The 59588-nt window shown below is 35.7% G+C and overlaps 2 protein-coding genes and 1 pseudogene across 2 annotated transcripts; 2 read left to right on the top strand and 1 right to left on the bottom strand.

Moving 5' to 3' along the window:
- The first annotated feature begins 1532 nt into the window (after positions 1–1532).
- Positions 1533–1655, top strand: LOC115302972 (annotated as a pseudogene).
- A 5214-nt stretch (positions 1656–6869) lies between these two features.
- Positions 6870–28035, top strand: GUF1 (GUF1 homolog, GTPase). Its single transcript, XM_029946446.1, has 17 exons — positions 6870–7198; positions 8990–9101; positions 9425–9573; positions 9845–9925; positions 10811–10888; positions 11923–12006; positions 14023–14087; positions 14870–15073; positions 16650–16789; positions 18247–18370; positions 18735–18867; positions 19679–19822; positions 20716–20849; positions 23676–23777; positions 25220–25339; positions 26872–26908; positions 27751–28035. Exons 1-17 carry the CDS (start codon positions 7013–7015, stop codon positions 27886–27888), a joined length of 2031 nt encoding a protein of 676 aa, XP_029802306.1. The 5' UTR covers positions 6870–7012; the 3' UTR covers positions 27889–28035.
- A 2946-nt stretch (positions 28036–30981) lies between these two features.
- On the bottom strand, positions 30982–56643 carry GNPDA2 (glucosamine-6-phosphate deaminase 2). Its single transcript, XM_029946436.1, has 6 exons — positions 56482–56643; positions 50143–50244; positions 48712–48894; positions 42804–42988; positions 37041–37215; positions 30982–31991 (listed from the first exon to the last, which is right to left on the bottom strand). Exons 1-6 carry the CDS (start codon positions 56603–56605, stop codon positions 31930–31932), a joined length of 831 nt encoding a protein of 276 aa, XP_029802296.1. The 5' UTR covers positions 56606–56643; the 3' UTR covers positions 30982–31929.
- Between the last annotated feature and the right edge of the window lie 2945 nt (positions 56644–59588).

Genomic DNA, 59588 nt, shown 5'->3' with positions numbered 1-59588 from the left:
GACTCAGGGCTCGAACCCACAAACCATGAGATCATGACCTGAGCCAAAGTCAGACCCTTAACCAACTGAGTCATTCGGGCACCCCTTACTGCAAACTTAAATCCTCTGCAATCTGTAGAGATTCTTTTGACTAAAGCCTCTAGGTGCTTTTTTTGACGGTTGTTTACTTTTTTCATATTCCTAGTTCAACTTTAAAAGTATTTATTCCTCATATTCTTTACTCTAGAAGTGACCATTTCTTTCCTTCAGAGTAAAAAAGAAATAAAAAAAGTTCCACAAGAATGGCGCCTTGGTGGCTCAGTCACTTAAGTGTCTGACTCTTGATTTTGGCTCTGGTTATGATCTTATGGTTTGTGGGATTGAGCCTTGAAGTTGGGTTATGGCTGACAGTGTGGAGCCTGCTTGGGATTCTCTCTCTCCTCTCTCTCTGCCCTTCCCTCTCTCTCCCACTCTCTCTCTCTCTCTCTTTCTCTCAAATAAACAAATAAAGAAAAAATAAAATTCCACAACTGCCAAAGAGAAATAAGCACAAAACTGACTGATACTCCTTATGGTAATTCACTTTCAGATAAATGAATATTTATGAGGTGTTTCATGAATCTAAAACCAATGATAAAAATCAGGTATATTAGAATGGGAAAAATAATCAGCACTGTACAAATAATAATTTACAAAAAAAATCAGAGAAGCAAAAATTAAAGTAAGAATCAGGTGGTAAAGTAAAGTGATTTTCTAAAAGACAAATGAAGTCACAAAAAAATTAACTCCCTTAAGGAATAAAGATCTGTTTTCCTTTACATTCTTGCTCTTAGAAGTGCACTCTCTGGGATTGTTTACAAATCCTTTAATGCCTATATAGACATTTATTTCCACCAATGTCCACCATTGTTTCATTTCCTGTCAGCACCTAGTTTTCCTTTTGGAGAACGCCCTGCTAAAGTTTGAGAGCCATGTTGTTCTGACCAGAATGACAGCACATCTTCTGGGAGAAACACTGCAATAACTAAGGTATCCTATTGTTGCCCTTTACTTAGCTACTGTTGTACATTTTGGGTTCTGACACTTTCTTAAACACAGAGCACATGAGTCTTAATCTCAGGGTCATGAGTTCAAGCCACACGTTGGGCATGGAACCTACACATCCAACCTCATGCCTCCCCATATTTTAAGAAGATAAATATTGGGGCACCTGGATGGCTCAGTCGGTTAAGCGTCCGACTTTGGCTCAGGTCATGATTTCATGGTTCGTGCGTTCAAGCCCCACATCAGGCTCTGTGCTGACCGCTAGTTCAGAGCCTGGAGCCTGTCTTCAGATCCTGTGATTCCTTCTCTCTCTGACTCTCCCCTGCTCACGCTGCCTCTCTCTCGCTCGCTCTCTCTCTCTCTCTCTCTCAAAAATAAATAAAAACATTTAAAAAACTTTTTAAAAAGAAGATAAACATTGTACATTAAAATCCATAATAAATTACTTATTTAGGAACTTAATAATTGATTCAAATTTTTAATCAAGTACGCTCTTTAAGTGAAATACAGGCTTTGTACAATGGCAGTATTGCAGTCAATGAGGTTTATCCAAGGCGCGATTATTGCTAATTGACAACTTTAGGTGAAATACAAATGCTCACTGATTTAGCCTTTGGAAAAAGACATAGCTTTCATAGTTTTACTAGTGAAGATTTGTGCTTCCAAAAATATTATATTCCAAAGAGTGCAGCCATTTTTGGGCACTCCCTGTGGTTTTGAAAGTTACACGCCTGAAAGACATAGCAGCCAGGCTCTTCATGTGTGACATAATTTGGCGCATGAGTAGCACATCATTTCAGCAGGTCCAAAACTTCAGGCTAGGTCATCAAACAGGTTTTTGAATATCCAAGCAATAAATAAAGGAATGCCAAAGGCAAGTCACTTCAGTTATTTCTAAATCCCTGAATCAATAAGTTTTATGGAGGAATTTGTGAACCAGAAGCTTTGCTTTTAAGGTTTTTTTTCTTTTAAGTTTATTTTGAGAGAGAGAGGAGAGAGAGAGAGAGAGAGAGAGAGAGAGAGAGGAGAGAGAGAGAGAGAGAGAGAGAGAGAGAGAGAGCGTGCATGAGCGAGCGAGAGAGCAGTATAGGGAGGGCAGAGAGAGAGAGCAAGAAAAAGAGAAGCCCAAGCAGGCTCTGCACTGTCAACATGGAGCTGTATGTGGGGCTCATACCCATGAACTGTGAGCTCATGACTTGAGCGGAAACCAAGAGTTGGATGCTGAATGGCCTGAGCCACCCAGGTGCCCTACTCCCACCTTTTTTTTTTTTTTAATCATAAAGACTAATATCCCATGAAGCTAGAAAGTAGTTGCATTGGTCTTCAGATGTAAAGGCAGTCAGAAGAGTCTCACTGGGGGCAAAACAAAACACTGCCTCTTCCCTTGTATTCTTAATCTTATAAACCAATATATGAAATCTGTGATGAATGAAGACCACAGACCAGTTCATCCATTTCAAGTGTGAAATAGGAAAATCTTTTTTGTTTTTTTTTTACTTTGGTTTTGTAAAAGTTGCCTTTTTCACATTCAATTCTCTTTTCAAGGCAGGCTAATTTTATCTTTTAGATAAATATATTTCTTTTCCATCCACCTGACCACTGCCCTAAAAGGCCGTCATAATTTATGTCTCAAACCTAACTTCAGACTTAACTGCTAACCTGCCTTCAAGCAGCTGTTAGAATGGCCTACATGAAACACTAACTAGCCATGTTATTCCCCTTGCTTGAGACCTTTCCAACCGAGCAGTCGCTGTAACTAGCTTCAACATGAAGGTCAAGCTCCTCCTTCCATGGGCTGGCTTCTGATTTCTTTTCAAGCTTCATCTGTTTCTCAATTCCTGCAACCTACAAGTTCTAGATGTTTTGTACATGTATCATGCCTTTGCTCACATAGGACATAGAATGCCACCCTCCACTTCCTTCTCAGCCTGGCTAAGAAAACACCAACTTAGGTGGCGTAATTTTGTGGCCAATGGAATGATATTGAAATCTATCAGAGTCGTGTTTGAATGTCCCTTTGCTACATACTGTGTGTGTGAATTCAAACAAACTGTTACCCTGCTGAAGCCTGAGTTTCCCCATCTCTAATGAAGGAAATATAATACTGATTGTAGCGTTGTTTTGAAGGTTGAGAGAATATTAATAAAATGCTTAGACAAATATGTGGCACATAATAAGTCCTTATAAATGTGTATAAATTCACTTGCCACATGAAGAATTTTCTGAAACCTCCACCCCCTAACTGTGGAAGGTGCCTCTTTATCTTCTAATATAACAACCTGTCCACATTTCTATCATAGCAATTACAACGTTGTAATACAATTATCTTTTATGTAATGGCTTTCTTCCCTTCATTGTGAATCCTTTCAGTACCATAACCACATCTATTTCATTTTTGCACCCCTGAATTAATACTGTGCTCTGGATACTTACCAGAATTTCTAAAAAATATAAACACACACCTCACATACTGTGACTGTGAACTGTTCCTCTCATTTCCTTAAAGAGTATCCTACTTAGTGTGTCAAATTCTTTTCTCAGCTATTTTATTTCCTACCCTTTGACTTCAAAAACTCCCACAGGTTTTATCATCATCTTTTTATATATGGTTTATAAAAGTCTAGCCCTGAACCTTTTTCCCCAGGCTCCTGTTGGGTACTGAATATCTAAGTGTCACATTGTAGTAAACATCAATTACACTCTCCAATATACCAAAGCTAGAAAATGGGAAGTCATCCTGGACTCCTACCTCTTTCTACCTCAAATTAACCCTGTTAATTCTATCTCCAAAATATCTACCAATTACTCTTTCATCTGTATTGTTTGCCAGTGACTCATTCAGGTCCTTAGCGTGTCTCACACAGATTATAAAAATTGGAGTCTCTCCTCTCTGTTTCCATTTCTGTTTCATCACTATTTTCTTTCCTCTTCAGTCTATTTACACACCACTGTTAGAGTAGGTCTCTGAAAACAAATACAAATAAAACACATGTTTCTTCCTTGCATATAGTACAATAGCTTCTGCAAGATAATGATGAAATGCTAACTAGCAAGACCTTTTGCAAAGTTCTTCACCAACTTGACCGAAATTGTTTTTTCCATACATATCTCCTGCCACTTTTCTCCCTCTTTCCTCAAATACCTTCAATGTTGTAATACAAAAACATTTATAAAACCCTAATTTGAAAATACACGAAACTCTACATATTATCACAGATTTTTAAAACTGACTTAAAAAATGAATGCTAAAGCTGTTATTTTTACTGGAGACACACGGTGGCACCAACTTAGCTGCCTGACAGCAGTTTGGAGGTCCTTTGTTTACGTCCCCTAGATATGCTTCTAAATGTGTGCAAGCACTTGTAAGGACTGCTGTGATGTCCTTTTAAACATTATTAACAGGATGCTGGTGTCAAAATGCTTTGCAGTAACTTGAGGCAAATTTAGAGGTGCTAAAATTATTTGTGTATTATGATTTTCTTTACTATTCCCTTTGTCATGGGCTAGTGTCCCCCCAACCTCCAAATTCGTATGTTGATGTCCTGACCCCAGTACACCTCAGAATGTGACTGTATTTGAAGATAAGGTCTTTAAAGAGGTTATGTAGAATGAGGTATTTAGGGTTGGCCCAAATCTAAAATGACTGTGTGCTTATAGGAGGAGATAAGGACACAAAGAGGTACAGAGGGAAGGCTGTGGAGACACAGGGAGAAGACAATCATCTCTTAGCCAATGAGAGAAACCAGCCCTGCTGACACTTTGATCTCAGACTTCTAGACTCCAGAACTGTGAGAAAATACATTTCTATTGTTTAAGCCAACCAGTTTGTGGCACTTTGTTTTATAGCCCTAGCACACTAATAAGCTCTTCACACATGGTTTAAAATACATGCATGCAATATGCATAAATACAATAGTTGTGGATGGATGTAATATGTAAGGATGTCATCTCCCTATTATATATTCATGGGGAAGATGATTCTTGATTTACGCCAGATTTTAATATTGTGAGCTCTTCAGTAAAGTAAAATGCTACTGTCCCAAATCTTGCCCAATTCCCTCTACCGACCATGAACTCAACAGTTCGTATGTTTTTACTCTAATGGAATGGCTAAGGGTGCAGTCTCTGGAACTAGACACTTTATCACTAACTGGCTAATTGTGGGCAGTTTCTTAAAAAGCCACATTTTTCTCAGATGTCTATAAGAAATAGTCACAAGAATATCTGCATTAAGGGGCCCTGTAAGGCTTAAACAAGCTGATAGAAACAAAGTGTGTATAGTAGTACTGAGAACACAGTGCGTGCAATTATGCTGTCCGTAATCCCTTTGCTTGGTTAAACTCGAGTATTACTTTTTATCTTCAGAGGAAAATACACCTCCCCTTGGAAACTTTATTGACTCAACCTCCCCTTTCTTCCCAGATTGAAAACTAAATAAATTTGTACTGTCAAAAATATTGCAGAGGGATGAGCTTTGGTTTCAAATACAGATTTTTACATTTACCTATTATGTGATTTCAGACAATTTGCTTAATTTCTTTGAGTTCTCATACCAAGCACAGTACCTAACACAACAAATGCTCAGTGAGTATTTTTCCAGTGAGTCCGTACCTGTGGGTTTGGGAATGTAGCCTCAACCCAGTAAGACAGTGCAGTGTTCCCAGAGTGTGGGACTAGTGGAGGCACGAAGATGATTTTAGGGGACACAGACATGGCGTCAAGAACACTGAAATCACACAGAGAAAATTCTTTCAATTTTATTTCAATAATGCTAATTAGGTCAAGGAGAAAAATCTTTGTTTAGTGCTATGTTTCTGAATTCTTCTCTAATGCCTGCCAATCTATGTTTTCAACCAAGAGAGATTCAGAGTCTTTCACAGGTAACATCTTAGAATTGAATCACATTTAAAAAAAATTAATTACTTATTTTACCGTTTTATTTTAATTTACGACAGGTCTTAGTTCTTTTTCAATTTCCGTTAATGATACAAATTTATCGTTTAAAATAAATTATCAAAGGTAATTTGATTTAAATAAAAATATTAAGTATGTAATAGAAGTATGATGATGTAGTGAAATCAATGAGAATAATGTTCAAATTACTGCAGTTTGGGCAACACTGATTTCATTAAAGCACCATGACTAATCGTATTCATTGTACTTCAAGGTAGCTGTCGTTTATTCTCTTAACAATGGTGACAGCAGTAATTAGTGTTGTAACAAGTACTGTTTTGATTAATAGTACTCCAAGAACAGACCAGAACCAAATACAACGGTGAACTCAACACATGCTGTTATCATTCTTCTACACAAACACTAGACAGTCCAAAAAAAAAAGGGGGGTGATAGTGGGGGTCACACAGTGGTCTCATTATCTCTGATCATTATCACCCACCTTAACTTAGCCAGAGCTCTGCCCTCTGCAAGGTCAGTATTTGTTGAAATCGTAACTTGAAGATAATGGAGACTTCTGGGAGTTCAGGGTGCAACTTTTTTTTTTTCCCACCTTCCCTTTTGGCCCAAACTTTCCCAGGATGTTATTGCAATCAATTTTATCACGTGTTTCCTTACCGGTGCACTAAAATGTTTGCAATATCACTAACAGCATGCGGTCTCTATTCCGACTTTCAGACTTCCATAAACGGTTGCAGTGTTATTTGCCATGTGGTAGGAAGCTGCAGGTCAACTGGGTTTGGAGCTCGGGAAGTACACTGATCGCGACAGCGCTTTCCCTCACGTGACCTCCTTACAGCCTCCCGTGCAGGCACGCCGGCGTCACGACGTCGTGCGACGTGCAGGCGCCGAACGCCGGCGCTGCGTCCCCGGCGTCGCTCCGGAGCCACTGGTTGGGCGGAGCTGGCCGCTGCCCTGTTTCTTCTCCGCCAGTGTAAGACGGGTCGCGTCTTTTTCGCCAGATCTTAGGCGGGGGCGTCTGCCAGGAAGTCGCGCCGCTAGCAATGGCGCCGACCTGTCTCGAGATCCAGACCTGATGCTCCTGTCGCGCGGAGGGATGTGGACTCTTGGGGGTCGGGGCCGGTGGCACGGCCGCGCGCTGGCAGTGTGGGCCACCGAGGCCGCACAGCGGGGGCGCCCGGAGCCTCGCCCCACGCCGACCTGTGGGACTCCTACGGAGTTCAGGGCTCGGGACCGGCTCTACAGCTCTGCTGAGCGCAAGGTGACCGCCGTTAGGCTCTAACTCGGTTTTAAAATATGGGAGGGCGTTCCTTGCGGGTTTGGAAGCGTGAAGGGCTTCCTGGATTACCTGTGGACGCAGGTGGGGTTCCTGTAAAGGCGGCCAGGCTGAGAGCGCAACTGCGCTCTGGGTTCTGAATCCTCCGCCGGTCACCAATGTGACCTTGGACAAGTCAGGTTCCTACTTTACTAGTTTGTAATGTCGGTCCCTAATTTATTGTTAACTTTATGTGACCCTAAACAAACGTGTTTTCTGATCCTTTGTTCTTGTGATGGAGAAGGTGCACTGTTTGATAACTATGAAGAATATGATACAGTGTAGGCAGAAAAGTAGAGTACTTGGATGCAGGTTATGAGTAATCGGGAAGAAGTAAGACTTAAATATGATTAATTGCCCTCTTAAAATACCTGTGGAATGTAAAATGGATTTATGTTGCAATTTCAAGTTCTTAAAAGTGGTGAGGTCCTGTATATCTTTCTAACTGAATGGCAATTGAAAGGTGGGGGTGGAGAGGGGGAATCCACTGGGCAAACACATCAGGGTTAGTTTTTTCTTAGAATTTCTTTCACATATAAATTGCACCTTCACTGTCTGCTTTGTATTAGAGCTAATTATAAAGGTCACGGGTATTGTGGGTTTCATTGTAATTTTCTTTTTTTTATGCTAATTATGAAATACAGATTTGATTGGAAAGATAAAATATTGAGAGTCCAAAAAGTGACATACTCAACTTGAATAGCAGTTTGCCATGAGGAGATGTATGCAACTAAAACTCGGGAGTGACATTCTAAAGTATTTTAAAATGTTAAGTGACAGTAGGTTTTATTGTTTGTTTTTTGAGTTTTTTTGTGCATATTAACCTTTTTTTCTCTCTCCAAAGAAGTTGCCAAACAAAATGTTGTATTTAAATAACACGTTTGAAGATAATGAGAGTACAGATTTTTAACTAGATATGACTGCATTTAAATGTGTGATGAGGGCAAAGAATTTCCTTAAAACTTCTCTGTAGCTTTTTTTTTTTTTTTTTTTTTTTGCCTCAAGAGGTTTTGTTAGACAAGGTGCTCGCTCTAAGCCTGTTCAGGAGTTCTAAGTGCCTTGTGTTCTTCATTCATGAAAATCGTTTTCTCATTGGCCCTGTCAGTGATGGAAATATTTATAAGGGACTCTTATTTAGCTAAGTTGTCACCTTACCAGTGAAACTGATATATTTGATGAGTGTTACTTTTTTAAATTTTTATTAAAAAAAATTTTATGTCTTTATTTTGAGAGAGAGAGAGAGAGAGAGAGAGACAAAGAGTGAGCAGGGGAGGCACAGACAGAGAGAGGGAGACACAGAATCTGAAGCAGGCTCCAGGCTCTGAGCTGGCTGTCAGCACAGAGCCCGGCGCGGGGCTCAAACCCAAGAACAGTGAGATCATTACCTGAGCTGAAGTCTGGACACTTAACCGACTGAGCCACGCAGGTGCCCCCATTTTTTTTTTTAAATTTTTTAAATGTTTTATTTATTCTTGATACAGAGAGAGACAGAGCACAAGAGGGGGAGGGACAGAGAGAGAAGGAGACACAGAACCAGAAGGAGGCTCCAGGCTCTGAGCTAGTTGTCAGCACAGAGCCTGACGCAGGGCTCGAACCCACGAACGTGAGATCTGACCTGAGCCGAAGTCAGAGACTTAACCGACTGAGCCACCCAGGGGCCCCCATTTTTTGAATTAGTATATTTCATATCATGAAAAATGTATATTCGTAAATGTTTCATTTTTCTCTCCTTTCTAGGAAAAAATTGACATGTCTGGATTCTCTGTTGAAAACATTAGAAATTTCAGTATCATTGCACATGTGGATCATGGCAAAAGTACTTTAGCTGACAGGCTCTTGGAACTAACCGGTATTTTCATTTTATATTTACTCAATGACCATGAGTAGTTATTATTTCTACCATGCTTTTTGAAGTTTTGTTTTAATTTTTATTTAAAACTTTTTTAAATGTTTATTTATTTTGAAAGAGAAAGAGCTTGAGCAGGGGCGGGGCAGAGAGAGGGAGAGAGAATCCCAAATAGGGATTCACAAACCATGAGATCATGAGCTGAAATCAAGAGTTGGATATTTAACTGACGAAGCCACCCAAGTGCCCTTGTTGTTTTAATTGTGTATGCAGTATTGTGTCTTTTTAAAAGCTGATAGAAATATCAGTGCTATTTCTATTTATAGGCACAATTGATAAAACAAAAAATAATAAGCAGGTCCTTGATAAATTGCAAGTGGAACGAGAAAGAGGAATCACTGTTAAAGCACAGACAGCATCTCTTTTCTATGATTGTGAAGGAAAGCAGTACCTTCTAAATCTCATTGATACACCGGTAAGTGTAGTATTAATTTTGTCTTTAATATTAAAGTCAGCCTTATATTAAGAGTGCAGACTAATCCTTGTTCAGTTTTTCAAATGAACAATAAATGAACACTTAATTTTGCTTTTTGTTTTCTCAGTGTTCTTATGTTTGAGTAAATTGTTTCATAAGCATAGGCTAAAAAAAGAAACTCATTACCTTTTTAACAAGTGGCGTCACTAGGTTTGCCATAAAAAAATAATTACAGCTACCTTCAGAAGTGTCAATACCTTTTGTTTCTCAGGGCCATGTGGATTTTAGTTATGAAGTATCCAGGTCCCTCTCTGCATGCCAGGGTGTTTTACTTGTGGTTGATGCAAATGAGGTAGGTACTTGTAATTTTATGTGGCGTGACATGCTATTTGGTTGTTCAAGAGGTTTCCCTTAAAATGTATTTTAGAAGTAGAATTTTTATGTTTGAAAGTAAGTTTTATTGTATTGGTTAACCAAAATTGTATGCTTTGGTCCTGTTAATTTGAAATTTTATTGCACTAAAACAGTCTGTGAAATTGACTAGTCCATATTTTAAACATTTTATGCTGAGCATAATTACTGTTTAAGAGATTGTTGAAGTATATCATACTATACATTTATTCTACCAAGAACTTAGTTTATAGTAGTTCTTAATTTGGGGTTTTAATAATTTTTAGCAGAATTTGAAAATGAATCTATTTTGGAGGTCATTTTGGATAATTTTAAGGTAATGATTTGGGAAATGTTAGATTTAAAGAAACATGTCAGTACCATTACTAAGTTCTTTTGTGGTATTAAGATAAACATAAAAACATATTCAGTGATGATATAAGAGCTGTGATATACTATTTAAAGTAAACTTTTAATGTATTTCATTTTCTCATAAACTTTTTATTCAAAATCCAAAGATCTTTGTTGTGTTAAACCTTCCTTGATCTTGTGTCAGGAAAGTCAAGGTCCACCTTGTATACATAGGTAGAGCGCACTGCATGACTGTGTCCTTTAGTAAGCTTTTAGGGTTCATGTTTTACGTTTTTGTCCCCAGTGCTAACAGTGTCCTCCAATAAGTGTTTACTAAAGTGAATTTCCACAAGGAATCATCCAGATGGATGGAAGTATAGATACCATAGTTTATACCTCTGCTTTTGGTAAAGATGTGTAGAATGGTATTATATTATAAGTTTTATGATAGATGGTAGAATGGTCATATCAGTGTCTTATGTCTTGATATTTCTAGGGTATTCAAGCCCAAACTGTAGCAAACTTCTTTCTTGCCTTTGAAGCACAGCTATCAGTAATTCCGGTTATAAACAAGGTAATTCCACTGAGACAACAATGCTGTTTACTGTTTTACTTTCTAAAAGTAAATTTAGTGTTTGATTATTAAGTCTATTTTTTATGAGGGATATTCAACTGTGTATTAAATCTGTCGGTAGGATTTACTTCTTTGAATTGCTCACAATTGAATTGCAACTCAAATTCCTATATCCTTACATGTAGTTTAGAAAACAGTCTCCCTGAAATGCATGGAGTGATTGAAGGCTATCTGCAGGAAAGGAATACAGGCAAGGCAGCCAAAATATGTCTGTTAGACTAAAGCAGAGAGAGGAGGGGTGCCTGGGTGTCTCAGTCAGTTAAGTGTCCAACTTCGGCTCAGGCCACAGTCTCATGGTTCATGAGTTCGAACCCTGTGTCGTGTTCTGTGCTGACAGCTTAAAGCCTGGAGCCTACTTTGGCTTCTGTGTCTCTCTCTCTCTCTTTGACTCTCCCTGAGTCATGCCCTCTCTTTCTTAAAACTAAATATTAAAAAAAAATTAAAAATAAAGCATAGAGAGGAAAAGAAAAGGCACTTATAACTTATAATCTTGGGGGAAACAATGTAATGCATGAAACGTAACAAGTGCTAAACTGAGCACTGTTGAAAAACTTTAACTTTCGTATTTTAAAAATAATAGCGTATCTTAATTTAAAAATCTGCATTGCATTCATTTGAATTTTTTAATATTGGAGTTAAATTTAAAAGAGGCAAAGTCACTTTATAGGTAAGACAATTTGTTGTCATAAGTCATAGGTAACTTACAAAGTCAGATTACAGTTTGGTTGACAAATTGTTATTGAGCCCTCTGCCTTGAGTTGCCAGCTGCATGCTCTCCTGTCTGCCCTTCGTTTTTCAGTGGCCATACTTGTTAAAATTGTATTGCCTATATTGAGGTTACTTTAACACTTTTGAGTAGAAAAATAGAGGGATCAGTTAGCGTATAGGTATGCTTTTAGCTATTTCCAAATACTATTAATATGTAATACATTTTATTTTTACTGCACTAAGACATAATGATTTTTTTTTTAAAGATCGATCTGAAGAATGCTGATCCTGAAAGGGTTGAGAAACAAATTGAAAAAGTGTTTGATATTCCAAGTGATGAATGTATTAAGGTAAGATACTCTTTTTTTTTGAAGACATAGTTACACTTTTAAAAATCTCAGGTATTGGGCGAAGTGAAATTTCATAGTATTTGATAGTCCATCATTATATAAAGTTTTTCATGGTTTTGCAAAGTTCTTTAGATTTCATTTGATCCTCCCAGAAATCTTGTTACATAGTTGTGATAGGAATTAATCTTGTGATACAGTTGTAAGAATTTTTGTTAATGTTTATTTTTGTGGGGAAAGGGGTAAGGGGGGAGGGGCAGAGAGAGAGAGAGAGAGAGAGAGAGAGAGAGAGGAAGACAGAATCTGAAGCAGCTCCAGGCTCTGAGCTGCTAGCGCAGTAGTGCCCATTGTGGGGCTCAGACTTATAGGCTGTGAGATCATGACGTGAGCCAAAGTCACACTCAGGCGCCTTACTTGTGATACAGTTGAAAGAACTAAGGCTCAAAGATTTTATCTCATTTGTAAGATTACGGATTAAAGAGCTAATGTGCCAGGACTAAAATGTAGCAGTAATATTTCCTGTTAGCCATTTTGCTTCTATGGAAATACTTTTTTTGAAGAGCAGGTTCAAACTAATTTTAAGACATTTGTATGTGTTACAGGTGGAGGAGAGGCAGAGAGAGACAGAGAATTTCAAGCAGGCTTCATGCTCTACGGAGCCCAACAGTGAGACTATGACCTGAACAGAAATCAGGAGTTGTATGCTTAACCAACTAAGCCACCCACGTGCCCCAAGTTGATACTAGTTTAAATTTGAATTTTCATTTTTAAATGATTGAAGTGTTGAAGAGCCACAGTCAAACTGTGCTGTGCTAGTGCTTGTGCAGTAAGTATGTCAGTGCAACAATGTGATGTTTAGCTTCCACTTTCAGTCTTATTTGATTTATGAAAAAGCGTATTTCAGGTGATGACATGTTTTTTGTTTATTTACCCTTAACGTAGTGGATAATTAAATACAACATAGTAATAACTGAAAAGCAATATTTTTTTTCTTGGAGAAAGATACACATATACAGACTTTAACCTTTTCTATTATAAAGAAGGACCTCATTATAAAGCAGTCCTGGAATTATGGTTTCATTATTCTGATTTTAATACATCTTTACAAAGTTTATTCAGGTACTTATTTGGTATGTGTCAGCCAGGAGCACGGTGAGCAGGATAGACAGGACCCCTGTCTCAGTTCTCTGAGAGGCCTCCCGAATTACTCTTCATCGCAGCATCTCTGAGAAAAATGTGTCACTGTATTTACATTCTCCTTGGGGATGCAGTCATTTAATAAGTAAAGAAAGAGGAAAGCATGGTAATTACTGAATAAGACAGCTGATGAGGCCCCTGGGTGGCTCAGTTGCTTAAGTGTCTGACTTTGGCTCAGGTCATGATCTCCATAGCTTGTGAGTTCCAGCCCTGCATTGGGCTCTGTGCTAACAGCTCAGAAGCTGGAGCCTGTTTTGGATTCTGTGTCTTCTCTCTTCCTCTGCCCCTCCCTGGCTCTCACAATCTCTCTCCCTCAAAAATAAATAAACATGAAATAGAGAAATGAATAAGACAGGTGTTGTCTGTCAAGGATATTCAGCAAATTGTGTTGTTTTAGGTGGAATATCATACTTAACATCCACATATATTGTTTATTCTCTTCACACAATAATCTTGAGTTTTAGGAGAAATATAAGTAATTATTTATTAGATAAAAAAACTTAAAGCTCAAAGAAATAAGTATTGGTCAAAGTCATGCATTCCATACAGAGTCATAATTGTTACTCAGATTTTTTTAAACTCTTAGACCTCTGTTCTTTCAATACTATAACCGGAATGCTTTTGTAATTTAATTCAAGAACTGTAGAGTCTCCTAGCTGCAATGGAAGGACACTTGACAGTATAAGTTTCGTGGTTCCTTTTAACTACTTTCTTTAAATTGATACCTATTATATCTATTAGAACTCTTTCTTTTTTCTGATCAGAAAACTCAGTCACCAGGATGGAAAAATAGTCTTTAAATGCTTATTTTTTTAAATTTAGATTTCTGCTAAGCTTGGAACAAATGTTGAAAGAGTTCTTCAGGCAGTCATTGAAAGAATACCCCCGTAAGTATTTTGCTATTTTTTTTTTTTTTTACTGTTTATCTTTAATAGTATAAAGGCTGTCAGTCTGAGCTGTTGTTTGAGATTAGCCCATTCTTGTGGGTGAGAATAGATTACTTATTTTATTATTTATTTAATTTCATAAGTATTTATTTATTTATTTTGAGAGACTGAGACAGAGCACAAGCGGGGGAGGTACAGAGAGAAAGACACAGGATCTGAAGTAGGCTCCAGGCTCTGAGCTGTCAGCACAGAGCCTGATATGAGGCTCGAACTCCTGAGCAGTGAGATCTTGACCTGAACTGAAGTTGGATGCCTAACTGACTAAGCCACCCAGGCGCCCCTATTTCTTACTTTGTTTAAAAAATATATTTATTTATTTTGAGAGAGAGGGCGCTGCCAGCTTGGGAGGGGCAGAAAAAGAAGGAGAGAAAATCCCAGACAGACTCCGTGCTGTGAGCCTGACTCAGGGCTCAATCCCACAAGCCCCACCAACTGATATCATGACCTGAGGTGAAGTCAAGAGTCAGGCACTTAACCAACTGAACCCACCAGGCGCCCCCTCATAAATCATTTTAAAACAGTTATTCATTTAAAATGCAAGGCTGAATTAAAACTAATATAAAAATAGACATTGTACTTTTTAGGAAGATATTTTTATCTTGGTTGTTAGTTATCAGGCTGTCTCAGGTACTAGAGTAAATTAAGCATAATATTTGAATTGAAAATAGACATTTTATTAAGATTTTAATTTATTGTGTGTTTTTTTAAATTATTTTTAATAGTCCCAAAGTGCATCGCAAAAATCCCCTGAGGGCTTTGGTATTTGACTCCACCTTTGACCAGTACAGGGGTGTGGTAGCCAATGTAGCGTTATTCGATGGAGTGGTTGCCAAAGGAGATAAAATTGTATCTGCACATACTAAAAAGATATATGAAGTTAATGAAGTAGGAGTTCTGAATCCTAATGAGCAGCCAGCACATAAACTGTAAGTAATCTACAATGGTAATTACAATACATTTGTATGTGTTTCTATCTCTGCGTTTCTCAGATTGGTATTCTCAGAATGGTTCAAATTTGGTGTCTCAGAAAAAAAAAACACCTGATTATTTAATGCAATTAAATATTAAATACTTTTACAAAAGGAATTTCATGTGTGAAGGACAGTATAATAAATTTGATGTATTTTTTTCTTTCAACTAATTGTGACAAATTGTATGATCCTGGTGCACATTGGGTCCTTTGTTGACATATTTGATGAGACAGCGAAAGAGAAGGTTCTCTCACCCGTATATATCCATATCATACTGGGCACCTGTTGGATACTTCAATTTTTTATAAGTAGATTTTTCAACATAAAAGTGAGGAAAATTTGGTAATTCTATTCTTTAGTATGGAATTCATGGTAAAACTTTGATTAACTGGGATCTGTGGCATATGGGTTTAGTGAAAAACTGAGTTCACTTACAAATATTTGCATGCCTGCACCGTCAGTTCTCCAGGTACTGATGAGATAAATCACCTGTCACGTACTTGGAGCATTCTAAGGTCCTTGTTTCCTCATCTGTAGAAATTAAGGTATTAAATCAAGTGACTATGTAGGTCACACTTGATTGTTTAATTTGTATGTCTAAAACTAGCACTATTTTGCTCATTGCATTTTTGAAGTGAGTCATGAAATCTATTTTATTTTTATATTTTTCAGTTTTTCTTAATGTTTGTTTATTTTTGAGAGAGAGAGAGAGAGAGAGGGAGAACGGAGGAGGGGCAGAGAGAGAGGGAGACACAGAGCTGGAAGCGGGCTTGAGGCTCTGAGTTGTCAGCACAGAGCCCAGTGAAAGAGCTGAACCAAGCCATGAGATCATGACCTGAGCCGAAGTCGGATACTCACCTGAGCCACCCACACCCCACTAGTCATAAAATCTATTTTAATTTTACTCAAATTGAAGTCTCAGTTCCTTCATGTAGATCATAGATTGACCATTACTGTATCTTCACTAAAGATTTTGGTACCTTATCATAAATAAGTTAGTTTGTTATCATGTAGGAAATTTGCTTAAAAAAAAAAGAACTTAAAGGTAAAAAAAAAACTAATTTTGGGATCTGCTCTTCCTATAAGAGAAACATCAAATTGGTGTCAGATTTGTTTAAGAGATCACATTTTTCTGCTTGGTTAAAAATTTATCTTTTTTTTTTAAGTACATTTGTGACACAATTCATTGATAAAATAGTGTTTTACACGATAAGAAGTGTTTGCTGTTTCTGCATTTAGTTTCACTGTGTTTACATTATATTTTAGAAGCTGTTGTTTAATTTGCAAAGGTGGGCAGAGTCATGAAGAAGACCACAGACTTGTTGGGTGGCAGAGGTCCTTGGTAATGGATTGTAAAGCATGGTATGTTCTTTTGCTGACAATCCTTAGCGTTGAGAATTGGTATGTAACACTTTGAATTAGATGAGGTTTTGTTTTGAGAGCAATAATTTCCTGGAAAGGTAGAGCTAATTATGAGTATGCATTTGAAACATTAAAGCAGCCGATATTCCCATATAATAATTTTATTTAGATATGCAGGACAGGTGGGCTATCTGATTGCTGGGATGAAAGATGTCACTGAAGCACAAATAGGAGACACATTGTATTTACATAAACAACCAGTGGAGCCCTTGCCTGGGTTTAAATCAGCGAAACCAATGGTATTTGCAGGTGAGGAGCTCACAAATTCAAAGGATGAGGGCCAATTTATTATGTAAAGTGAAATAAAAATTACTAGAAATATTCATTTTAAATAACAGCTAATCTAGAATTCTGTTTCTCTTAGATTTTTTTGTGTTCTATTTATGGTATTAGTTAATTTCATATGTATGGTGAAAATTTATGTAGGAGATCATTTCCTGAACTTTTTTAGAACTTAAAAAATATAAGCTCTTAAGAAATAAGCTATTTGATATATTAAAACACATAGTAATATGAATATCCTTGTTTTCCTACAGAGTAAGTCATTGCATTTGGAGTATTTTTTTCTCTCTCTTTTTTTTTTAAGTGTATTTATTTATTTTTTGCTTGGGGGGGCGGGGGAGAGAGAGAGAGAGAGAAAGAGAGAGAGAGAAAACATGAGTAGGGGAAGGTCAGAGTTAGGGAGAGGGAGGCTCTGTCTGCCAGTGCTGAGTCTGACACTGGGCTTGGATTCACTAACTGGGAGATCATGACCTGAGCTGAAATCAACTTAGGACACTAATTATCAGTGGACATTTACTGAGTGCCTTCCTGTTAGTTGGACTTACTTTAATATTGTAGAGTGGTTAGGGTGTCTGGGTAGCTCAGTTGGTTGAGCATCTGACTCTCGATGTCTGCTCAGGTCCTGATCTCATGGTGGTTTATGAGATCAAGCCCCTTGTCAGGCTTCATGCTGAGCGTGGAGCCTGTTTGGGAATCTCTCTCCCTCTTGCTGCCCCTCCCACACCTTAAAGTAAATAAATAAACTTAAAAAATATATTGTACAGTGCTAGTATAGACAGGAAAGGGGATAGTGTTACCTTTCCTAGGTATAACATCACAGCCTTTTACTACTGTGTGGTATTACAGACATTTGAAAAATTAACACCTGATTGAAGGTCATTAAGTTGCTCTATGCTGGGTCTCCAGCAGTGGTTTTCTCCATTTAGGATCTTGCACTGGGAAGTGTCAAGTTTGTTTATCTCCATGTTTAAACGAAGTCAGTCATATTTGGTTTTAATGATTATCTGCCATAAAGATTAAGAATTCGGTGTAGTTTTTATTTCTACTTCTGTGTTTTTATCTACTAATAGAGTTTCATTTGTGGCTGTGGAATGTCTTCAACTTTTGTTTCTTGAAATATATTTTTCTTATAATAGGTTTAATTTTCATGGTTCTTTAATTATATTTTTGCAAACGCTTAAAAGCATTACTTGGAGAGTGAATCCAGTTGTAAATTCATTGACGCTTTGAAACTTAAAAGATACTTTAAAGCCTATGCAACTTAATATCCAGGTTTTTTTTTTTAGTAAACCGGTTATTGTGCTCAGTGAAATATAGGGAAGTAATTGAAAAGATAAACAGTTAATTTTGATCTTAGAAGCACTGTGTATTTACATCTTAGGCAGACTTTCACATGTGATAATTAGGAATCATTGTGTCCTCAGGAATGTACCCTGTAGACCAGTCTGAATACAGTAACCTGAAGAGTGCTGTAGAAAAACTGACTGTAAATGATTCCAGTGTGACGGTTCATCGGGATAGTAGCCTTGCCTTAGGTGCCGGCTGGAGGTAAGATTCTATTACACTGTTGTGTCAGAATTTTATTAAAAAATGAAGCTTAAGTGGTTTATTGCTCCTGTACATTTGATGTCTGAGGATAAGTTCTTGTTAGTGTGAAGTGAACTAAAACAACAATCTGCCTATTTCACACTGTATTCATGTCCTATGGGTAAGTTTTATAGCAATTTTAAATAGAACCCCAATGGAAAATTTGAATCCTATATAATAAAGTTTTACTAGCATTTAATTACGATGTGAATTGGTTGAATGACTCTTGAGTCTACCCCTCCCCCAGAAAGTAAGACTGTGTTCGTCAAAGAAACTAGAGCCCATGAGACATAAACGTTTAGGAGTTTGGCTTTTTCTCCTCCAGGTTGGGATTTCTCGGACTTTTGCATATGGAAGTTTTCAACCAGCGACTAGAGCAAGAATATAATGCTTCTGTAATTTTGACAACCCCTACTGTTCCATACAAAGCTGTTCTTTCATCGGCAAAATTGATAAAGGTACTGTTGTGAACCACCGTACACGTGAAAACTAAATGCGTGGGTGTGTGTGCAGAACACGAGAGAAACTTTTGAGTACACCATTAGCTGAGTAGCTATTATGTGAGCTATTTCTTGATTAGTAGACATTAAAAATTGAAGTACTTTATGACTCATGATAAAGAACCCCCCTAAAAACTAATCTATGCAGAATTTTTCTTAACCTGATAAAAATCTGTATATTGTCAATACTAACCTGTTACTGAGAGTAGAAAGTAGAATTATAATTTAAATACTCTTCAAAATCCAGCACAAAAATGAAGAATATAATTTTGGTCATAAGTAATTTGTCTTATGAAAGGTGAGGCATTTATTGCTACCTGGCTTAGGAGACTTTAGATTTCAGGTTAATGATAGAGACAATGTTGTATTTTGTCTATAAGTGGCAATGTATTCATTCTAAATAAATTTTAACATTGGAATCTGTAAATATTTTCCAACAAAATTAAATTAGGAAGCTAATGCCTTATAATGGGCAGATTAAAATTTACTTTTACCTCATACTATTTCTAAGTGGTACATGATATGTGTTTAGTAAATATCAACTAACAATATATTGCTTATAAAAATTGTTATTAAATGGTTGTAATTGGATAGTTTTAAAATATAAAGCATATTAAAATAATAGTCTAACGTTGAGGAATTATTTTGTTTTTATTTAACAAATGCAGTAACAAAATAAATTTTAGCATATACTGTAACAATTGCAAATTTTAAACCATGGTAGTAATTAAGATCTTTTTTCGTTATTGGTGATTTTTCTTGTTTTTAGGAATACAGAGAAAAGGAAATTACAATCATCAATCCTGCACAATTCCCTGATAAATCAAAAGTCACAGAGTATTTGGAGCCAGTTGTTTTGGGTACCATTATCACACCAGATGAATATACTGGGAAAGTAATGATGCTTTGCCAGGTATAAATGTAATACAATTTAATTTAAAAGTAAATTTTAGTCCTCCCTAACTGGTTCCTGCTTGGGTTTTGAAAGATTTCCTTCAGCAGAGCACATCAAATTTATAAGAAATTTTCACAAAGGTCTGACCTACCTGTGTATATATAAAGAAAGAAGTATATAGATATCTATACTTTTAAAATCTGCTTGATTCTAAGTAAGAGGAAGTAGAGTTGCAATTTTGAGCATCTGTACATTTACCGAGTTGATAGTTTAGCAGAGGAAAGAAACTTGTTGCTTGTTACTGACTGTTTCAAAGAATAATTTCTTTTAGCCATTTTAGTACTAGAAATTGGGGGAAGTTTGAAAGATACTATAATACTTGAGACTTTTGACTGAAAAGTTTTTGCCACACTATAATAAATGACTTAAACCACAAATCACAGTCCTTAAAAAAAAAACCCAATTTGAAATACTCTGACATAGAGTGGAAAGAACTCTCAAATGATTACTAGTGGATTTGCACTTTAATTCTGGAATCACAAACTAGAAACCTTTGGTCAGTCACTTAATTTCTGTGGACCTAAGTTTCTTTATTTGTAAAACAAGAAATTAGAACTTTATCTGTAGTTACATTGGTTTATTTTTATATACTGTATAATTAAGAAAACAAATTGTTAGATAAAGACAGAGGATTAAAGCTTTGGTAATAAATGTTATATATAAGAGTCCTCTCTATTACAAGTATTGTTTGCAGGTTTTTAGTGGACCACTAAAGAAATATTCCTTCATTATGCCCACTCTTTATTAGGGTTTCTGAGGAAATTTTTAAATTGCTAATTGACCTCTTTCCATATTCATTTTAAATCATTTAAATAGGTTATAATTAAACACATATTATTTTTTGTTTTTAGGCTCGGAGAGCAGTTCAGAAGAATATGACATTTATCGATCAAAATAGAGTTATGCTTAAATATCTCTTCCCTTTGAATGAAATTGTGGTGGATTTTTATGATTCTTTGAAATCTCTGTCTTCTGGATATGCTAGGTAAAAGTTTAACAGGAAATTCATATACCTGGACAATTTTTTGAAATACTGACTGGCATGAGTATTCTAATACTCTACTTATTTAATAATCTCTGCTCTCTTGAAGATAGTTGAGAAACTACTCTAAGGATAGAAAGGCTTGGAGCAACCTTATAATTGTTAGAGAATACTCATAAGTTAGATATGGAAGAATGAGTTTCTTTCATTTATCAAGCCTTCTTTTAGAAAAAATAAATTGTAGTCTCCCCTTCATCAAAAGACTGTACTCCCCCAGTCTCTTAGAATTATATGTAATTTCAAGAAGCTACTGGGATGGGACACCTGGGTGGCTCAGTCAGTTAGGTGCCCCGGCTTCAGGTCAGGGCATGAGGTCTGTGAGTTCAAGCCCAGTATTGGACTCTTTGCCGACAGCTCAGAGCCTGGAGCCTGCTTCAGATTCTGTGTTTCCTTCTCTCTCTGCCCCTGCCCAACTCGTACTCAGTTTCTCTCTCTCTAGAATAAGTAAAACATAAAAAAAAAAAAAAAAGATACTGTGACCTCAGTGGCACATTTAATATGTATTTGTAGCTCTCTAATCCTAAGAGCACTTCTATATATTTGGAAAACAGAAATACATTTTTAGTCTGTAAAAAATGGTAGGCGTGCCCTTGTATCTGTGAACATTTTAATGACTTGTTCTTCCCTGGAATAAGTGATGCACATTACGAAAACTATGGCCTCAACCCTAGGAGTACATGAGGAACAGCCCAATAGAAGTGAAGGAAGATGTAATGCTAAGTAACAACTCAGTGCATAGCATTTTGGGAATAGTTTATGTTGGGGTAAATAACTCTAGATGCCCGTAGTATCCTGAAATCTTAAATTACTGGATAGCATATTGGAATATAAAGAAAATACAAAATATGATGGGGAAGTAGAAGGGAAAATGAATGTTCACATCTGTAAAGTATACAGTCAAAGAAAAATTACAGCATTCAAAGAATATGCTACAGTGATCTGGAAGTTTAGCTTTATGAAATGAGCTTTTTAATGAAAAAGTCATTATAACTTTTGATACAAAGGAATATTCTTTGTGTGTGTTTGTTTTCAGAAGTTAATTTTTCTACTTTGTCACCCAATATTTTTCTTCGTCTTCCAGACAAAGAACTTAAATTTAAGTGGCAATGGGCTTTAAATGAAATGAATTGAGGCAGCATGTTGTTAAACATTTACTTAGTTAAAAGATTACTAAGTGGTTATAAATAACATTTTTAATAGAAGCCTGTCTATTATAGTTTGCATTTGGATACCACTGTGTGAATTAAGTGCTCTTAAAATCTTTTAGAAACTTTAAACCTGTTTCAGATTAAATGAGAGAACATGTTTAATTTTGAACTATATAAAAATAAAATAATACCAGCTTCCAGAATTAAGGTAATTCTTATGTTCTGGATGGAACTTTTTTATATGCAGTCAGTTCCTAACTTTAAAAAAACCCATTGCAGTCTGTGACCTAGCCTAGGCTATTGGCATCTCATGGACTGAGATTAGGAACAACATCTCTTTCATCAAGTGGCAAGAGTCTTCTGTAGTTGGGTTAGACCAGGGAATTCCTTCGTTCTGTGAAGACTGTATTGAAGCTGCTTCTGATCTTTAATTTGATGGGCCTGTTTGCCCTCAAACCCCAAGTAGCCTTTTGGAGTTCAAAATGTGTTTCCTTCATTCCAGTGATACACTTGAATGAATATTTTGAATAAAGGTTAGGTTTCCATTGGGGTGGCTTGGAAATAAAGACGTTTGTATAATGGTTTCTTTTGAAAAGATGAGTGAAGAAATTCTAAAGTTTTGGAGCAGAGAACATTTTAAAGTTGTAAACAGGTAAAGTCTAGGGACTATGTCTAGGTCTTAATCTCTCTTTGTGTTCTGCATAGAACTTAATGATGGTATATAGCAAGTTCTTAGTAATATTTGTTGAAGAAAGGAAGGCTTTTAGCAAACTTGAGGTAATTATCTGGTTTTAGAGGGTATGAGTACCAACTTGTGACCTTCTGCTAAAAGCTTTAGAAAAGAAACATTTGCAACTCTAGTCATCAGTTTGTTTTCAAAGTAAGACAAATTAAGATTGTCATGTACTTATCCATAACTGAAAAGACATGTAAGCATAATTAAAGTTTTCTTTCTCATTAGACTTCCATTTTGTAAGATAACTGTTTTAATTTAGCATAAGCTTTGACCATATTGTTTAATAGTAATAGCTGACATTAACCAAGTGCTTCTATGTGCTAAGCTAGGCTCTGTTCTAAATATTTTTTTTGTATTAAGTACTGTTTAAATGCTGTACATGAATTAATTTATTTCATCCTTAAAAAAGCAGATTCAAACGGAATAGCTGTATATGAAATCCAAAAGTCTTATTTATGATGACTCTTTATCAATGCCGTAACATTTGTTTTACTGGTAATAGAAAACTAAACAGAAACTCAATGAAACTCTGAGACTAATAAATACTATCGTCCATCATCAGCAGCTATTGGGAGGAAACACTGGGAAGAATGTGACATTTGCCTTCATCATCCCATTTTCCTAGACTGGCTTCCCAGTTTATTTTCCTTTCCCTGATAAAGCATGTTCCTCTTACTGTTGCTCTCATTTCATAAATGTAAAAAGATGAGGGAGTTTATTCCTCACTCTGGTTATGTCGATTTGCTTGTATGGAACGTATGTTTAATATTTTGATAGAAAGTTGGGTGGAGGATATGGGAAGGGGTAGGAAAAAGATGTTATACAAAGAGAAACAGTCTCTTGGGAAGCATAACATTTATCTGTCACTTGGCTTTTTTCCCTTAGTTTCGATTATGAAGATGCGGGCTACCAGACTGCAGAGCTTGTGAAAATGGACATTCTGCTGAATGGAAATACTGTAGAGGAGCTAGTCACCATTGTTCACAAGTAAGTCGAACGGACCTTAGCATTCACAGAATGTGAAAGTAACCACTTTTGACATGTTTTTAAATTATTGATCATCTTTATTTGACAGCAACATTTTGAAACTTAAAAGTAATTAATTAAATTTCCTTGTACTAGTTTCTCCTTCCATTTGTTTTCCATGCTTTTTCCAAACTTTTAAATATGAAAGAAGAGAATTATGATAGTCAAGAAGGATAGTGTCATGGAAAGAAATGTTTTTCTCCTCAGGGTAGAACAAAATGAAGTGGTTTTAAAACTTAACGATAGGTTTAAAATCGAGGTCAAGTTTTTTATCTTCATAAAAAATTTTTAATCATGGAAACTGAAATACTCTAAACATTGATCAAATAGCAGATTGATACAACAGATGGAGCACTTGTTTAGTAATCATGTTAAGCCATTTTAAAACTGTATTGTGGAGTACTGTCACTTGACAAAAATGCCTATTAAATGAAAAGGCAAACATACATACCTTATGATCCAAACTATAAAATAACAAATATGTATGCAGAAAAATAGCTGGATGGATATATGTTTAACATAGACATTCTAAAATGTTTAACATTGATTTTCTATGGGTGAAGGGAAGGACACCAAGAATGGTTTTTATGTATGTTTTTCTAGATATTCTGTAATAGATTATTTTTGCAATCAGAAAAGTCACCTGATTCAAAAAGTAAGCATTGTTTATGATAAGTGAGTTTCATTTGCACTTCTTTAAGAGATCACTTTTATTGGGCACCTGGGTGGTTTAGTCTCTGGTTTTTTTTTTTCTAATTAATTAATTAATTTTGAGAGAGAGAGGACAAGCAAGGGAGGGGCAGGGAGAGAGGGAGACACAGAATCTGAAGCAGGCTCCAGGCTGTCAGCACAGAGTTCGATGCAGGGCTTGAACCCATGGACCGTGAGATCATGACCTGAGCCACAGTTGGAAGCTCAAACCACTGAGCCACCCAGGCACCCCAGCTCACTCTCTTAACTCACGGTTTCCTCAGCTCAGATTGTGAGTTCAAGCCTTGAATAGGGCTCTACACTGGGCATGGAGCCTACTTTAAAAAACAAATAGATTAATCAAAATAAAAGAAAAAAATCACCTCTAGGTTGATAATACATAAAGACTAGAAAGTTACCTTATTATTAATTATTTTTATTTTTGAGAGAGCAAGCATGAGTGGGGGGGCGGGGAAGGGCAGAGGGAGCACAAGCAGGGGAGGGACAGAGAGAGGGGGAGACAGAATCTGAAGCAGGCTTCGTGCTATCACACAAAGCCTGAGGCAGGGGTCAGGGCTTGAACCCATGAACCATGAGATCATGACCTGAGCTGACCCTGGACCTTTTACCTACTGAGCCACCCAGCCATCCCCAGGAAGCTACTTTACACGTTTGTATTGAGGATGTGTAAATAGTTGCATCTTCTCTCCCAGAGACAAAGCACACTCTGTTGGCAAAGCCATATGTGAACGTCTGAAGGATTCTCTTCCTAGACAACTATTTGAGATCGCAATTCAGGCTGCTGTTGGAAGTAAAATCATTGCAAGAGAAACGTGAGTTGAAGTTCATTTTTGTTCCCTCTTTTAGAAATGATAAATGGTTAGAAATGATATGACTTAAAAATTAAGTAATACTGAAAAGTATAACCTCTCATTGGCCTAAGGTTTATTCCTACTTGGGGAAATACTAATCTGATTTTTAATTCCATTTAATTAAGTGATGACTGTTACAATGATTTACTTAGATTTAACATTTTAAGCTATATTATTTATAATTATTAATATAATGGACATCAGTTTGAGGAATTGCTTTAATTTCCACTCATATTACTGAATGATTACTGAATTTCCTGTTAGGAATAGTTTTAAGCTTCTAGCAACTGAAACTTTTTAGCAAGTTTTGAAAAAAAAATAATTGTTGGGGATATTCTTCCAAAAGACAACATTAAATTATGACTTTTACTCAAAGCACTTAATATTGCTTCCTCAGAGTTAGCAGAATTATAAATCAGAAAGATCAGAGTGCTAATATGTTAAGCTTTGCATTGTAGATTATGTGATTCAGTAGACATGGAAAATAGGCTAATCTATGTAGGAAACTGGCCTTTTTTATGAGATGTGATCTCCAGGTTGGGACACAGAATGAGCTGCTCTACAAGTAACAGTAAAGGCAAGAACTGTCTGGCAGCCCGACTCCTTTCCTTGAGCGCTGGATGATCAGCAGCATTTCCCTAGCTGGAAGTTGCTGTTCAGTCGTAGTTCAGACCCACACTTGTATGTATCAGTAGTGGTGAAGTGACAACCACCGTTATTATTTAGTCTCTGGATAAATTTTATGCCTTTACTTGTAATGAATTTTTCTTTCCTAACACAATTTTGCTTTTGTTAATTGTTTTGAGTTTCATGAATACCAGAAATTGGTCAGGAATTAATAACAAGGGAACATCCTGGAAAGTGCAATTTAAAATAGCAAAGAATTCTAATAGAAGTGTGTTGAAGTAAAATACCTTAAAGGAAAAAAGTAGATTTATATATCTTATGAAATACATATAAATGGAGCTTTTTTCAAGTTTCCTGTCCTCTGAACAAGATTAGTTTATGACTGCTTGGGTGAATATATTAAAATTATTTAATTTGCCTGGAAAAGAGTTTTATAAAAATAATATACTCTTTATATTCTTTGCCACTCTTAACTCCCATTCAGTTGAGTTAGTGATGCGATGGTAACCATTTTTAAATTTTTTGGAAGTAGGAGTGGTTAGTAGTTTTCGGTTGAGTCAGAAATGACCTGGTATAATTCTTATAATTGAGGTCATACTAGGTTTGAATTTAGCCTAATCAAGACTACACACAAGCCTTGACCTTTTTTATTTTTAATAAAATTTATGTTGACGTTCATACTGAATTCATTTTCTATGTTATGTCAAATACATCAAAATAGATACAAAAGCATTTGAGCTAATTTTAGTTAAGTATGACATAATCATTTAAATCTTTTGTAAAGGAGAGGTTATTTTTGAAATAAAGTACTTTTAAAGAGTGTAATGAAAGTATGTAATTTTTATATAAAATTTCTTCTTTTACAGTGTGAAAGCATATAGGAAAAATGTTTTGGCAAAATGTGTAAGTATCTACCTTCATTGTACTTTGAGTAATAGATCTATTTTATGAATTTAAAATAAAAACTGTAGCAGAGAGCCTGATGTGGGGCTTGAACCCATGGACTGCGAGATCATGACTTGAGCTGAAATCAGACGCTTAACCAGTTAAAGCCACCCAGGCTCCTCTAGTTTTTTTTTAAATAGGTAAATCTCAGGTTGACTAACAAATTCATTTGATAGCATTCTTATTTTTCCATCTTACTTATAAACATTTCCTTACATTAAGTACTGTGTAAGAGTATTTTATAACAGTTATGATCAGGATAAAATCATTGACCTAATTTTCAAGGAGAGATTTTGAAGACAGTGACTGTATCTTATAGTGGAAAGAGTATGGCAGTTTGGAATCCACCTCTCTTACATTGCTTTGTTGAGGTGTCTCATCTGTTAAGATTTTTTCTTAACTCATTTATGAGAATTAACCAGTAAATGCTTTTTCTAAATCCCTCATATAGGGACTGGCACATTGTGCCTTTGTGAGTGTATTGGACTACAACTGTAGGATCCAGAATTTCAGGCTTGAATCAGTGAGAGGACTAGGAATTCTTCCTTGACGTGCACAACGTAGTTCTGGGTTTCATTGGTCAGTTTCATCTCTATCCAAAAAATAAATTAAGCCTTCCTCATTCTTTGAGAAGATGTTAAATTACGATCTATGGAGGGATTAGACAGGTAACTATGCAGGTCTGTATCTCATGAGTAGTAACTGTAAGGTGATGGTAATTGTGTTGATGTCTGTATGTAATTGGTTCATTTTCCGTGGAGTGATTTGTTGGACTTCAAATTTTTAAAAATATTTTTCAGTATGGTGGTGATATTACCCGAAAAATGAAACTTTTGAAGAGACAAGCAGAAGGAAAGAAAAAACTGAGGAAAGTTGGCAACGTTGAAGTTCCAAAAGATGCTTTTATAAAAGTTTTGAAAACACAATCTGATAAGTAATTGGTGGGAAAAATGTAGTGAATTTTCATAAATTAAAATTTGCATTTTTTTGTTAGTAAATGTATATGTTGACGACAGAAAGAAAATTATAAAATTTGCTTGTTGCTTTCTGGATTTTGGGATTTAAATAAACTATTAGCAAAGGTGCCTGGGTGGCTAGTCGGGTAAGGGTCTGACTCTTGATTTCAGCTCAGGTCATGGTCCTGTGGTTCGTGAGTTTGAGCCACCGCAGTGGGCTCTGTGCTAGCAGCTCAAAGTCTGCTTGGGATTCTCTCCCTCTCCTTCTCTCTCTGCTCCTCCCCACTCGTTGTCTCTCTCTCAAAAATAAACAAACATTAAAAATAAACCTATTAGCTTTTTAAAAAATTTTTTTTATTATTGAGACAGAAACAGAACATGAGTGGGAGAGGGGCAGAGAGAGAGGGAGACTCAGAATCCGAAGCAGGCTCCAGGCTTTGAGCTACTAGTACAGAGCCCGACATGGGACTTGAACTCACAAACCGTGAGATCATGACCTGAGCTGAAGTCGGGTGCTTAACTGACTGAGGCACTCAGGTGCTCCTTAGCTTTTCTTTGAAAAAGAAGTAGTGGGTGGGTAAGAGCTTGGATTCTGAAGCCATATTGTCTGGTTTCAAACATCTGTTCACCACTCACTGGCAAGGTAGAGTATAACTTAATCTCTGTTTACTCTTAGTAAAATCAGGATTATACTATTATATACCTCCATAGGTTGTTGTGAAGATTGTATCAGATAGTATGTTTAGAATATTCAGAACAGTGTATGACACAGTATTAAGTACTTAGTGAATCTTAACTAATTTGTTTTCACACATTTTTTTAAAGTTTATTTTGAGAGAGCAAGCACACATGGACAGGGGAGGGGCAGAGAGAAAGGAAGTGAGAGGATCCTGAGCAGGATCCTTCCTGTTAGAGTGGAGACTTACACAGGGCCCATCTCATGAACCAAACTGTGAGATCATGACCTGAGCTGAAATCCAGAGTCGGATGCTTAACTGACTGAGCCACCCAGGTGCCCCAAGCATATTTTTTCTTACACTCAAGACCCCATAATTAAGATCAAAATCTTTTCAAAATCACTTTATCATTTTATTGTTATCTGGATAAATTTAGATTTATATGAGTTATTTATTAAATAAAGTCAAATAGCATACTAGCTGGACATATACTGTTTAGTTTTTGTTAAAATTTTTATAAATGTTTGGAACTAGACGATTTACATACACGTCTACATTAAAATTAAGGGTAGGAGCTGTCTTAATTTTATAATTAAAATGCATTTGGTGCAAAGTGATGGGTGTTTGGTTATTAGCAACTGTTATTAATGACAATTTAATAATTATTATCTAGATTTCATAATTGAGGAGACTGTGCTTAGCTAATATAGTTCAAGTCGCACAGGCAGTAAATAGCTGTCATGCTCCAAAGTATGTCCTCGTAACTCCCATATTTACCAAGTTAACGAACAAACGAGAGGGCAGATTGTGTTACAGTGAGAGAAATAATTCAGCCATGTACTTTTGTCCTCTACCTTGAACACACTGAATGAGGTGAATGTCTTTTGGGGATAAGGCTGTCGGTACCTGTTATATGAGGTTATTACATTATGAGGTAATTTTAACTATAAGATAGTAGATTTACTTAAAATTGTGTATAGAAGTTAATTACCCATGATCTCATCCTTATATTATCTTAGGTATCTTTCCTATCTCTTCTAGCTGTAATAGAACAGATGAAATATGAGATTCCAGAACAGTATTTTGGAAAATGGCAGTATATTTGAAACTAGAAGAGCATTTACAAATAATTTGTACAACAAAGTGTTCTATCATTATTGTTAGGAGAAAGTCAGAAATTGGTACCTGACATGAAGTATCTACCACGTGTGTACTATTTAATATTTGTGCTTTATTAGTAGGCATACAATTTGGACACATTCAATTCTCTTCCTTTAAGCTCTTTTTAGGCAGCAGTTTTACAAGTGTTTTTCAAATTCTTTAGTATAAGCTTAAGTTCTCTCCCTTGGTCACTCATCCAGACAGATGATTTTCATGATTTAGGGTGTGTGTCTTCCAAGTTTATCCCTGTTAGGACCTTACTATACCAAGATTTTTGCAGAATCTTAATGTGCGTATTAAAATAGCCACCATTTGTTGAATCTAATATGTGACCCCATTGAGCTGAGCTCCTCAGGCATTGCCTCCTTCAACCTACACACAGTAAGGGTACAGGTACTGTTACCGCCCTACCTTACAGAGCAAGAAGCTCAAGACTCCTGCATTGCCTGTGTCATTGATTGACAGAGCTAGGATTTAAACAGTGGTTTCTTTAGCCAAACCCCACCCGTTCTTAGCTACTGTATTTTATTACCCCATGGAAATACCTTCTTAGTTCTTCACTTCACAGCAGCTTGGCCTCTGGGCTAGGGAGCCAGAGTCACCAGAAATCAGTTGCTTGAGAGCTTGAGTACCTGAGCCTCAAACCAGTCCCCCAACGTCAAGGGTAGTGATGGAAAGGAGGTCTAAACCGTGTTGCAGCTATCACATGGAAAGCACAGAAGGAACTTGTGAACCAAGCCCTGGAAGATATCTTAGCTTTTTCACTAGGATAGGTCTTTCCTGGTGAAGGTAGTTTGTAGTAACCAGTAGAGTTTTATTACCAGGGGTGTAACTGGAAGATGATCCTGACATACTAGCCATTTAAAGACCATTTATAACACTTAAGGTTATTATAACTGTGTTATCTGGAATTAAAGGAGCATATTTTATTCTATAGGTTTTATTTTCGTTTGATTTTTATTTGTTGTTAATACATTTCAATCACATTTCAGTTAAGGTATGCTTAAGTATATTAATAAGTAATGTTCTTCTAGATGCAAAATATGCAGAAGGGAGCATTTTTTTTATTCCCCAAGGAGTGACTAAGAAATTATAGGTAGAATCATTGCCTTTTCACTTAGATCTTCAAAATGCATGATGGCAACAAAAAAATAAATGCAGGCTCAATATACTATTAATGTTGGAATCTCTCAGATGTGTGTATTCAGTTTCACTTCTGGAAATAAAATTGATAGCATTTGTTTATTACAAGCTTTATTTGAGTTAAAGATAGAAAACAATATAGTTTTATTTGTAATTTAATGATGCATGTTAATGGCAATCTAAAATAGTTTACAGTAATTCCTTTTATAAATACTTTATCATGTTACCTTTTTAGACATTTAAGTAAGGAGTAAAGCTAATCATTTATGAAGTTTAACAATAATCAGAAAATTGTCTTCAAAAGAATTTCCATAAGTGTGTTGCTAGGTATAAAGTTCATAATTGCCAAAATACTTTTTAAAAGCATGAACCCAAGTCATTAAATAAAAATAAGAGCACATTTGTAAAAAAGTGCTGTAGAAGGTGGTGCACAAAAACCATGCACTTATACATACTTTCCAAAAGGACGTAAACTGTACTTTTAGGCACTGTCATTTCTTCAGATTTTCTGTTCCAACACTATATAGCAGGACTTTTGATGTCCAGATGCTACTGCAGGAAGGGGACTAAGGCAACCACGTGCAGAAAAGCTGTGTGTAATGCACGGAAAATACAAAGATTACATTCCAAAAGTAAAGGTTTACAGTGATTGAAATCTGAAAGGTGGAGTGTCTTTATGTGATTAAAAAATAAAATTTTTGAGAATGCCACCAGATTCATATGAATGATACTTGATATATCTTCTTCGCATTTAAAATGAATTGAAATTTTTAAACAGACATTTCATTTCTGCACTGTTGTATAGAGTGGCTGTGTGGCTTCTGTACTTTACAGTAACAGTTATTTGTGAGAGTCAACTTCTTCTAAACCTTAGTATAAAATGGACATATTGTAAATATGGAATGTTTAACATATAGATATTGGACTTCAAAAATGACAGTCTTCAAAAAAATCCCCGTGTTTTATCATATTGCATAGCTGAAAATTCATCTACTTATAAAAGTGTTCTGTTCATTCAAGCAGAATTTTGCTCCAATCTCCTTCAATTTCCTTCTTTCATACTGTATAGTGGATCCACAAGCTTATTGTGCACATGCATTAAACCTTAAAGAAAAAAAGCACAGTTCTAGTTTTATTTTTAATTTTGAATTATATCTCATTTACTTTAGACAATAGAAGTTTATAAGATACAATAAGTATATTGGTTCCCATCTGATATAAAGTTTTACTGAAAAATGAAAATAGAAATGTTTCATAATGTCTAGTTGTCACTATGTAGCAGATACCAATTTACAATTAGTTATGGTGCTATGAATCTAGAATGTGTACAGATTCTTTGGGAGTAACCAGAAGTAGAAGTAGTTCTTGTCTTCAGAGCTTCAGTATGACAAAAAGAACAAATTTGAATGCTGACTTGATGAATACACTTTAATTATATCTATAAGTCTGCTGAATTTGATCCTCTGGCATTTCCTCTACCGACTCCAGCTAGGGACAGCACTATTGTTACACCACGATACCTTAGGTCTCCAAAGTGTTTTACCCCATCCATTCATCTGGCAAATTGTTTTCCATTAGGGAAAATTACAGTAGGGGTGATAACAAGCCACCCTGAAGGAAGTTAGTGAAAAAATCCACTGTACCATTAAAAAGTTGAACAATCCATATTTAGACGTTAACAAAATAGTTAAACGTAGAATATAAGAAAAAATCAGAGTCAGAGATGGTTCAGTACTGACTGCTCTAAGTGCTGGCAATTTGGAAGCTGCCCACATGGCAGAAATCAAGTACAGCCTCGACTCTTCTATATAACAGAGCTAGAGATGGGTCAAGGAGTCTTTGAAACTCCCACATTAAGATAACACATGTTTGTGTGCAAGTGTGCATTTTTTCTGAGGTCAGTCTCTTCACCAGATTTTCAAAGTGGCCCATGACCCAAAAAGTGAAGAGCCGTGACACATGAGCCCTGGGTTTTCCTTTCTGCTCTTAATATCTACATTCCACTTCACTCTAAGATTTTTAAAGTCTAATCTGCCTGGCTGACTCAGGGCGAAGAGCAGGTGAGTGTTGATCTTGGGGTTGTAGTTCGAACCTTACATTGGGTGTAGAGATTTTTTTCAATGTATAATCTAGCCCTATTTTATCAATACACTTTAATGGTTCTCTATTAACAGGGACATTTTCTGCTGCCCTGTTAGCTCTTCCCTACATCTGTCCTATTGCTTTTGCCATTTCCTCCCAATCTAAATGGTATTATCCAATTCTAGGGCTTTGAATCCTATCAACATAGAAGGTTCTCCCATCCATCTACCTGTCTGAGTATCCACAGTTTACAAATGCCTCCAAAGTACCAAGCACACTTCTAGACAGTGAAATAATGCAATAAACAAAACCTAAGCCCCCACCTTTATGGAGTTTTTATTTTAATGAAATACATTTTATTTCTCACTTAATTAGCCAACTTTTTATAATACTGAGTCACTTATTTTCAGATAGGGATATTTGTTAACATTTCTTTTTGCTAACACTGTGTGAGACTGTATTTGAAGGCACCTGAGCCTGTTTTCTTGGCCGATGACTGTAACTGGTAAATATACTTTATGTTTACCAAAAATATACATTAAAGGGTAATGTGTATAGTGCAGAAGAAATATTTGCTAGTGAAAACTACCACATGATATTTCCAGACAAAACCAATCCTATTTAAAACAAGATTTAACTAAAAAGTTTCATTCATTTCAACAACCAGTATGTAAAGAGCAGTAAAATGGGGGCTAGGGAAAGCCAGGAGAGGGCACAGCACAGACAGGGGTGATTCTAGCCATTTCATTAGAAGATGCATCCTCTTATGGAGAAGCAGCTATAATAAGAGGTTCATTCTACTCTATAGAATTCATCTATCATTTACTTGCAGCTGTGGTAATGCAAAGAATACACTGGAGATTTAAAACACAAAACAGAATAAACAAAGGTTCAACTCTGAAAGGTTTATCTATATATAAGGCTGTATCCAAACGAAATTATCTTGAAAATTTTATTATTTGCATTTGGAGGACACAAAGAATCTACTATGACAAGGCAAAACTGGCAACTTTGAATACAAAAATTTGATAGAAAATCACGAGCAAACAAAAGTAAATTGAATACTGAGTAAAACATACAGACTTCCTGACATGTTGCTAGAAGTGAAATGTCATAGGTTCTAAATGTCAGTTTTATGGTTTTGGCTCAATCTGAACTCATTCAACCTGTCAAGCTACTGGAGCAGGGCCTACAAAGGATGAAACCAAAACAAAGTTCACTATGATGATGATGTCTTGGAAATATATTCTTGAGAACATAAAATAAGTTTTATATGAAATTAGCAAAAATAATCAGAAAACATTAAATATTAAACTATATTTTCCTGTGATTTACTTCTATCTTTTAAAAGGTATAGCTGTATAATGAAATAAACTTCCATTTACTAATAATTCTTACTGTTTTAGATACAGTTAACCTAGATTTTCTTAGCTAAATAATTAGAACCCTTTTAGACACTTTTTAGTGATGGGAAGAAAGAGTAGTGATGTGAGTGGAATATGAAGAATTACAGATAGTAACTACAGGATTCATATTCTCCAGTACATCTTGAAGTGATAGAATAACTCAATGAAGATACGGAAAATATATAAAACTACATTTATAATACGTGTAAATCTGAATATTCAATTCTACCCTGTAGTAAAATTACTTACTATGAAATAGGTCTGACTATAGCCCAACCAAGATCTCAATTCCATTTTTCTCCATAGGAAGGGAGGCACCCTGACTGAAGCTGGCACCCTGAACCTCTTCAGAAATATATGAGGCTCCAATGTGGAAAATACAGTGTCCCCAAAAGAGCAGTGCAGTGACTTTCTCCTAAGTAGTCTACCCTTCAAAATGTTTGAGAAGAACTTAGAATCTGGATAGGTGAATTAAGAGAACAAAATACGTATAATCACCTACATCCCTTCTGTATTAAGTTACCTTTAAAATATGTCTATCCCTTTTGGAAGCAATTATAGTATCCAAACAACCCAAACAAACAGATACATGACTTAGATAGCCAGTTTATACCTACCCTATGAGGCCGTATAACTGGACAAAAGCCCAGACTCCAGATAAGTGTGGTTTCACTTAACCAGTTCCTGTCCACATATAAGCTGTATGACTTTGGGTGACAACATCTCTATTAAGCCTGTTAACTTACCTATAAATGGGATTATGTAAGAGTACCCACATCTTAGAATTGTGAGAAGTAAATCAAGTATAATCCATTTAGAATAGTGCCTGGTCATATAATTATTGACTATTATTGAGTAGTTTGTTAAATATTTACATAAAAAGTGAAGTTTTTCTATAAAAAACAAAGTCTGAGAAGCACAGGGTTTGTCTGATGATTGCTGGTGTATCAGAATATGCAAATGTTAAAAGAATCTCCTTAAAACTGGCATTAAAATATGTGGATAATGGAGATTCCTCTTATTAATTTTTTCAAGGAGTCTAATATTTGTAATGAAATCTGAAAGACTACATACACAGGTAAAACTCCACCCACGAGCTGTCACATTCACAACTCATCACAGATATTTCTGCTCTTACCTGACAACTTACTAAATTAAGAAATTTTGCAGTTTAATTTGATACCTTTGTGGTTTGGCAAAAAAAATTTTTTTGATGAAAATATAAATGATGAAATAGCAAAGAAATGTTTAAGTGAATTGTGATACATCTACTTGACTATTATACAGTCACTAAAAATACTTTTGAAGAATATTTAATAAAACAGGAAAATGAATGTCACAATAGTAAGTAAAAATACAAGCTATATAAACATCAAATTTGTATTTGTTCACTGTTCATCCAATTTCCATCATTTGTGTTTCACCTTTTCTGCCACATTCACACATTTACATGAACTATGGAGTTAATTTAAAAATTTCCGTTAAATTGACTTAAAATTTAAGCTACATACTGTATTTCATGAATGAGACACTGAAGACTATAAGACACATTGTTTTATGTACTATTTAAAAAAATGCTACCAGGTAACTGATAGTGACACCAATTTTAAACACATCCCAATTTCAGGCAAAACAGACATGAAAAAAGATGTGTCTTAGAGATAATAATGTATGGTAACTTCTTTAGCCCTGTCAAAGCAATTATATTCATGAAATAAAGGTTTGACTGGTTCAGCATATTTTTCCTAATACATGTTAAATAAACACCTAGTTACTAGAGTAAAAAAATTAAAAGCAGTACACATAACTACATACTTTGTTAATTACTGGTGTGTCTGTGTATGTACATATACATTTTTATATATACATATATATAGAAGACCAGTTATATAATATTTTCATATCATCTACAGGTATTTTATAAAGAGCACCTATTTATATAGCTTGTTTATTATGTGTATCTATATGAGGAATTCACTTTTAAGCAGAGAACAGGTTCTAAGCAGTATGGTCCTTGAAGACCTCTTAAATCACCCATTATGTCAAGCACTTGTGGTTTCATATATACAGCCTGGTACCATGAGGTGTAAGAACCACTGACCTACACTGTAGTAAGAGTCAAAAGGAAAATCTACTTGCAGAAGTCTGGGCAGTCAAACCCCTGCTCTGTTGCCGAGTCTATTCCATACTGCTCTGACACTGAACCAGTACAGCTGATACACGGGAAGAGTTTGAAATTGTGACGATCAGATGAGTTAGTGGGTGACCCAACTGATCTGCTGATTAGGCGCTAAACATAGCTTGGTGAGGGAGGTGGGACAGGGGAACAATTAAAATCAGAACATATATACATTTCCTTTTGGGTTATTTAGTTTTGCATATACAATATGAAAGTAAATATTAAATTCGGATTTCAAGAAAATATTCACTGAAAATACAGATTGAAGAGATTCTCTTCATGAAAAATAGGAAAAATATTTTGAAAGCAACTCTTATCTGCAGTGAGACTTTTCTATTCCTTAAAAAAAAAACTGGCTAGTGTGTTGGCAAAATGCCAGTTTTCAATAGGCACAGTGTAGGCTGTAACTCCACAGTCTTATTAAGTTTTAACTTTCATCTACAATGGAATGTTCTCACAATCAGCTTCTGAAATTTCATTGCTCACCTTTAAAGTATTTCACAGTTTTAACTCTTAACTCTAAAGTAGCATCTTCATCACACACAAATATAGTTCGGGGATGCTGCTGGAAAGCAGAAACTGTCCACATGTGATTTACACCTTCTTCTATTGCTTTGTAGAGAGCAAATGCCTTGTGTGCACCCGTTATGAGGATCATTACCTGAAAAATCATGACCATTGCATGTTAATTCTTAAAACAGGTTTCAAATTACTAGAAAGCTCCTTTCTTAAGAAACAAAGAGGTTAGCACACCAATATTCTTCTGAAGGTAAAATAAAAATAAATAGCTACATATTTCTTCACAGTTCAAGGGTTTTATTTCTGTTCACAGTAAAAGGCAAGCATAAACTAATTTCTTCTGATTTAAGAAACTAAAATAGTATCATAGAATATTACTGAATTTACCATAATGCATATAATTATTAACACATTAGATATGATGTGCAGAAGAGACTTGGGAGAATGAAGAAGAAGAATGAAAAGGGCTGATTTGCAAAAGCAGAATTCCAGGTCAGCAAATAATTTATATAACCAAGAATGATATGCCAATTGCTCTAGTCCAAACAATCAATAGAGTATATATTACTTTGAAAGTAAGAGAAAGAAGCCTAAATGCCATTTTACTGAACATGTCCTATCTAAAGTTGTCTTCAAATAAAAACTAGATTTTGAAAAGGATTAGGGATCTATTAAATGCAAGAACTTACCTTTAAGTACACATGACTGAGAATACCCTTATGAACTATATAGAAAACCCAAGCTCCTGGTCCCCAATTCCTAAAACGTCTGATTCAAAGAACATGTGCAAATCTAAGTGCATTTGCATCAGAATGAATCTTTACCATTTTGAGCACTAAATCTATCCTATTTTTTAAGTTAATCTAAACAATATATGTAATCTTTAAACATGATTTTTTCTCATTATAATGGTTAACTAAAAAGTGAGTATTGAAATGGTTATAATTCTAAAATATTGTAACATAAAAATTCTGCTCTGCATATTTTAAAACCAGACTTTCAAACCAGGAAGAAATTAAAGATTAATGAATCAGATACTATACTTATTTTATCAAGACTTAATACTTTTCATTTTGAAGCTATACTCATTACTGTTAGAGCCCATGAACTGAGAGATGTTTGAATTTTTACAAATGTTCTTATTGAGACTTCTTGTTCTTAAGTATAAAGATATAGGCTAGTGGGGAATTTAAAAGCCACATAAAAGCCTTTGTTTTTTTAAAACAAAAATTGTTTGATATAACAAGGTAAGCATAACATGGACTAATAGATTTGTTAATTAGTTTTTCTTGCTGGATATTATTAGCCAGTGTTTTGTTTTTTCTCAAGAGAATATAAGTGTTATAGAGGAGTTAAAAAAAATCACACAGTTCTTTGTTTCATCCTGTCTTCCAGTTGATAATCTTTGGAGTGAGGACCCAGGAATCAGGGTCCCCTAGGTGATTATTAGACAATCTGGCAGAAGTCCTTAGACTAACACTTAAGAAGTCTCTACAAAGTTTCTTTCATGCCTCCTTAAATCTAGTGATTGCTGCATGAAGGATATTTTTTGAAGTTATTTTAATAGAGTGTCAAAATATGTTTTGGTGGTTACAAAGTTCAAACACCTACTGTAGCATTTTCCTTGAATTATTTCATTTATCTCCTCAAAACATCATGGGATACTTTTACGTTTCACAGAAAATGAAATAGAAGCACAAATATTCTGTAACTTGCCTAATGTTTTGGTAAGACTAAGATATAAACGAGAAGTCTGATTCCAGGGTCTGTATCCTTAACTACTTTAGATAGTCTCTATTACGCAATATGAGCTAACACTCTTTCATTATTGAAGCAAATAATGTAAAATGTAATGGGAGAAGTGGCAACAAATTTCTATGTCAAATGTACACTGTGAAAAAATGAAAAGACAAACATTTACCAATGAGAAAGGGAAAATACACAGTATTATGAAGGGAGTGAAATGAAAGGAAGCTGCTGAAAGTTTGGGGTGGGATGAAGAATTACTCAGTGTGTGTGCAAGCTTAAGACATACACAACCTGTAACTGAGAACTAAGAATTATCTAGAAGAAATGAAAGAAAAAATGGTCTCAGAATGTAATTTGATGGTGACCTGTGATTTACCCACTCTACTATACTCAAGGTAAGTATTTCTCTCATGAAAAAGCTCTTACCTGAAACCAAGTCTTTAAGGATAAGCAGGAAAGCTCCATAAAGAGCATGTCAGACAGTTATGGGGTGGTCAGTTAAAAGCTAGAAATTTGCGGGGTAGCTGGGTGGCTCAGTTGGTTGAGCGTTTGGCTTTGGCTCAGGTCATGATTTCGTGGTCTGTGGTTTCAAGCCCCGCGTCAGGCTCTGTGCTAAGAGCTAGCTCAGAGCTTGGAGCCTGTGCTCGGATTCTGTATCTCCCTCTCTCTCTGACCCTCCCCTGCTTGCGCTGTCTCTCTCTTTCTCAAAAATAAATAAAACACTAATAAAAAAAAAAAAGGCTAGACATTTGATAAGGCTAGAGTACAGGAGAATGAAAGGAATTGCCTGAACACTGGTTGAGATCTGATACAGAGCCTTTTGACAGAATAATACGGCAGCAGAGACTCTTAATTACATAAGTAAGTAATAAACTGAACTGTGCTTTTGAAAAAAAATAATTCAGAATGTAACAGAGAATGTGCTGTGTAAAGAATGGATATAGGCATCATTTAGAATGGCTTTGCAATAATTCTTGAAAAAACGGATATAAACTTAATAGACAGTGGTGATGGAGGGCAAGATCCTTACTTACCTCTAAGTGATTTGTTAAATAGTTGGGATTTGCTGACTTATTAGATGTAGAGGAGATGCTGAAAATGACCCGTGTTTCAAGCTCAGATAAATTTCATGGTGAATGTTGTTACTCACCAAGAGAGGGAATATTCAGAAGAAAGGTAAATTTCGTAGAAAGATATATTTAAATTTTGGACAGTGTAAGCCTATAAGAAATCTTTAAATATGTAGATGTCAGCTGGAAGTTGGAAATATGAAACTTGAAGCTTCAGAATGACTACAAGATAAAGACATGTAGTATTATTACTGTACTGAGAGTACTTAATCGCTTTGGAATAGTGATAAAGCTACATAAAGAATGTTCCAAAGAGTTACTGCTGTTGACGTATTTAAAATAAAAAATAAAAAAAGTTACGCTCCAAAGCATGCAGAGTGGATGTGCAGTTCCAGGATGAAGCTCTAGGGAACAAGAGTACTCAAAAGGCCGAAGAAGAAGGTACAGCCTGGGAGGCAGACTGAGAAGGAACGCTCAGAAAGAAGAATGCTAGAGTTTTATGACGGAAGGAGTGGTCCACAGTCGTCGATGATGAAGAGAAGCTCAGCTGGGCAGGACCTGCACGTAAGATGCTGGTTTTCGCATAAAGAAATCACTGGTGACCTCGGTGATTTCAGTAAGACAACAAAATCAAAAGCAGATTTTAAAGTTTTATTAGTTTTTCCTATGTCATCTTAAGCATATCCAAAACATAACATTTAGCTTTTGACAAAGAGCAAGAAGTCAACAAAAGTCAGATCTGGTGGTTCAAGTAAATAACCAAGCTGTGATAGAACTAACCTTGTCTAACATGAATCATGAACAAAATTCATTCAAACGACTCCCCAAAGTTATTAAATTCCTATTGTACTGTAAGCAGTGTAAGGTGCTAGATATATATGACTGTAAGTAAGGAAAAAGACATTAAACCAGTAAACATACAACAACAATCAGAAATTGTGAAACGTGATATAAAGGAAAAGAACAATGGTCTGAGAGAAAATAGAGGTAACTCTGATTATGAGGATTATCAAGAAAGGGCATTCTGAACGTTGAAAACCTCTAGGTGCCATTTCACCTAAGCAAGGTCCAGAAAAGTAGAGCATTTCACACAGACTATTAGTGTGAAGGTCTCAAGCCAAGGAAAGAGTGAAAAAGTAGTAATGGGTGTGGTTCCTTATCTAATCGACAGTTCCCAAGTCTTAGAGAAACCTGCAGTGACTTCCAGGGTGTCAATTCCAAGGTGTGCACAGAAGGTCTTCATTAACCAAGCTGCCAAAATGAAGCTCCTTACAAATGAACAAACTAACCACTCAGAAATTTAGTTTCCTATTCAAATGTACTTTTCACTTAACAGTAGCATCTGCCCCATAAATTGATACAAAATTTTATTGTGTATTTTTAAAACTATTTTATTTTTATGTAGCCTCTACATCCAGTGTGGGGCTTGCACTCACAACCCTGAGATCAAGAATCATGTGCTCTACTGACTGAGTCAGCTAGGGACTCCTTAAATGTATTTGATCCTAATGAAACTAAAATTGAAGAGAAGCTCACATCACAGTTAAAACCACTGGCAAATGAAAATCTGTACACATTAAGTTCCTTAAAATTAAAGCATTAAGTACCATGACATGATACTTGTTTCAAAAGACTGCTATAAAAAAACCAAAGTACTAAGGCCCCTGTAAAAACAATAAAGTGCTAGAATAGTTTTGCCATAATGATTTATAATCATGTTGGGAATGAAAATTGTGAGGTGAGTGAGTGGCATCATAAAGTTTTGTTGGAAAAATTGACTAAAAGAAAAAAAAATCAATATTTGAATAACCCTCTGTTCATTCTAATAATTAGCATAAGTTACATTATAACTTTAATCCTGTTAAATGGAAGAAACTTATTTGTATAACTGTTTCATTTTTTAGAAATACAATTGCTCTAAGATCTCTTGCAACTTAATTACTATGAAATTTCAATCCCTGAAAGGTCTTTCTTCATATACTGATAACTTCTGCCTGAAAAATGACATCTTGAAGGACAGTTCCAGGTGTATGTTCAAGTCTAGACATATTTACATTAAGATCATTTACTTATTCATTACAACTTGTCTGTACACTTTACTCAGAACCAATCCCATCTTGTTGACAGAAAAGAAAGGAGTTTCCCTATGATGTAACCACTTATAATCATGAGCTGACTATAATTTGTTCTGTTATTCTCAGGAAAGGAAATGAAAGCCCAACTAAAAATAAAAAATTAGGGTGTGCCTGGTGGCTCAGTTGGTCAAGTGTCTGACTCTTGATTTCAGCTCAGGTCATATCTCGCAGTTTGTGGGTTCAAGCTCACTTCAGGCTCTGTCCTATCTGTACAGAGCCTGCTTGGGGTTCTCCCTCTCACAAAATAAATAAATAAACTTAAAAAATATATAAAGGTTCTTTAAAAAAAATTTAAAAGTAGGCAGGGTCTGTTCAGAGGTCTTGCCTTCTTAAGTATACCAAATTCAGAACAGATTTAGAACTGGTTCTTTTTCTGTCGGAAGCGAACTGGCTATCCTCCTACAGTCAAGATGTACTTTACACTAAATTATCCTGAGCCTCCAGAAGTAGTTTAGTGTTAATTAGCCTTACAGTTCTTTCACAAGATTATTTCACCTAAAAACAGACCATTTGATGAGTATGATTTTAGAAACTCAAACTGTAAAGAAAGGAACAGGCAAATGAAGTACTCCAAAAGGAATGGTGCCTAATTCTTAGTTTACGTAAGCTCCAAAACCTTGATTTAGTTGAATTCTAAACACTGCAATGAGACTTACAGAAGCTACTGAAAGCTAGATAACAATTTACATTGTGAATAGGATATAACCAAAATATCACTTGTTTGGTGTCATATTTCCTTCGAAATCTATAGACATTAAAGAATAGTTAATTCTTACTTCTCTTGCATCCATCACTGTCCCCACACCAACTGTGAGAGCCATAGTTGGCACCTTCGATAAATCTCCATCAAAATATTTAGCATTTGCCAAAATGGTGTCCATTGCTAGAGTCTTTAATCTTGTCCTTGATACTAAACTGGATCCTGGCTCATTGAAAGCGATATGACCATCTGGACCAATTCCTTTTAAAAGAAGTATACACACACATACACATAAAGTAAATAAGGTTTCCCAAAGTTCAAGTTTTTTTAAAGAGCAAAGTCACAAATACACTCACCTTGTTTTATTTGATAGCTGAATTTCAAAAGGTGCATGAAAATATTTGTTCCTGTATTTGATTCAACAAGTATTTTAATGTTCTCCATGTGTTTAGCACTGAGCGAGCATGATTGTAATAGCAATAAAATTAAGCATTACCTTATATTTGCATTAACACTTTATAAAGCATTTTCACATCTCAACAACACATATATTTAAAAATCTTAAAGACAGTCTTATTAGGCCTATTTGCCTCATCTTCCCAGCCTGTTTTTCAGCTCAAAAGGAAACTCTGGGGACACGGGGTAGCTCAGCTGTTTGAGGGTCTGACTTCAGCTCAGGTCATGATCTCACTGTTTGTGAGTTCGGGCCCCACACTGGAGGCTCCCTGCTGTCAGCACAGAGCCTGCTTCAGATGCTCTGTCCGCCAGTCTCTGCCCCTCTCCTGCTTGTGCTCTCTCAAAGATAACCAAAAAAGAAAACTCTGACATTCAAGGATAATACATGACTTATTCAAGGTAACAATTTAGTAAATACTGACACAAAACTGAAATCTAAATCTTAGTTTGATGACTAACATAGTGGTCTTTAACACTTTAAAGATGGGGTAATTAACTACTGGACCTCCCTGTAGTAGTTTCCTCACTTACAAAAGTGTCTAGATTGGACAATATGGGGCAGTAATTTTCTTCAGACTTTTTTGACTAGAGCCGACTACAAGAAATATATTTGACACTGCCATCTAGTACACGTGGGCACACATAAAAACAAGAACGGCATGAAACAATACTTACCCCTGCTAGGAGGCATTCCATTTAATTCTATTTCATTAGCAAAACACACAAAAGGTAAATGCTAAATGTGTATCTATATTGATTTCATAACCTAATAATGGGTGACAACCACAACTTGAAAACACTGCTTTAAACAAACATACTGCCAGCTACTATTCTAGGATCACCTCTAAATAATAGGGACATAACATTCCTTATTTGAATGAAATTGGAAGTAAATCTTTTTGTAAAATGAAGAATCTCTATGGCATGAGTAAATCAGGTTTCACACATGTGTACTCTACAAGCTAGTCAGATTTCTGACATCTATGAAAAAATAAACTCTCAAGTTCTGAGTCAAAATATGTTACATTTATATTCTGCATATTTACTTTAATGACAGATACATGTATTTCACGGACTCTTAACCTACAATTCTAACCAATGTCTCCCAGATTACAAGAAAGCATAATATGACAACAAATAACCATGTGACGGAAGAAGCAATGAAAATCTTAGGGAGCAGATATAAGCTACCAAAGCACTAGATTCTAGGAGGTTTTAATGTGGTCACCTCAAGCCTGACATACATGTGGTTAATATGTATGGATTTTTTCCATTAGTGTCTATCTGCTTGTTAATAAATGTTTTAAAGATATGGAGTTCTCTCTGTATTTATAAGACTGTTCTGTTTCTCCTCTTAAGTGTACATCTGTCCAAATATTTAATTTTTCTATTTATGTATAAAGAAGAAAGGATATAACCATGAAAATAAAAGTTCCAGAAAAAACCAGGAAGCCCTCAAGGATCAACACCAGTGTTCTGAGTGGCGATGTGGGTCATACAAAAGTGTACAGTATGGTGGAAATTACCAGTAGTGTCAATACAGTCCCTTACTAACCATGAGGAACTATTAGCAACTTCCTGATATGAAATATTTTAAAAGTGTTCAGAATGTTTCACAAAGCTTTACAAAACTTTCTTTAAAAGGATAATGAAATTTAACAACCATCGCAAATCCTGAGTCTTTAAGTCAAACTTATACATTAGCACCTTAATGAAATATCTCTAAAACCTCAGAGTCTAGATTACTTGTCTCTCCTGTGTCCCTAAAATTCTGTGGGGTAGAATGTAAATTTCACTGGAGTAAGGACTGTCTCTTGACTCCTGTACCCCTACCTCTTAGAACGATACGGGACACTTAGGAGGCCCTCAATAAATAATGGCTGAATAAAGGAACAGATGGTTGCTATTCTTTGGTATGCTCAGTATAGTTTCTCCCTCCTCCTCCACCTTGCCCTGCTTCCCTCACAATGGAGGGGACCTTAATCTACTCTATATATGTCTCTGAGGCAGGATGATTGTGGTCTAGTGATAAATACTCATCCCCAGCTGAAACAATCAGAATTTCTCTCAGGATTCAGAAAGTAAAGGAGTATCTGGAGCTGAGGTATGTGACGACAGCACTGCAGGAGAGGTCCAGGAGTTCCTACCCTGGAGACCTCCGCCTCCTCCATCCTTCTTCTTCCAAAGACTTGGCTGTTTCGACCCTTCACCAATTCTGTGAGTTCGCCCAGAACCATTCCAACTAATTCACTTTTGGTCCCAAAGTAGGTGACAGTTACTTTCAAAGCAAATAATCTAATCATACAGCCAAAGGAGAAGGTTAAAGTTTTCCCACACTGTCTTATTTTTACTTTTTTAAAAACAGTACCTTAAAATACTTTTAAAGTTAGTAATGCCTTTAGAGTTAATTTATAACATTTCATATTTGTGTATTTTCTTGCTGGGGATAGGTCAGGGACTGCATGATACATTTTACTCTTTCTCTTAACAAATCTGTCATCAAAGGATGAGAACTGTAGAGATTACACATTGTCCTCCTTTTTCCTTTCTGCTGAGGAAAGGGAAATCCTATTCTATTAACCAGAACTAAGAAATGATGGGCTCATGGTCTTGAGTTCTTCTCATCCTACTATTTCCAGTTTAGGTGGAAGGAATAGGAAACCCCATTTTGGCCTCAAGCCCAACCTGAAATCTCTAATCCAACTTTACCTTTATTAAGGCTGTTATTTTGATCCCATTTGGCTCAGTTCTTAGTGTTTTTATTAACCAACAAACCCTGGAACAAAAGAAGGGTAAGTGATAAGACCCAGATACCAAGCCTCATCTTGAAAATCCAATAACAAATCGAGATCAACAAAAGCAAAGAATCAAATGAGATTCTTTCATGAGTATACATTCAATAATAGGGTACCCCAATAGGAAAAAGTTCAAAGTAAATGCAATAAGCTAACCCTTCTCCCTGTATTCACCGAGTAATTATGTCCTTTGGATAGTAAATATAAAATGGCAGACCTTGGACCATGACATGACTACAGTGAAGATGTTAATACAAGAGGCAAAGAAATCATCTTAATATATATATTTTGTTCAGGGGAGAATGACTGCAGTAAGCTTAAGATAAAAACTGGTTAGAAAACAGGGTTTTTGTAGAAGTAAGAGTCGGTCATAAACAAATAATTATAATTTATACTCCATCTGTTTCAAAGGGAAAACTAAGGCAACTTATAGTGAGGTAATATACCAAAAGCTAAAAAGAAATGAGAAGTGACTTAAAGCTATGGGGAAAGAAGAAAGTCCTACTAGAAATCTTTGATATGGGCATCTGGGTGGCTCAGTCGGTTAAGCATCCACTCTTGGTTTCCGCTCAGGTCATGATCTCATGGGTCGTGGGATTGAGTCCCTCATCAGGCTCTGAGCTGACAGCACAGAGCCTGCTTGGGATTCTCTCTCCCTCTCAGTCCCTCCCCCACTCTCTCTCAAAACAAATAAATAAACCTAAAAAAAATCTTTGACAAGGGATATTCAACCTTAAACATTACTTTAAGCTATCTGGGAAGCAGATAAAAAAAGAAAATGGAGTTTAGTTCTGATGATTTACCCCCAATAAATTCTATTTCCTAGTATTGAATCCCGAATAGACTTGTCACATGGATCCTTATGCAAGGCAAATAAATTAACATGAAAAAAGGTATTCAAATGAAAAAGTAAACAAGACATTTTTCATTAAGCCATGTTTAATAATGAACCTCTAATAACTACCATGCCTTTTTGTATAATAGTAAACGAGTGAAAATATTTCTTGATATAACTAAAATGTAGACACATTAGGTATAATTATATTATAGTAATTAGGTATACATTACAGTAATTCTACATGAATATGGTATGGAGTTTAGAAAATATGAAGGATGCATGGGTAATACATTCCTTCAACACTCCCATATATGAACTGCCCTAGGCTTGATACTGACAAATACAAATGGTAATTATCTCAGAATTAAACCATATGGACAAAACTGGAATGCAAATATTCTCCTCAGGAATACTGAAATATTAGCAAATTTATTAAAACACAGATAACTTCCAATTTTGAAAAGCAAAACAGCCTAGCTTGGATTCTTGTTCAGAGAAAACCCATCCCATTTACAAAAGAAAATAAATGATACTGGTTCTGTTATGTTGAGATAAAAATTTCCTCAAGGATAAAATTTCAATCTCACTGGATACCCTTAGAAGTAACCCAGTAAAAAAGCAGGAAATACAATAACCTATAGAACAATGATTTCAGCATCTACAGTTCAGAAAATGAAGACTGAAGTAACACCGAATAAGTACCAGTTATATACCAACCACTATGCAAGGCATTTTACATGTTATGACATGGTTAGTTCTCACAAGTTCTGGAATGGGTAATATTAATTCCTGTAACTTAACTACAATAAACTTCAATAAATTTCTCAAAGTCATACAGATAATAAGTGGACGAGACAGAATGCAGATTTATGCCTGACTGTAATACCCCAATTTCCCCAAGGGCAATCAACTACCTCAACCAAAAATTAATCTCCACAAACAGCTCTAATAAGGATCTAATTCATATACATTTAAGCAATCTTCTAATAAATTAAAGATTAGATATATCCAGATAACTTATTGTAGAGCTTTGGTGTTATATTATTCTTATGGTAATTAATTCAATGTTTCAGAGGCTTATAATAATTACAGAAAACCATGTTGTCAATACAAAGAAAGAAAGGTCATTATCACGCAGTCATGAGATCCAGCCCCACATCAGGCTCCACCACTTGGAATTTCTTTGAATTCTCTCCCTCCCCTCCTCTTGTGCACACGAGTGGACATGCTCTCTCTCTCTCAAAATAAATAAACATTAAAAAAAAAACCAACTCTTCCTCCTATTTTCAATGATACTTCATGCATGTGCATGTGCATATATGTGGGCACATGTGCACATATACATATATATGTGATATATATATATTTCAAGTGGAGTTTAGCCAATTAAACATTTATTCACTTGGAGCTGATAAAGATAATCATACATCTTAGTTCATATTAAGTAAAGGATGATGATAAATAAAGTCTTGTATCATTCTTAACTGATTTTTAAAGTGGGATGAAGCAATTTAAGTGAGCAGAGAGAAATGCTAAAATCTACCTGTTCCATACGCACACGTTTAGAGACTTAACCCTGTAATCGGGTAAGAAAGCTGGGTTAGAATTGTAAAGAAACTGTAAAAGTTAAGAATATTATTTAGTTAAAGAAACATCATGCATTTTGTAAGATATGGTTAACTGTGAATTCTAAAGAGATAATAGAAGTTTAGCAGGTATTGGGATTTATTTCTCAAGACATGATTTAAGCAATTCTAACTTACCAACCTTAAGACTACTGTTAATGGAAATAAAGTAAACTAAAAATCAGTACTGAATAAGTGGATATTATAGACAGTTTCAGGTGTTCCCCACATCACACAAAGGTTAAGAGTAATGACAAAATGTTTACATACCTCCAACAAAAAGGTCAATTCCTCCAGCTTCTTTTATTTTCCTTTCAAAAGCATCACATTCTGCTTGTAAATCTGCAGCATTCCCATCAAGGATATGAGCATTATTAGGATCTATATCAATATGCTTAAAAAAGTTATTCCACATATAAGAATGGTAGCTTTCAGGATGATTTCTGGGAAGTCCTAAATTAAAAGTTAATAAGTAAAATTATATTTCCAGAATAAATCCAAAGTTTACTTTTCTGATTCAGCCACAGATGCTACTGAACATGTATAACCTTTCTATAACCATATTCAACTTAAAGGCATTTTTGTGTGGAATATATGCTCATTAGATGCCAGACATAATATTAACCACCTTACACATATGTATTAATTCATATAATTTGTACATCAATGGAAATACTTTTACCATTCCTACTTTACAGATGAACATCAAAGACACAGAAAAATTAAGTAAACTTTCTCAAGATAACACAGCTTACAGAGAGGCTGGAATTCAAACACCGAAGTCTAGTTCACCTGCATTTAATCACCGTACTCCACTTCTCAAACACAGGAAACTTTACCAGTGGAACGGATTTATGTGTTAAACTCCACAGAAATTAATTCGCCATATATGTGAAATGTTGGTCCACGTTTCTCATCTATTCTCCCGTATGCGTGCAAAGTATACTGAATCACAGCAGTTCTTTGACTATCACTTGGACTACCATTAAAAATGTATTCCTGTGTGCAAAGTTTAAAACAGAGTTTTGTTTGCGTCACAGATCTTTCCTGTTAAGCAAGTTAACTATGAATGATAAAATCTTCAGCCATAAATATAAATACATTTATATTTAAAAATCTTTATTTTATTAATTACTTTTACATACATTGTACTCAATCTATTTCCACAACACCGGTTTTAACTCTGCAAAATAAAAAAAGAGTGGGGACATGCCTGGGTGGCTTAGAAGGCTGAGCATCCAACTTCAGCTCAGGTCATGACCTCATGGTTCATGAGTCTCAGCCACCACACTAAGACCTCTGCTGTGAGCATGAAGTCGGCTTTGGCTCCTCTGTCCCCTCTCTCTGTACCTCTCCTACTTGCACTCTCTTTCATAAATATACAATAAAATATGAAAAAGAAAAAGAAAAAAAAAAAGGAAGAACTGTGAAGGGACTGGCTCAAAGCTGCATGAGTGGCGGAGCCCAGCATGAATACCGATCTGGTTTCCAGTCCCACACTCCTTCCATATATCATGCTGGCATCACAAAAATACAGATGTTTTTAATATAAACTCTCAACCTCATCAAAAGGCAGTACATTATCTTCTAAAGATAGTCATGTTACATCCAAAACATAAATTCAAATAATGTATTAATTTCAAACTATATTCATTTTATTTAAAACATATTCAAATAATATATTCAAATAATATTCCTTACCTACATATTCATCCATGTTAAAGGTCTTCACATATTTAAAAGAAAGGTCTCCATTCTTGTGATATTCTATTAGTTTTTTATAACATCCTAAAGGTGTACTCCCTAAAACAGATAAAGATTCAATTTTCTAACTTAAATGAAAAATCAATTTTTTAAATGTTTATATATTAACTTTATTCTCTTAATGATATTCTCCATTTCCAATTTACTAAGGGAACAATGACTAATTTAAATACATATTCAATTAACAATTTTTTTGAATTATACACACATTTACAAAGTACCTTAAATCTTAGTAAAGTAGAACTTGCTAAATAAAACTAGTAATCTGTCAAAAGAAATTATAGTTTGGAAAATTATCCTAGAGTTGTTGGATATTTGGAAATAATGGATATTCCAAGATAAGAAACTTCTAGAAAGTACAGGTGGAAAAAAGGAAAATAAACACCCCAACTTTTGAGAAAAAGCTTTTCTGGAAAATGATTTGTAGCATAAATGATATATAAATAGGTCAAGTTGACCACTTAATGAAATAAAAAGGGATACCAGAGCTAAATTTAAATATTGCCTCTACTTTCAAAATAGATTCAGAAATTGGCAAGGACTGATTGAGGAACCTTAGCCTTTATGATCTTAACTGGAGATTCTGTTTCTTATTTTGCATTATCTTTAGCATGTAACAGCTAAAATGTATAAAGTAAAATGAATTCTGAGAAAAGGGATCTTGGCTTTGGAAACTTCATCTGAGTTCTTGATTTTATTGTTTTATAAATGTGATTCTTTTACATGTTTTATAAAATTGAAATCAGTGTTATAGTGCTTCATGGCATGGCACAATAAAAAAAAAATTAATTAAGCCACTTGAAGAACACCCTCTGTTTTTAAAATTGCTGGTTTTTTCTTTTCTTTTTAACTACAAATTGGAAGGTTAGATTGACTGCATCCTTAACAAGTGACCTGGACCTCCCAATCCTGGCTGGAGTATTGGCTAATTCCTAATCTATCCACCACCAGAAAACAAATCATGCAAAAATACAGCATGCATACAAAATTTCTACTCAAGTGGCAGACAGAAGTATGAGAGAACTAATCATTCGTTAGAAAAAAAGATACAAAGGGAATTTCTAGAGCAGTAAAAAGACTGTGTTTCATTTGAGATGAAAGAATAATACAACTAGCTATCAATAATATATATCACATAGGTTCAGAGAACAGAGACCAGAAGAATTTCATAAAACTATAGAAAACATACTGTTTTAATCTGTGATTAATAATTTACATGGTCAAATTTTATAATTCCCTCTTAAAGAACTATGGCCCTCTAACATAAAACTTATCTAACAGATGGATAAATATGCTTTTTTTCCCTCCTTTCCTGAAGCATAAACAAATCTGTGTTTGTTTCAGTGTCAACTGTATAATTATAGGATTCCTTCCTTAATTTAAAAATATATGAATAAAAAAGGTAAGGAGTCACAATGGTGATGACAGAAAAATAACCACATTCATTTTCTACTTTTTAATCAAAGTGGCTGAAGAAAAAAAATAATGAAAAATATGGTACATGGTGAAATGGTTAAAGAAACTTCATTTTAATGTCTGCTTTGCAAAGTTTACTAATATAATTATTACCAAGTGCTTACTAGGATTCAGATAAAACAAAAATTAAAACTGTTTCTATCCTAAAAAAACTCACAAGATAGGAAATAGGCAAATACAAAATAACCGTAACAAAAATGTTATAAATAACCTATAGGAAGTCTGCAGAACTACTGTAAATCAAAGAGGAGAAGATTAGTTTTGTTTGTTAGAAGAAGGATCAAACAACATGACATTTCATCTGAGTCTTGAAGAAGGGATAGAATTCCAATAGTCAAAGACAGGGTTAAGTTGTAATGGAGAGATGACACCTGTATGCTTACCCTATGAGAGCTATACTGTTTTTCTTTTTAACGTTTTTTTAATGTTTATTCATTTTTTGAGAGAAAGATACAGAACATAAGTGGGAGAGTGGCAGAGAGGGAGACACAGAATCCAAAGGAGGCTCCAGGCTCTGAGCTGTCAGCACAGCGCTCAGTGCAGGGCTTGAACTCACAAACCATGAGATCATGACCTGAGCCGAAGTCGGACACTTAACCAACTGAGCCACTCAGGTGCCCCTTAGTTATACTGGTGTTTTTATACAATTTTTATAAACTGGCATGATCTTTCCCATTTTGAAGACAAAATAACTGGTTCAAAAAGATCAAGGAATTTGCCAAATATCACATAGCAATGAAGCCAGAGATTCAAGAGATTCTGTCTGGTTCCAAGGCTCACATGGTTTTCATTATGTAAAATGAAAATAAAGCCAGCAATTTCAGGTCTATTTTTTGAACTACAAGCAGTCAAATTATCCTACCATGATTCAGAGTAAGAGAATCAGGGAATAAATTTGGGAGGCAGGAAGCATGTAGGCCCTTACATGTGAAGCTTGTTAAGATCTTATCAATAAATACCAAGTAGACATTCCCCAGAAATTGTGCTTCGGGGAGGGATGATAATAATATGACATGCTGCTTGAATTACAGAAATTCATATTCAGGGGCACCTGGATGGCTCAGCGGGTCAAGCATGCGACTTGGCTCAGGCCAGGATCTCACAGTTTGGGAGTTTGAGCCCTGCATCAGGGTCTATGCTAACAGTCCAGAGCCTTTTTGGGATTCTCTCTCTCCTGTCTCTCTCTGACCCTACCCCACTCTCTCTTTCAAAAAAAAAAATGTATATTCAAACTTCAAAAGCAAAGAGGAGAAGAGCGTGATTAACACTGTCAATGGTCAATGAAGGAGAGAAGTGGAAAATATCCACAAAGGTTTTCCAAAATACACCCTGGCAAGTGTACTACTAGGCAAACTATTCAAAAATAAAGCAAAAGCTGTAGATCCAAACACACAAAAGCATGTTTATGACTTTGAAGACCTCCGGCTCCCAAGCTAAAATTACTGTGTAGTTATATATCATATTTAAAACAAAATGGTTAACGCAGCTAGCAGGACTGTAGTCCTGGTTTACAGGAAGCACACTGATACCGAGGCCATGTTCAGCCACTGAGGCTCATGAATCAAAAATGTGGCTGCGGAGGGGGCCAGTCTGGTGCACACAATTTTTACAAATCCCCCTTTGCCTGGATCAAAGACAAAAAGCAAAAGAACAAATGAATGAACTAAACAAAACCTTTCAAGAAAATTATACAAGTGAAAAAAATTATGATTGTAGCTTTTATGTAGTTAGCACATATGGGAGAAGGAACAGAAAGAAAAAAAAACTGTTTAAATAAGATACACTTGTGGGAACCTTAAATTTACATAGTATTTACAGTACACAAAGGACTGGAGCAAACACCATCTAATTTGAGCCTCAAACAGCATGACCAGCTATTATAATCCTCATCTTTCTTAAAGGCAAAGAAACCAAAGGTTAGGGATGAGGAATATATGCTTTGCAGTCACCAAGAGTGTAGCAGCTCTGCTTCCAGGTCTAATGCTCTCCCCTGGGGAAGTCAGCAATATCAAATTAAGTGAGACCATGAGATCAATGACACTATTTTTGGTTAACTTTTAAGAAAAACCTTATTAGTGAACCGAATAGAATAAAACATGCAATTAATACTTAATGTTTATGTCATGAAGACATGTCAGTCTTCAATTTTTCACTCCTAGTAGTTCTTTTTTTAATTTATTTTTAAATTTATTTTTGAGAGACAGTGTGCAAGCAGGGGAGGGTCAGAGAGAGAGGAGACACAGAACCTGAAGCAGGCTCCAGGCTCTGAGCAAGCTGTCAGCACAGATCCTGGTGCGGGGCTTGAACCCACCAACTGTGAGATCATGACCTGAGCCAAAGTCGGATGTTCAACCAACTGAGCTACCCAGGCACCCCCACTCCTAATACTTCTATAATGAAAAGAAAATACACACAGAAATAGCAAAGGGCTAATAAGATAATAAGAGTATATGAGGCAGGAAAGGTGAAATGAAGAGACAATAGTACATACTTTTGGTACCTCTTCATGGTTATTAAAAAAAGTAATCTACAAATTATATTAATAGGGAAAGCAATATCCCTCAAAAACTATACAAAACCTAGGAATAAACCTAACCAAAGAGGTAAAAGATCTGTATATTGAAAACTATAGAAAGCTTATGAAAGAAACTGAGGAGGACATAAAGAAATGGAAAAACATTCCATGTTCATGGATCAGAAGAACAAATATTAAAATGTCAAAACTACCCAAATCAATCTACACATTCATTGCAATCTCAATCAAAATTGCACTGGCATTCTTCTCGAAGCTAGAACAAACAATCCTAAAATTTGTATGGAACCACAAAAGACCCTAAATACCAGAGCAATGTTGAAAACGAAAACCAAAGCAGGAGGCATCACACTCCCAGACTTTCACCTGTATTACAAAGCTGTAATCATCAAGACAGCATGGTACTGGAACAAACACAGACACACAGACAAGTGGAATAGAATAGAGAACCCAGAAATGGATCTACAAATATATGGCCAATTAATTTTTGATAAAGCAGAAAAGAATGTCCAATGGAAAAAATGACAGTCTCTTTAGCAAATGGTGCTGGGAGAACTGGACAACAACATGCAGAAGAATGAAGCAGGACCACTTTCTTGCACCATACACAAAAACAAATTCAAAATGGGTCAAAGACCTAATTTTGAGACAGGAAACCATCAAAATCCTAGACGGGAAAGCAGGCAACAAGCTCATTCAACTTCAGCCACAGCAACTTCTTACCAGACATGTCTCCAGAGGCAAGGGGAGAATATAAGCAACAATGAACTATTGGGACCTCATTAGGATAAAAAGCTTCTGCACAGCAAAGGAAACAGCCAAACTAAAAGGCAACCAACAGAATGGGAGAAGATATTTGCAAACGACACATCGGATAAAGGGTTAGTATCCAAAATCTATAAAGAACTGACAAACTCAACACCCAAAAAAACAAATAACCCAGTCAAGAAATGGGCAGAATACATGGATAGACACTTTGCTGAAGAAGACATCCTAATGACAGACATATGAAAAGATGCTGAACATCACTCATCATCAGAGAAATACAAATCAAAACCACAATGAGATACCACCTCACACCTGTCACAATGGCTAAAATTAACAACTCAGGAAACAACAGATGTTGGCGAGAATGTGCATAAAGTGGAACCCTCTTACACTGTTGGAGGGAATGCACACTGGTGCTGCCACAGTGGGAAAAAGTGTGGCAATTCCTCAAAAAATTAAAAATAGAATTACCCTATGACCCAGCAATTGCACTACCAGGAATTTATCCAAAGGATAAAAAAATGCTAATTTGAAGGGGCATATGCTCTCCAATACGTATTGCAGATATCAACAAGAGCCAAGCCAAATTATGGTAGGAGCCCAAATACCCATTAACTGATGAATGGGTTACGATGTGGTATATATACATAATGGAATACTGCTTGGCGATGAGAACAAATAATATCTTGCCATTTGCAACAATGTGGATGGAAAAGGAGGGTACTATGCTAAGTGAAGTAAGTCAGTCAGAGAAAGGCTGATATCATGTGTTTTCACTCAGATGTGAAATTTGAGAAACTTTGCAGATGAACATAGGAAAAGGGAAGGAAAAATAAAATAATAACGGAGAAAGAGGCAAACCATAAGGAGCTCTTAAATACAGAGAACAAACTGAGGGTTGATGGGTGATGAGCATTAAGAAGGACACTCTTCAGGATGACCACTGGGTGTCATATGTAAGAGATGAATCATTACCTGAAGCCAAGACTATAGTGTATGTTAACTAACTTGAGAATTAGGAGAGGAGGGAGGAGGGGAGGGGAGGAGAGGGGAGGGGAGAGGAGAGGGCAAAGAAAAAGAAAAGATAAAAGAAAAGAAAAGAAAAGAAAAGAAAAGAAAAGAAAAGAAAAGAAAAGAAAAGAAAAGAAAAGAAAGAAAAAGAAAAAGAAAAAGAAAAAGAAAAAGAAAAAGAAAAAGAAAAAGAAAAAAGAAAAGAAACATCCCTAAAAATAAAACAACTAGAAAAAGGTACAAAAAATACTATGACCATCACTTAAGTTATTTCCTTTTGCATTTTGGAGTGGCAAGTGATATACACTTTTAATATGACAGTAATGAAACATAGATATTAGATAGATATACAGACACATTTCTGGATTTATACATTAATATGCTCAATCAGTGATATGGCAAGAAATAAAGGGGGCACATATTTTACTAAATAAAACCCTTCAATCCCATGACCTTGAAAATCTAAAATGGAAAAAATGGTGTATTACCTGTTGGTAAACCCAATGTAAAATATCTGTCCTGTCCAGGTTTGAACTGAATGATGCGATTACAGATGTATTTGGCTGCCCATTCACTAGCCAAGTCGTAATTATCAAGAATTACGAGCCTCATAATGGTGATGCACAGATTCCGGGACAGGAAGAAGTTCAAACCTGAGAAAATTCCATTGTAGAACGCTTTAAGTAATTTACAGGTAAGCAAACAGAAGTGTAATACACTGATGACTTTAAGAACATTACTTAAGAAAGACATACATATATACAAATACAATCTGTACTTTTAAAATGTTAATAATAGCTGCTGTCTTTTGAATAGACATTAGGTTCTGGGCAGTGGACTAGGTCATTTAAGTGCACGCAACAATCTTCTACAGTAAATATTTACAACACCCAGTTTTAGACGAGAACTCACACAATTTAACTGAGATTATGTAGGTATTAAATAACAAAGAATTCATATCAAAGCAAACTTAAAGCCTTTGTAAGATACCATACTGCACTGTCCTGCCAGGGATATTATAGAAAGCAACATAAAACAAAACTAAAGGCAAACAAAGCAGTACTCATTTTTTGAATGAAAATTAATGCTAATAATGATTACTCAGCAACCTTTGGGTTACTTACTAAAATCCAGAATTTTCTTTACAAATACATAATAACCAAACCTCTCTTCTGTTAAATGTGTTTATAAAAATGATACCTGTAGCTCTTAAAAATTTCCTTCAGTATAGAAAAGTACAAGAGGAAGAAAAAAAATCAACCCAAATCCTAAATCAGAAATAAAAAACGATTATCATCAGGTATACAATATCCTGGATGTCTATTTAATGCACACATATAATAGAATGTATAGATATAATTTTCAAAAAGGAGATCATACTAGACATGCTGTTTTTAATAAAAAGCATAACATTTAATTCTTTCTGAATTTAAACAAAAGAAAAAGTGAACTAAAACTACTGATCTCTGAAAAAGAAATTCTTCATAAAAAGCAATTTTAGTTCCTTAAAAACAAAAAAAGTAATTTTAGTTCCTTAAAGTGTACTCTAAGGTTAAGACAAAATATTGTACAAATCTTAAGATATCAGAGTCATTTAAAGCCTATGACTCCACGTTAGACAATGTGGACCGACTTATTACCATAAAAGATATGAAAACAGTACTCTTAGGACACTTCCTCACAACCCCTGATTTCTGTAAAATGTAGTATTTTTATATTGACAAGATTTATAACATTTACACTGTGTTCTTTAACCATAATTCCAAGATTTTAATTCTTAGTTTCATATTTAAATGGATCTGTCACCCACACCAGTCCTTCTACAAATGGCTTCAGCAATTCTAAGTTTCCATACACATTACATACACTAATAAGTCAAATTCTTAAAATTAATGGCAATAGTAGGTCTTATTACAGTGAATATATGAAATCTAAATGATATTCTTAAGAAAATGATTTAGAATTCTGGAATAACAACAAGGAATTATGATCACTATGGTTTAGAATTCTGGCACAGTAACGAGAGACAAATAGCATTTACAGACAGTAATTTACATAGTAAGTCATAAATTCACTCCAGCAAATGGACTTGGCTTCTATTTAAATTCATTAATGATCTAATGCTAGAAACAATTTCAAAGTTACACCAAAACCAGAAATATTTCCTGGCCATAAAGAGGTATACTTATTTCTAATAAGCATGACCATCAAGAGATACATTTACTTCTAATAAGAATATTCAGCATAGTCATTGTTGCAGAAAGGAAAAAAAAACCTGTCAGGTAAGGAAGGAGGACATTAGAGCTTTCCAAGTGTTTTCTGCATTCTGGGCATACAATCTTTTTTCCTCATTTCAACATACTTGTGAGGGCCTATTAAATGCCAAGCACTAAGTTCTGTAGGCACAAAAATGATTAAGATATGGGCCCTATTATTAAAGCAGTCAGAATTACTGCATGGTCTCTAGGATAGAAATTGCCCTCATTTTTCAGATATAGAAAACTGCAATTCAGAAATTTATTGCTGAAGTTAGAAAGGGTCTGACTCCACGCTCCAGATGTGCTACATAAGAATCAATTAAGATGCTTGTTAAAGATCTAGATTTCCCAGGCCCCTCCCCCTGAACACAGTGTTTCAACAGATGTGAAATGAGATCAAGGCAATCGGCAATTTTAGAAATATCACAGATGATTATTAAAATCAGGTCAAATTTCGAAAAGAAAACCATAGGAAGCGACTTTACGGCAAAGAAGGTCTTAAGTCTCTTCAGTCTCTCAGATCAGGCACAGGCAAGTATTGTTTGTTTTAAACTCCGTAGACAGCTCAGAGTTTATTACAAAAGTCTCAAATGAATCATCCCAAGCAGAGAAAAGCTGAACGTTATTGCCACATTAATGCAATTTAAAAATGTGTTTTTGCCAGTTTTTGCCAATCCTCATTGATCCAACCTCTGTAGCTCTGGACAATTCTCCGGCATCAAAACCAGGTATGATGCAAAAATGACAAGCGCCCCCCGCCCCCGCCCCCCACAATTCCCTCATATCCCTCTGGTGCTGATTCATTCTGAATGTGCATTAACTTGGAGACCGGGCAGCTGAATACAAATCTCAGAACTTTAGAGCTGGATGGGAACTTTCAGACGACTTAGGTTGCACGGTTAGTCTACAATACACTAGCATCTAAACTTTCAGAATCCATGCTCTGAGCTTGTTTCCTCCAACCTGACCTGAAAAGGACTCTGACGTGCAGGATGGAGCGGGAGCCGCATCCCAGCAAGGGGAAAAGCAGCGGGGTGGTCCCTGCCTGGAAGGCCAAGACTGCAAACCCACCCGAGATTGCATGGCTGCTGGGCCCCAGCGGTCTGCAAACTATAAGGAATACAAATGAGGATGACTGTTACTGATTTTTTAACAAGTGTCAGGAGAAAAGCCGCCAGAGAAGATAGGAAGCCCCTCCCGGAGACCCAATTTCGGAGAACACCAGCAGCCACGGCCCACCCTCCGGCCCGCCTCAACGCTCCCGGGACCCCAATCTGCAGGGCCGCGCGTCCCTGTCTCGGCACAAATCCAAGTCGAGGGGGCAATGACCCACCCGG

The sequence above is a fragment of the Suricata suricatta genome, chromosome 1 (genome assembly GCF_006229205.1).
Source record: "Suricata suricatta isolate VVHF042 chromosome 1, meerkat_22Aug2017_6uvM2_HiC, whole genome shotgun sequence".
NCBI lineage: Eukaryota > Metazoa > Chordata > Mammalia > Carnivora > Herpestidae > Suricata > Suricata suricatta.
The sequence above is the reverse complement of the archived record's forward strand: the minus strand, read 5'-3'. Positions and strand labels throughout refer to the sequence as shown.

Excerpts from the sequence above, each read along its gene's own strand:
- GNPDA2 (XM_029946436.1), bottom strand. The coding sequence starts at position 56,605 with ATGAGGCTCGTAATTCTTGATAATTACGACTTGGCTAGTGAATGGGCA. Across the intron at positions 50,245-56,481 it reads TACATTGGGTTTACCAACAG|GGAGTACACCTTTAGGATGT; the intron begins GTAATACACCAT and ends TATCTGTTTTAG. Across the intron at positions 42,989-48,711 it reads AATTGACCTTTTTGTTGGAG|GAATTGGTCCAGATGGTCAT; the intron begins GTATGTAAACAT and ends TTCTTTTAAAAG.
- GUF1 (XM_029946446.1), top strand. The coding sequence starts at position 7,013 with ATGCTCCTGTCGCGCGGAGGGATGTGGACTCTTGGGGGTCGGGGCCGG. Across the intron at positions 7,199-8,989 it reads ACAGCTCTGCTGAGCGCAAG|GAAAAAATTGACATGTCTGG; the intron begins GTGACCGCCGTT and ends TCTCCTTTCTAG. Across the intron at positions 14,088-14,869 it reads GTCATTGAAAGAATACCCCC|TCCCAAAGTGCATCGCAAAA; the intron begins GTAAGTATTTTG and ends TATTTTTAATAG.